Source organism: Adiantum capillus-veneris, chromosome 15, assembly GCF_014529385.1.
Source record: "Adiantum capillus-veneris isolate H3 chromosome 15, ASM1452938v2, whole genome shotgun sequence".
In the NCBI taxonomy this organism is placed as follows: Eukaryota; Viridiplantae; Streptophyta; class Polypodiopsida; order Polypodiales; family Pteridaceae; genus Adiantum; species Adiantum capillus-veneris.
The window spans coordinates 61465523-61537611 of record NC_140945.1 but is presented as its reverse complement, the minus strand read 5'-3'; the positions used below and the strand labels follow the sequence as shown (position 1 = coordinate 61537611).

The 72089-nt window shown below is 41.7% G+C and overlaps 1 protein-coding gene and 1 pseudogene across 1 annotated transcript; one reads left to right on the top strand and one right to left on the bottom strand.

Annotated features, from left to right (window-relative positions):
* The first annotated feature begins 2977 nt into the window (after window positions 1-2977).
* Window positions 2978-3321, top strand: LOC147440764 (large ribosomal subunit protein eL34 pseudogene; annotated as a pseudogene).
* A 37132-nt stretch (window positions 3322-40453) lies between these two features.
* LOC147440763 (acireductone dioxygenase 3-like) lies at window positions 40454-46946 on the bottom strand. The gene is made up of 7 exons (XM_086482599.1): window positions 46810-46946; window positions 45161-45269; window positions 43237-43331; window positions 42675-42789; window positions 41982-42106; window positions 41812-41882; window positions 40454-40724 (listed from the first exon to the last, which is right to left on the bottom strand). Exons 1-7 carry the CDS (start codon window positions 46819-46821, stop codon window positions 40667-40669), a joined length of 585 nt encoding a protein of 194 aa, XP_086338725.1. The 5' UTR covers window positions 46822-46946; the 3' UTR covers window positions 40454-40666.
* Window positions 46947-72089: the final 25143 nt, after the last annotated feature.

The window sequence follows — 72089 nt, the reverse complement described above, 5'->3', positions numbered from 1 at the left end:
CCCTCTATGACTGATGTACCAAGCCCAAAGAAGACGGAAAAAATTGTGGAAGAGACTACAGTAGAGGTGGACACAGATGTTTTGGAAAAGCCAGAAGCCGAGACCAAAGAAAAGAAGATAGATCCAGTTCAGCAAAAGAGAAATGATTATGAGGATCTGGTTGAGATAGGATACACCGAAGAAGAGGCCCTTGAGGCAGTTTATGGGATCACCCTACAAAAACAAGATGAACGGAGAGAGACGGAGAAAAAGACAAAGAGTAAAAAAGAAAGTGAAGAGAAACTGGACCGACCGAAAATACTAGAAGAGCCAAAGCCAGTGGAGGTGGTGGTGGAAAGAGCTTTAGAGTTGACAGATGATGATGAAAAAGACATGCACATAGTGCATGAACTGCTCAGCAAGATAAAAGAAAGGTCCAAGGCAAAGGAAGTAGAGATTGAGACAGCCAAACAAAGGGAAGCGGAGTTGTAGAGAAATTTAGAGAATGCTATGTCTGAATCTGAAAGTCATAAAGCATCACTCTATGACGCGGAAAATGAGATAGACGGTTTGATACTCCAACTAGTCGAGGCTTCAAGAGAAGTAGCAAGTGCACAGGAAGCAAGGGAGCGGATAGAGGATGAGTTGGAGGCGGCTAAGGATGAGCTCATTGAGCTAAGGGAAACAGTCGAGCTCCAAGAAAGAACAATCACTAGACTCAGGTCTACCCCTAGAGCTAGCAGAGCAGGAACCGAACAAGAGGAAGCTATCGTACCAGTTTTGGAAGACCAGGTCCGAAGCTTACAAAGAGAGCTAAGATTAGAGCAAGTGCAAAGGTTGCACATTGCGGAGGGATCATTGGCCGCAGAGGAGAGGCTCACATTAGAAAATCAAACACTACGGACAGAGAATGAGGCCCTCCGCAAACAGCTCCAAGATCTACAAGAGCAACAAAGGAGAGAGACAGAGACACCACAAGAAGAATCAGGTGGAGCATCCATAGAGCTACCAGAAACTGGAGAGGCAACCACAATTGAAGATCCAGCCCCAGCTCAAGAGGTGGCCTCGACTTCAAGAATCTCTGAAGAAGAAGAACAAAGGCTCCATGACCAAATACAAAAGTCAGCAGAAGAGAGTGCCAAGGCGGAAATGGAATGGGAGAGGAGACTCCTAATCTCCATTAGACTTCAGGGACTAGACACAAAAGTGCTCCATGAACAGTGGATGCAACCCAGCCTGCCTTTCCCTTTGATGAAATTTGAAGTGCTAAAGACGAAAAAGAGACTAGAAGGGGAGGAGTATGTCGCTCTTTACGAAGGCGACATCACAAAGGAGGAACAATCAAAGAAGATAGTAGATTCACAACCTAGATGGAGTAAAGGTTGGCTGAACAAATACCCAGCCTACCTCATCTACTTGGTGGAGGCACCAAAGGAGATCCGGGAGGATGCAACCTTCTGCCCGGTGCCAAGAGTCAGAAACTGGAAAGAGCATGGCAGGATTGCAGAAAAGAAGCCAAATTGGCTTAATTATCCCAGGATGCCAGGACCAAAGGCAGGAGAGAGAATAGGTAAAGCCTACATGGTGAAAACCCTAACGGGCACCATCAAGCTCTTTACTGGCTCTCCTGACCTTTCATGTCAGATGCTCAAGAAAATCTGCAGGACTCTCTTAGCTTGCATTGAAGTGTTCGCGCCAGATAAAGCCACGACCTCGAGTCTACTATCGACGGCCGACACGGTGTCTGATATGATGTACGATCTTTCATTGCAGCCTTCTCCAAAAGTGTTACACCTCCTATACCAAAGGATTATGTTTTTGCCTAGCTTCCACATGCAAACATTCGAAGAAGCTTTCTACACCGGCTTTTGCACCCACGAAAGCAAAATATTCGGCCCAACCTTGACCATCGGCAACCTACGATACGAACCACATTTGCAGATGCTCAAGACGACAGGACTTTATTGACCAAGCATAAAAGTCATGTCAGGGACGACATGAACGCGGAGGGGGGGGAGTGTTGAGCCAGCAGAGGATCACACCCACATTTTTGCTCACACTCATCATTTTGTAACCATTGATTGTAATAAATGTCTTTCCGACATTAATTTTGATTTGAGCCATTCATTAAGTAACGGGACTCAATTGAGTTTCCAGCTTGTAATCCCGAAGTAATTTCACTTGCTGATGTAATTAGTTAGAGATGTTCTCACCTCCAAGGCTGAGGTATATAAGCCAAAGTTTTTGTAACCTAGGGATTCAGATTATTAATCAAAGTGAGTTTTTGAGCGTCGTGATTGTGTCTGAGAGAGAGAGAGAGTCTTATCTACTTGCTACGCGAGCTACGGAGCCGCCATTGGAGAAGCGACACCGCCATTGTGTTAGCAACGGCGAGAGCTACGCACAGATACCAAGAGTGCGCACTATCGGCTTCTATGTGTGGTAATTTCCTACGAGCTTCGGTGTGAGTTTTCTTCCAACTCGTGTGTCGGAATTGAGCGTGCAGCATATCTATAGAACCACAACGAGTAGAGCTACACATTAGTACCATCGGGGTCAAGTTTCGATCACCTGTATATTTCGGCCTGTCTTCATACACGTTAGTATTTCACGGCCACCTTGTCGGATCTCATTCATTTTAAGTCCATAGGTGCATTAGCTGGGTTTGTGATTGCCCTTGTTTGCACATGGAAGTACAAGAAAGCTGTTGTTGGCACAAGAGGTTGGAACTTCAACTTGGAGAAGCGCAAGGAAGCACAAGAGGGCGCAACTCTTCAACAAACAACGCGTAGAGCTTAGCTTTCTATAAATTAAAAAAACCTCTCTGAAAGAGCACGCGCCGGCGCGCACTCTTTCTGAGACTTTTAGAGAGAGAGAGAGAGAGAGAGAGAGAGAGAGAGAGAGAGAGAGAGAGAGAGAGAGAGAGAGAGAGAGAGAGAGAGAGAGAGAGAGAGAGAGAGAGAGAGAGAGAGAGAGATTTGCAGTGGCAGAGGCAGCCATGGTGCAGCGCCTCACGTACCGCCGCCGTCACAGCTATGCAACCAAGTCCAACCAGACCGCCGTCACAGCTTGTGTTTCAATATGCAAAGACAGGGGCCAAAATGTGTAATCACTGGAAAGCGTATTCAGGGGACTCCACTTCTACGACCTGCCGAATATCAAAACACTCGTTTGAGTAAAAGGAAGAAGACGATCAATCGTGCATTCGGTGGTGCTTTGTCAGGAAGTGCCATCCGTGCGAGAATTATCTGGGCTTTTCTAGTCGAAGAGCAGAAGATTGTGAAGAAGGTTCTGAAGATCCAGAAGTCCAAGGAGAAGCAATCTGCGAAGGCCCAAGCATAGATCATTAGATTTCGTGCCTAGTGTTGGTGCAGCTAAGGGTGCTGAAACTAGATTTTGAGAGATTTTTGTAACTTTTGCTCTCTCCTTTTCCAAAGGAAGTGTTCACAGCTGAGGTAATTTTAAAACTGTGAAAGAGGGCCCTTGATCCATACCTGTGCAATAGAGAAGGGGTATTTTAATGAGAGAGAGAGAGAGAGAGAGAGAGAGAAACTTCATCTCAGCTTGGCACCATCTTTACTTTTTAGTGCCCGCGCAGGATAGAGGAGGAGGGGGGGGGGGGGGGGGTGAAGATGGCGCGAGACCAAGCCTAACCAGGTGAAGATAGGGTTTTTCGTGGCCATGTCAAATAAGCTTTAGTAGCAGTGGTGATGGGTAGAAGGCAACAATAGCACGAATCAAGGGGCATGTACAAAATTAGAGATCATTCACATTGTTTTTTGTCGCGCCACCCAGCTACCTCCATATTCCAACATGCAGCCTCTTGCCACCTCTGCAAAGCTGGCTCCTTATATGCCTTCAAGTCCCACACCATTGCTCGCGACCATGCACGTTACCCAGCTGCACTTTACCGAGGATGAAAGTACGACACGGTGTCAACTTGGCAATAGCCATAGTGTTCCAAAGTCTATGCTCTCTCCTTCCTTCCTAATTACTCCTGGGGCATTGCACGAAATTGTCCCACGTCAGAGTATAAGTTTGTTGCCTGTGTGATTGAGATGGACGGCCCTAAGGGAGGCATGTAGAGAAGGTGTTAGGGAAGGGAAAAGAAACAATACGCTGGTAGAGAAGCGTCCTCCTCCTCCCTCGACTTCAACACTTATATACTACATCTCTCGTTTATTCATCTTTGTGAATATCTTCTCTAGCTCAGATGTCGCACCCCTGCTCTGATAAGCGGCCACCTCCATTATCCATCGTCTTTTGGCCCTTGCAAGTTGCTTGTGCATGGAGCGCATACTAAATGCATTAGTAGTGTGCCAAAATTTGCATTAATTTGTTGCAATGGCATGCCTCTTTTATTGATGCCCTAGCTTGGCCTTTACAGGTAATGTAAGTCAAGCAAGTGAAGCATGTGTTCACCAACTTGGCCTCATCATTTGAGAGAAACAAGCTGGCTAGCGCACACAAATTGGGTTGGGGGCGCGAGGGGGGGGGGGGGGGGGGTGGACGAGAGAGAGAGAGAGAGAGAGAGAGAGAGAGAGAGAGAGAGAGAGAGAGAGAGAGAGAGAGAGAGAGAGAGAGAGAGGAGAGAGAGAGAGAGAGGAGAGAGAGAGAGAGAGGTCTAGTGGATCTCATGATGATGATGATGATGACACTTGTCTTCTCCACCTTGCTAGTCAACATCTGTGTAGATCACTACAAAAGCTCACTATCGGCCAACCCTAAGTGTGATGAGAAACCTAGTAATGGCAGCTACATCAAAATCTGATTGTGCTACCAATGTGCCATTACGCATTTTGCATCGGTGCGATAAGGTTTCAAGCACCATCATTATTAAGCATGCAAATTTGCTATGGTGCTAGCTTTCAATGTCTGATTGTGTCAACCAAATTGCCTTTATGCATCCCCCATTGGCGGAATACAGTAAATCGAGTGCCAAACGAGAGGGCTTCATTCCGCACCTCCTCTCATCATGCGTTCTTTGCTCATATAATGTTCGAAAGCATGCCACATTAGTATAGTAAGGTTTTGGGCACAAAATGAGGGGAATGCTCCTCCTATCTTGATCCTCAGTAGGAATCCTTTGCACTCTCATCCCGTACGCTACTAGAATGCATATCGCATAAGCGTGGTGTGTGCTTATGCGGTGTGTTCCAAGCATGAAACAAGATAGCATCTAGAGATTATATTTAAATGTCTTTTGTGTAACTGCATCATTACAATCACTCAATTGATAACATTGAGTGTGTCTATCTCATGCAAAATAATTGCATAACTTAATTATATATTACATTTTATGTACCAACCTATATGTATCTAAACATTGTTCAAGAAGATGTGATGAGAATGCATCAAATTCTTTGCCTATGTAGAGTGACCATGTTAGTTTGATCACATACTGGGTTGATTTGGTCATAGAGACAGAGCTTCAAGATGACAATGATAGTCAAGATATCGGTTTAGGGTCTCCACATGAGTTAAAACATGAGGAAACACCAATTAAAGTCTCATTGCAGATAGCTCCCTTTGAAACAAGACTAGAAATGTGACCAAGTATTTTTGATGGGGATGATAGTGCATTACATATGGAGAAAGGAGAGGATATATTGTCCAAAACTAGAGTTTTTAGTTGCCTTGAGTGTCATCATGTGCCACTATGAAGGCTCATTCCACATGCAAGAGTTTGAGGCTTGAGATATGATGCAATCAGTGCTTTAAAGTCTACATTTTCTAGTGAAGGATATATCAAAGGGTAGGGAGCATTCATTGTTTCTTTGGAAACATGTCAAAAGGAGAAAGCACAAGTGATAGGTACCCTAAATAGTCTTTCAATATCACTGCTCTCTTTGCTCAATACAATAGTAGCTTATTTCTTTTTTTATTAAAAAGCCATTATGGAGGAGTGGGATTTGATATGGAGACAAATCACAACCATGAGGATGAAGAAGAGCTTGTTGCACACCCTTGGTTGGAGTCCCTTTCTCAAAAGATTTTCTTTTGGGAGGGGAATCGTAGAACTATGGCTTCGCAAGCAACCATCAAAGAAAAGTACACCACTAAGGTGTCAGAGATTTCTCTATTGACAAGTTACACAATGTTATCAATTGCTGCAAACTTGATGTTTATTTGTTACACAATGTTTATTTGTTGCGTGTTTATTTGTTGCTACAAAGGTGTCAGAGATTTCTCTATTGACCAGTTTGCAACAAATAAACACACACGTACACACAGTCTCGCTCGATTTTTCTATTTGCTTGGTAAAGTTCGCTCGATGTATGGTAAGACTCCCAATTGAAGCCAACCATATGCCATAATCCATAACATGTACCTTACCACAAAATCCATAACCAAAAACTCATGCCCAGGTACCTTTCCACAAAAAAACCTAGGTAAGGTCCTAAAGCGGCAGAAAAAACCCAATATGGCCATTTGTACAGCTAACATCACTCCCTTAGGTGTTTATCCCCATTGGTATAGTAAAATTCCTTGCTTCAATATCTAAGAGGCACAGTGAATGTCTGTCGAAAAAAACCAGTCAAGCAGAGTTCTACCGAAAAGATCAGTCAAGTAGAACATTTAATTTAAAAAATCATTTGTCTATATATTTTAACGCTTTTATGAGAGCTAATGCAAGCAGTACCAACCAAATGTTATGCTAATAGAAGCAATAAATCATCAATGTACAAAGATTTTTTCAACACAGGCGTGAGGTAAAAAAGCCTAGAAGAAAACCTGAGTAGTTTGAGTAGCGAGCTCCATAGCTCGAACAGTGAAGCAAGCGGTAAACCACCTTTAGTCAAAAAAACAGAAAATACACACAGGCTAAGTGAGGGGCAAGGTGCGCCCTCACCTTATTTATAGAGGTTTGGACAGCTTGTTCCCGAGCATGATCGATGAGAGAGGCGAGCCGCCCTATAGTGTCATCAAGTGATGCACAGAAAGCCTTGCAAGGGGAGATCCAAAGTCAGGATGTGCAGGCCACCTAGAAGATGTAATGAGAGCCCGGTATTTCACTCACACTCCTTATTCTAGGAGAGTCATTTATGCAAGGGCATAGTCCCATAGCCCATTAGGGGTATTTTGTGAGTTAGTATCCCGTTGTTGTTTAATGAGTGCTAAGAAAACGGGGGGGGGGGATATATCGAAGGAGGGAAAAGGAACCAAAGTATTCACAGTAATCAAGTGTGTGTGTGTGTGTGTGTGTGTGTGTGTGTGTGTGTGTGTTGTGTGTGTGTGTGTGTGTGTGTGTGTGTGTGTGTGTGTGTGTGTGTGTGTGTGTGTGTGTACTCGCCCTAACCCAGGCACCACACACAATGGGTCGGTAGTAGGCCCATTGTGTATGGGCCTACTACCTTATGAGAGAGATGAGACTCTCTTTTTGGAATAATATTCCAGGCCAATTATGCCGAGTGAGAGCTTGTATGATGGTGTTTCGGATCTTATTGTGATTAAATCCATTATGGCAGTATTTTTTAACTAGTACAGAAATCTCTTCCCAAGCCAAAGTGGGGGTAGATTGTAGCAGGGCTACAGTGTCACTTCACAGGACATACAGTTGGACAGTGGGTTACACTGGGACTGGTTCACACTAGACGGACCCTCTGGACGGACATCTGGTCTGGGAGTGACACGTGGCAGGGTACCTATCGACGACCGACGGTGGCCTAGTGGACCTCGTGGCCAGGTCACCACATGGCTGACATTTATGAGCCGTTGGTGGCTCTTTACGATGGTACATATCAGTAGTCGTTTGGGGAAGTTCTATTATCTTGTACGTAGTGGTCTAGAGCGAGTCTTACACAGAGCACTGCTTCACCGTCCCTGCACATCTGAGCCTCGACACCCCATTTGTACCTGTGAGTCCTGGGCTAGAGCTGAATGTGCTGCCACGCCAGAGTCTGTACATGGTTCTTTGAGCTAGTCGAGTCCACATGTTCTGGTCCACTGTTGTGTCTCTATTGTTATCCATTGTTCCTGTGTTTCATTCTGTTTGAGAGAGTTTCCATTTGTTTGAGTGAGATTGTCACGCACATTGCACTGAGGGGCACCCACACTGTTGAGAGCACGACACATTATCCGCGCTACAGGTGCTCTCATTTTGGCGATCACGGTGGGACCTCAACTGAAGTCTCACTCTGTTGAGTATCTGGTTTCTTGGCTTCGCCTGTGCAGCCTGTTGGTCTGGTCCAGTTTCACCCTTGACAGCTTAATCTAGCTGGTCTAGTCTCTCGCCTTGTTGGTCTGGTCCTCTCTTGCCTTGGTCCGCCGCCCAGTACTCGTCCTGGTCTAGTCCTTCTCGTCCCTGGTCTAGTCCTTCCTCGTCCTGGTCCAGCCAGGTGGTCTAGCCAGGTGGTCTAGTCACTCGCCCTGGTCTAGTAGAGTCTAGACCAATGTTCAGCCAAGTGAAGGTCTTCTTGCCCAAAGCTTGGTGGGGTTGGCGGTTACTGCATGACACATACAAGGAGGTCTTTGGAGCGTCAAAGTGCACTACTGAGTCCTCTGAAGTACTACCACAGAAGACGTCAACCCTTGGTGCCCAGTAGAAGCATATTAACCCCATCACCCATACCTACTCATACAGCTACCTCCATTCCTTCGATCGGTTCTACATCCTCCAGGTCACCTTCTTCGGTAAGGCTCTCCCCCATTTTGTTATAGCAAGCTAGGGAGCAACAGACTCAGGAGCAAGAGGCCATGGAGGAGCTCACAAGTGTTCTGGCAAAGGTGAACATCAAGTTCCCTACCTTTAAAGGTCTCTCCGCAGAAGATGCAGACGACCATGCTCGAAGGTTTGTCTCTCTTTGCAGAGGTCGTGGCCTCAACAGAGAAGACGCATACCTGGTGATCTTCCCGTCCACCTTGGATGGTCGTGCAGATAAATGGTACAGCCAGTTTGCTGAAAACCACTTTACTACTTGGACCATGTTAAGACAGCAGTTCTGTGAAGCTTTCCGACCAAGGGATTATCAAGAGAAGATTCTAGATGAGTTGGCAAACCTGTTGCTCCAGCCCCAGGAGACATTTGCAGAGCTCATGACCAGAACAAAGTCCCTGGTCGCCAAGCTGCCTCAGCAACCAGGGGAATTCATGGTGAAGAAGTGGGTAGAGAAGGCTCTGCCTAAGACTTCTCAACAAAAGCTCAGAGAAAGTCTCCATCCTGAAGCCAGTCTGGAGGAATTTGTTGCTACTGCTACTAGAATAGAGGGATCAAGAAGGCAGTTCACTCATTCTCCTCAGTTAGATACTGCCCCTATACTCGTGGACAGTCCATCAGACCCCTTGACTTCTTTAAGAAGGGAACTGGAAACCCTAAAGTTACAGCGGGCCCTTCACGAAGAGAGATCCTTCTCTCTCAGACAGGAGAAGCCTCCACATCAAGAGGCTTATGATCAACTTAAAAGAGAGTTAGAAGAGCTCAGGTCTCAGAAGGAGACTAAGGCTATGGTATGGTGTAGTTCATGCCGCTCTCCAGGACACCCTCCACAGGACTGTCCCCTTCGCTCTTATTGCCATTTCTGCGAAAAATCGGGTCATGAAGATAAGGATTGCTACTATATAAAGGGATTGCACAAAATACAGTGAATTCTTGGTCCTACTCTCCAACAGGGGTTAGCACCAGCATCCAACATGGTTTCCCACTACAACCATTCCAACTACATGCCACCTTTGCTCAATACCCCTGCTGTCCAAGGTATGTCAAGTACTTTCCCGACTCAAAGTTTTTATAATGCTAATGCCACCTCAACCCCTCAGATCTTCTACACTTCAGCCTCCAACTCCATGTAGCAACCACCTCGTCCCCCGTTTTGTCCTTCCAATCGGCCCATACTCTGCTACAGATGCGGAGAATATGGGCATTATCAGAGCAAGTGCCCTTTACCTGAGGGGTCCCCTCCTTGTCGTCATTGCCCTGATTCAAAAGATCACTACAGTAAGGATTGTCCCACACAAAGGGCATCCACGTCTTCAAGCTCGACTCAGAACCAGCAAGAATTCACCTTCCCGAAGATAAACTTGATTACTGTGAACACCGTGCCTCAACCATCACCTGCTACTCATGTGGTTAAGCCACTGCAAGAGGAGGAGCCTGCTGGTGTCCTTACTCGGGCACAAAGAGCAGCTCTTGGTCTCAGTCTGCCCACAGGTCCACCTCACCAGTCCTCACTTCCTCAAGCTGGTCTATTTGACCCAAAGGATGAGTCCTTCAAAATTGCTCAGAGCAAACCAACTTCCCTGTTATCTGACATCGATGGAGCCTTCTTGGAAGCAGTGGCTGACTTGGAACAGATTAAGGCCCCAAAGGGAGCCCAGTTCGAAGGCGCCAAGCCCACAGCAGAAGCCATCTTGAAAAATACTTTTCAGCAGGTGTCACTATACGATATGCTAAGGCTCGACGCCACACTTAGAAGTGACACCCTGTCAGTCATTCAGTCTCTGTACCCAGGGGCTGGGCCTAGTGGCGGGCACCTCCCTGTACAGCCCTCAGAGTCTTATTTGATTTCCTATCCATCTTCTCCCCTCACCGATTATAAAAGTCCTCGTCTCACTGTATCTATTCTTGGGCACCAGCTATCCGGCGTCATCGTTGATGGTGGATCTGGAATCAATTTGATGCCCGAATTCACTATGATGGCCTTAGGTCTAAAGCCTACCCGACCTGCTCCTTTCACTGTTACATTGGCCGATCAGAGAACAGTCTACCCAGTGGGCATAGTTGACAAGGTGCCTCTGAAGGTACAAGATTTCACTTTCAACTTGGATTTTGTGGTAGTTAATCTTCCCCAGGTAGAGGGAAGTTATCCCTTGCTGATTGGTAGGCCATGGTTGCGACATACGAAAGCACTTCACGACTGGGGAAACGATGCCATGTGGATACATAATTCTGGCTCCTTGATGCAACCCATTCTCTTAGAAGGTGGTATGGATCCCGTGGTGCAGCAAGTTTCTTTGTCAATGGAAACCAAACCTAAACAAGAACAGCCTATTACACCTGAAGGGTCAGATGAAGATCTGCTCGAGTGGTTGGAGGCCACAAAATCTATGCCTTGTTATGGAGTCTCTATTCACTCTTCACTTGAAAGAACACCCTCTTCAAATGATTCCACAGTAACTAAATCTAATGTGCCACCTGAGCCTATGAAGAAGCATAGCAGCAGTAAGAAACCTCCTCTACAGGAGTTCACCCCCCCCTAAAACATCAACCCTTTTGGTGTCTGCTTCTTTGACCAGAAGAAATCTCTCCTCTGTGTCTAGCAAACTCCCTTCTCAGAGCCCGTCCTGCAAGATGAATTCCAAGATCTTGATAGTTGTATTGCTCCTGATAGCTGGGTGCTCTTTGTTTGCCACTATCTACCCTCTGTCCCTCACCCTCCCTCCCCCTCTCCCCCTCGCCCTCACCCTACTCTCCCCCTCACCTAGTCCCCATCACTACCCTCGCCCTTGCCCTAAGTCCCTCCCCCTTGCCCACTCGCCCCTACCCAACCTTCATTCACCCTACCCTTCCTCTCTCGTCCTTTCCCAATCCACCTCCAATTGGCCCCTACCCAATCCCCCTCGCCCCTACCCTCTCCAATTGGTCCATACCCAATCCCAATACCCTCGCCCCTACCCTCTCCAATCGGCCCCTACCCAATCCAATCGGTCCCTACCCTCTCGAATCGGCCCCTACCCTCTCCAATCGGCCCCTACCCAATCCAATCGGTCCCTACCCCCTCGAGTTGGTCCCTATCGCCCCTACCCTCTCCAATTGGTCCATACCCAATCCCAATCCCCTCGCCCCTACCCTCTCCAATCGGCCCCTACCCAATCCAATCGGTCCCTACCCTCTCGAATTGGTCCCTACCCTCTCCAATCGGCCCCTACCCAATCCAATCGGTCCCTACCCTCTCGAGTTGGTCCCTACCCTCTCCCATTGGCTTCTACCCAATCCAATTGGCTCCCACCCCCTTAAGCCCTCGCCCCTACCCTCCCCTCACCCATCGCCCCTACCCACCCTTCCCCTCTTGCCCCTACCCTCCCCTCACCCCTCGCCCCTACCCCCCCCCCCCCCCCCCCCCCCCCCCCCTCTCGCCCCTACCCTCCCCTCCCTTGCCCTCGCCCTACCCTCCCCTCACCTCCCCTCGCCCCTACCCACTCCCCCTTCCCCCTCACCCCTATCTAGCCCTCCCTCCCCACCCTCGCCCCTACCTACCCCCTCCCTTGCCTCGGCCCTAACCAGCCCCCCTCGCCCCTGGTCAGACTGGCATCCAGGTCAAAATGCTTCCTGGGAGCTCTATCCAGATGGACAGATGCCCAGTAACAAGACTGTTGGTGGCGGTGATGATGCCTTTAACACCTTCTTCAGTGAGACGAGATGGGAGCGAGAAAGCATGTTATTGAGTTGTGTTTGTTGATTTATAGCCCACTGTGATTGATGAACCAACATGGTTACTTACCCCAGAATTCACTTCATGCTTTCATCATATGCCCCACTGATTTCGGCAGCTAAGGCCTATCACGAGCAGTTGTCCGTTGCAGAGATAACCAACACATTTGAGCCATCGTCAATGATGGCAAAATGTGATCCTCAGCATGGTAAATACATGGCATGCTGCACAAAGGGGCAGAGAAATTTTGTGTAATCCTATCACAGCAGCAAGTTTATGAACCTTTTTGGCTGTTTCCTTGGGGCTTTCAAGCATTCACCTCGTTGCCATCACAATGCCGTTAATGCTTTTTGTTTTGCCATTAAGATGGAGCTTAACCGCATCGCGTTATTACTTGAGCTTCTGATCATCCCTCTTTTCGACAATTTCATCTGCAAGTGCAGACCAGGTCATTTTCTTCTCACTATAGTTATAGAGAGGATAAAGATGCGTTGGATCCAAACCGAGCATATCTCTTTGCTGAGGAGCCTCAGTCTTTTTTGCCGATTGGGATTCTTGGACTATGCAATCATATTGGGTTCTTGCCTATTCAAAGGCTTAAGGCGTTGCAAGCAGGACAGTGTTTTACTCCACTTTTGAGGCATGTAAGGTCATGGTTGGGCCTAGCACCTGCTTCAAGAAATGTACGTATGCAGCACCTAGTGGTTTTCTTTCACAGTTTTTTCAGTATTCCTCTCACCGAGACGGTGAGCGGTCTTGTGGCGGGCAACCTGTAGCAGGGCTACAGTGTCACTTCACAGGACATACAATTGGACAGTGGGTTACACTGGGACTGGTTCACACTAGACGGACGTCTGGTCTGGGAGTGACACGTGGTAGGGTACCTACCAACGACCGACGGTGGCCTAGTGGACCTCGTGGCCGGGTCACCACATGGCTGACATTTATGAGCCGTTGGTGGCTCTTTACGGTGGTACATATGAGTAGTTGTTTGGGGCAGTTCTATTATCTTGTACGTAGTCGTCTAGAGCGAGTCTTACACAAAGCACTGCTTCACCGTCCCTGCACATCTGAGCCTCGACACCCCATTTGTACCTGTGAGTCCTGGGTTGGAGCTGAGTGTGCTGCCATGCCAGAGTCTGTACATGGTTCTTTGAGCTAGTCGAGTCCACATTATCTGGTCCACTGTTGTGTCTCTGTTGTCATCCATTGTTCCTGTGTTTCATTCTGTTTGAGAGAGTTTCCATTTGTTTGAGTGAGATTGTCATGCACATTGCACTGAGGGGCACCCACACTGTTGAGAGCACGACACATTATCCGCGCTACATAGATGAAGAGTAGCAGATTAAGTAAAGAATGCCAATACAGGAGCAGATAGAGGCTTTGTATGGCCTATTACTATTTCTTTTGATGAATTCTATGTGAGGCAGCTTAAGAAGATATTTTCTCCAGATAAATCTAAGGTCATATCCACCTGTGGATGGGGAGTGAAGGGATAGTGAGAGGTTAAGAAATTGGGCTGATTTGCAAAAGTCCCCAAGAATCGAATTATCTGGGAGGGAAGTAGGCTCAATTTTTAGGCAGTGGGGATAGATTAGATCAATCTCAGTAGAGAACAATCTGTTGTTAATACTAAGCAGATCATCCATATATCTAAAAGTATGACTGAATAGTGGAAGTATTTTATGGTTAGTTTCCATGTTCTTAAGACACCATCTATATTCAAAAAAAGCCAGATAAATGTTACACATAAGTGGTGAGCAAGAGAAGCCCATAGGGATGCCAAGGCATTGATTAAAGCAGCAGCCGCTTGCAATAATAGTGCAGTTGTTCAACAGCCAAAAAATATAGGAGCAAAGTTTTGTTTCATTGAAGTGTAGAGGGTGCACGGAGTGAGATGCTTGAATCCATCTTGGTTTCTTGGATAGGGAGATAAAATGATGCTTTCTCTTTTGAGCATTGGTAAAGGCTAAATTAATAACCTTGGCTAAAACAATCGTAAGGCCAAGATCCCCACTAAGTGGGATGTTTTCATAGAATTGTATAATATCAGCTGTAAAGATGTGGAAGATATGTTGAGGAAGGTTGAGTGTGACTTCTGTGGCATTTTTTGTTAGCCAGAAGGGATTGTATTGGATATTTAGGAAATCCTTGCAGATTCTCTGCTTCTCTGCACAAATGAGCTCAAATTCTCTAAGAATGATATCAAGGCAAAGAGTAATGTCTATGTCTTTGGTGATATCTGTGAAGATACAGTTAGAGGCATCAGATATCCATCTGAACTTATGTTTGTGGAATTTATATGTAGGAAATAGTACTAGTAACCTGGTGCTACTAATAGAGTAACCAAGTTGTTCTAAATGTTTAGCGATCTTGTTAGAGATATTTTGCGGCGTATTGTTAGTATGACAGAATTCTTTACCTGATACTCGATCCCAAGCTGCTTTCCAAGCAAGGTGTTTGCACATAATAGTAGGGCAATTGACGCTTTTGTCAAGTCCGACCACTAACCATTTATCTGAGATTAGTTGAAAATCAAGAGCTAGTTGAGGTGTAAGCCAAGAGCTATCAGAAGAAAGCCACTTCCTGGGAAGTAGAGAAATTTTATGAAGGAAGCCTTCCTTCACTAATTCCTTAAAGTCCGGTAGGACTGTCATCTCCAGTCGGAGAGCACTGACAAGGTCAGTGAGGCAGCTAAGTACAGCTACTAGGGCAAGGTAAGGGTTTTTTGGATAGTTAGGTATGTGATTGAGCCCTTTGGCCAATAATTTATGTATTGTGACATTATTGATAATGTTGAGATCCTGAGTACAGACATGGTTACCAATTCCTTCAAAATTCTTGCAGAATGAGGTAAATTGAATGCATGTATAGCAAGGGATTGTTTCTTGTCTAAGAAAGTCATTATTTAATACTAATCCTTTTATAGGATGATGACATTTCCATCCAATGAGAATATTGTCGCAGTTTATAATTCCCAAAAAGTAAGTCGAAGCACTCACAAAAAATATTTTTTGGTAAGATCCAATCGAGAAGTATATTGTGAAAAAGACAGTGTACGTAGATAGCACCACATTTTGAATCTTCTTTGCTGAGAACTCTTCTTCCACACGGGTTTGTAGAGACCTACAATATATTCATGGGTTAGATTTCAGGGAAGTTTCTGATAGCAGGGAACCTGCCTCTCCCTCTTGTAAAGCTACGAGTTTTTCCTCGATTACTCGAGGAGCTAGGTGTAAAAAACAAGGTGAAAGAGTTGGGAGTAGCCAGAGAGTTAGATCTTTTCAGGGCAGGAGAATCATCATCTTCAATACAAGGTTTAAGTAGATTAGTGATGAACTTGACTCCTTTAAAGTTAGCATAAGTGGTGAGGTATAGACCGGGCTCTTCTGCTTTAAGCTCTTTCAGAATATCATGCATAAGACCACGGAAGATATTAAAGGCAATTTGTGCAATCACAATCTGCTTAGCCTGCCCTCCTAGACAAGAGAAAATGAGGGATAGATGGAAGTCGACTAGTTTCTCTGGGAATAATAAATCCAGATGGTTGAGGATTTAATAACACTTTAGAGATTTTTGGTACCATCTCAAGGAGGTCAACATCATTGAGGGAGCAAAGATTATTTTGAAACTCTTTAACTACTTCCAAAGCTGCACTATCTCGACAGAATATGACACCAGTTGAAGGGATGGAAGGGGTATTTGGAGTGCAGACAAATGAGGGGTTAAGCCCACAAAGTTTTCTAAGGAAGTTTGACAACTCATCTCCAGATGAGGAGAACAGGGCAAGTTCTTGCTGATATTGTGAAGCAAGGACAGGAAGTTGGGCAATGTATTGGGACAACAAATTAACACCTTCTAGGGGGTCTTTGTCCAATGTAGCCAGAATTTTTACCCAGTCATTAAATGACAACATATGCAAGATAGAGAGTTTTTTATCCGAGGCAAGTGCCAAATCATAAATAAGATGTGAAGCATCCAAACTGTTAAACATTTGAGGACAAGAGAGGAGGCCACAGAGAGGGGCTTCGAGGTTAGTTCGAATCCTTGAGAGAGAGCAAGAGTCTGCCAAAACAGTGAGGTCAGGTTTACTTTTTCTTGCCATAGTATGTAATACATAATTTGGCTTTCCTAGCAAGGAAAGGTCTAATTCTAGTAGCCAAGGCATTTTTTGGTGTATAGTCTTTAAGGTAAAGCTTAATCTGATCAAGAATCTTTGCATGATTCTCAAGGTTGTGATTAGTACTCATGTGAGCTGTCATTCTATAAGTGAGCAATCCTGAAACAGAGGTAATATATAATTTAGCAAAGTATCTAAATAGTAATGTATGCTTGGTCCTGCAAACCTTCAACCGGCAAAGTCAGAGACTATGGTAGCCATGAGTAGGGAACCAGAAAAACAGTCTAAAAAAGGCCACCTAACACCAGTCTACCAATAAAGGATTTATAGACTGTGGGCCCAAACTAGAGCTCCATTCCTAAGATAATTTCCTAGGCCAGCATCCCGATTTCCCCCAAAAGAGGAAAAACCTTATGTATAGGATGTGTGTGTAGTTGTTTCAATCTTAACTAATAAGACATAATTGAATTTTTACATTCAAAAGACAGCTGGACAAGGAATAATGAACTAATATGTACAAAAATAACTCAGTATCAGAATTATTTAGGTACAATGATTGTAGGAAAGAGATCCTCTTTCAGTAAGACAAGTAGTAAAAGAACTTCCCCGTTCCTTAGTGAGTACATCATTAAAGTAAGGTTGCTTGCCAAAGAAAAGAAAACCCTCCAAGATAAGATAGACTCCTTACCTGCATCCATCCAAACAAGACAACAATTGAGTTAGCCTTGGATGTGTATTACACGTATCAATGGACCATATCAATTGTTATCCATGTCCATCTTATAGGTTTTAGTAACTTTAGACAAGCTAGGTTATTCATTAGAGCTGGTATTTTTAGCAATCTTTTCTTATTACTTCACAAATGAGTGTTATAGTCTACTTTCTTACATGGTGAAGTCCATTGAGAGTCAAACTATTTCGAGAGCGATAGCTCAATAACCATATTCTCACCTTTAGAATTAGTAAACCCATGGTATCAAAGGTACCCCTTTAGCTAAGGGGATGTTAAATCCGACTTTACTTTTTGTCAACCAAAGGTATCAAATGAGGGTGATAACTACCTTGCTTTTTTTTAATAACCAATAAGATACCAGTATAACCGGTTAGTAGAGTAGCAAGACTACTAGGTACACTCCTTTCCGAGCTACTGTTGAAGCCAAAAACTGCCATATACTTACCTTCTCAAACAGTTTGAACAAAGAACCATTTCATAAACCATAAGCAAAAACCAAACGTTGGGCTATAACCAGCTTTATTTTCAAATATAGGATGATCCTTTCTTCAGAATGTGAGCACGCACAGTGATATAGAGTACCAAGTGCCTCAGTTGCTACACATGCTAAGGGTACCCCCATTTTTTGAAAAAAACCAATTATGTCGAGACTAGAAAATGTGAGAATCATACAGTAATGCAAAATTAAACAGCCCCTTAGTTATTATAAAGGTCAAGAATAACCCCAATTTTTTTGAAAAAGACCAGTTATTCCGAGATTAGGTACAGCATGCAGACAGTAATTCCCTATAGCGGTTTAAAAGAAACCCATTTACAAGATCATATCGCAGTATACTGCACACAGTTCCTTTCCAAAAAACAGCAAAAAACCCTATCTACTAATGTATGCCAAATCATTCCAGTCAGTCATTATCTTTTACTGGCCTAAGAGGTGCCAACCACACACAGTATGAAGAGCCGACAAACCCCGACAGTTTACCAAAGACGTGGCAAAACCAGTCCAAGGTCAAGAGCACCTCCCATTTGCATTACCATGATGTTCATACCATGTCAGCCCATAGCAGATGGGGGTGTAACATGCCCATAGTTACCATACTAAGAAAACACCATTACCTCAGGTGTTTATCTCCATTGGTACAGTCATAAGAAAGGCCAAAAAAAACAATTGTTTTTTATGCACAAGCAGTCCCAAGGCCCACAATAATGTCCCATTCTATGCATATGAAGTCTTAAGGAAATGCTACAACATGCCCCGGCCCAGTAGTTTCATTCAAAAAAGCCAGTTAATCAAAGTTTATACCAACGGGCTCCCAATTGAAGCCAACCATGCCATAATCCATAACCTGTACCTTACCACAAAATCCATAACCAAAAACTCATGTCCAGGTACCTTTCCACAAAAAAACCTAGGTAAGGTCCTAAAGCTGCAGAAAAAACCCAATATGGCCATTTGTATAGCTAACATCACTCCCTTAGGTGTTTATCCCCATTGGTATACTAGAATGCCTTGCTTCAATATCTAAGAGGCACAGTGAATGTCTGTCGAAAAAAACCAGTCAAGCAGAGTTCTACCGAAAAGACCAGTCAAGTAGAACCTTTGATTGAAAAAATCATTTGTCTGTATAGTTTAACGCTTTTATGAGAGCTAATGCAAGCAATACCAACCAAATGTTATGCTAATAGAAGCAATAAATCATCAATGTACAAAGATTTTTTCAACACAGGCGTGAGGTGAAAAAGCCTAGAAGAAAACCTGAGTAGTTTGAGTAGCGAGCTCCATAGCTCGAACAGTGAAGCAAGCGGTAAACCACCTTTAGTCAAAACAATAGAAAATACACACAGGCTAAGTGAGGGGCAAGGTGCGCCCTCACCTTATTTATAGAGGTTTGGACAGCTTGTTCCCGAGCATGATCGATGAGAGAGGCGAGCCGCCCTATAGTGTCATCAAGTGATGCACAGAAAGCCTTGCAAGGGGAGATCCAAAGTCAGGATGCGCAGGCCGCCTACAAGATGTAATGAGAGCCCGGTATTTCACTCACGCTCCTTACTCTAGGAGAGTCATTTATGCAAGGGCATAGTCCCATAGCCCATTAGGGGTATTTTGTGAGTTAGTATCCCGTTGTTGTTTAATGAGTGCTAAGAAAACGGGGGGGGGGGGATATATAGAAGGAGGGAAAAGGAACCAAAGTCTTCACGGTAATCAAGTGTGTGTGTGTGTGTGTGTGTGTGTGTGTGTGTGTGTGTGTGTGTGTGTGTGTGTGTGTGTGTGTGTGTGTGTGTGTGTGTGTGTGTGTGTGTGTGTGTGTGTGTAGCTGTTTCACCTTAAATAATAAGACATAATTGAACTTTTTACATTCAAAAACCAGTTGGCTTGTGAGAGAAGGAATGATAAGTACAAAATGAACTCAGTCTTAGAATCATCTTTGTACAATGTTATATGAATGAAGTTTCATTCCAGTGTACAGATATCAAAAGTACTTCCCTTGTCAAAAGTGTCTGTGTAATCATGTAAGGACAATTGCTTAAAGCCAAAAAAACTTCCAAAGATAAGATAGAGTCCTTACCTGCATCCATCCAAACAAGACAACAGATATGTTAGCCTTGAATGTATTTTATAGGTATTAAGTGGACTATACCAGTTGTTATCTATGTCCATCTTTAACAAGTTTTCAAAAAAAACCTTCAAGCCTTAGTCCAAAGTATTTATTTTATCACCCAAAGTGTAAGGTTTTTTAGAAAGTCATACTACCTTTAGAACTAGCTCCATTGATGAAGCTTCATATTCACTTTGCTATAAAGCAAAAGCAATATAAATGACATTTCTTTTAAGACTAATCAACAAGTTTTTTAGTATTTACAGATAAATTTTAACCCTAATTAGGGTTCTGTGTCCTTTTCCTTCCTCAAATGTTACTTACCTTCATTCTCCGATGAGTAAGCCAATTAGCAGAGATCTCTAGATATAAACACAATGTCTAGCTAAATTAAGTGTAAAAAATTAAGTGTGTGTTTTCTATGTGATTTTGTTTTAGAAAATATTTCTTTGTTTATAGGACTACTGAAACAATATAGCATTAAAAAAACCACCAAGTCTAGCGGTAGAACGCATCCGGTGAGGATTTAATCCAGAAATACTCCCCTGATTGAACTTTCATCAGAAAGTCAGTTACATAAATGGGAAACACCCCCGCTTTTCCATAGTAATTCATCCGCCAAGAGAGCAACTGGTATTTTTTCCAAGTTCAAAAAAGACCAATAAACAACAAGGTATAGTTAGTTTGCCACAAGCCAATCGCTAACCCCCAATCCATGTACAATGTTGCACCACAATAAGTAGTAGCGATCATCCAGCCCTTACTATAAAGACATATGATGGATTATACTGTTTTAAATAGCAAGAAAAATTACCCCTCAGAAGTGCCATATTTTGCTAAGGCCCACCACGCGGTGGTTTTGATTTCATCAGGCTGTGCGGCTAGTTATGCCGTGCAAATTCTTTTCCAGATTTTCACTTAAGTGCCATTATCAACGGTAAAAAAACAGTGAATATCGGGTATGGAAAACCTCTTTTTTCTTTTAAACAAAAAATTGTACTTGCAGTTAAATAATGACCAGCTTTAAAAAAAACCAGTAATAGTACCTTAGTACTGCTCCCAAAAGAAACCACCTTTACCATGTAATGCCAATCAAAGACAACCACTGTAGTGGTCCTTACCAGGCTAAAGAACGAGGAACAAAGCCCACCAAACAGAGGTCCAATCACTTATATCATGCCATGTTAAGTATAGTCATCCCGAATATTTAAGTACACCATTTGCTAAGTACATGCATTTTTTTATTACCATTTAATCAAAAAAATGACAGTAACAAGATTATCGATGCTATGTTTAGTGACCAACCTGAATTGGCGGAGCTATAAGCTCCATGCTTGGTGCAAAAGAGATGAAAAAACACACATTTCTCACTCTTGATGCAAGTAAAGCACACACAAAGCTAAGTGAGGGGCAGAATGCACCCTCACCTCTTTAAATAGAAGAAGGATGGCTGCCCTCACTCATGGCTAATTGTTTGTAGTGTATACTAAGTAGATCAAGCTCCCCCTGGGGAATGCGAAAGAGTAGCCGCCCGTGATGTCATCTGGCACAGTAGGTTAAACCCAAGTGCCTCACGGCATAGTAAATGTTTGTAATAAGTAATTTATTCATGCCTTGTAACCACCATACCCTTGTAAGGGTCCTATCCCATGTTTCAAGAGTAGTAGGTGCCCTTAAATAGAACTTAGAGTATCGACAAGAAAAATCAGATGCTTCAAAAGGCTACCAGCAAGTGGTTGAATGTGTGTGTGTGTGTGTGTGTGTGTGTGTGTGTGTGTGTGTGTGTGTGTGTGTGTGTGTGTGTGTGTGTGTGTGTGTGTGTGTGTGTGTGTGTGTGTGTGTGTGTGTGTGTACCAACAAGTTTGAACTAAGCTAAGAAAGTTCAATTTGATACTAAAAAAATTTACCAACAGGTGTGAAATGTGTGTGTGTGTGTGTGTGTGTGTGTGTGTGTGTGTGTGTGTGTGTGTGTGTGTGTGTGTGTGTGTGTGTGTGTGTGTGTGTGTGTGTGTGTGTGTGTGTGCCCGCCTTGTCCCAGGCACCATACACAATGGGTTGATAGTAGGCCCATTGTGAATGGGCCTACTACCTTATTAAAGAGATGAGATTGTCAAGATTAAAATGTAGTTCAGGCTAGTCATGCCGAGTAAGTGATAGTAGAATTTTATCAATAATGTCGTATCTATTGAAGCCATTAAGACAATACTTTTATATAAGGATCTTAATATCTTCCCAAGCAAGGAGGTAGTTAGAAGAGGAGTAGACAATTAGATATAATAGGCTGATACAAGTGCTAAGAGCTACTTTGTGGGGCCTATTATTGTTCCTTTTAATGAACTCAAAAGGAGGAAGTTCCAAAAGATTTCTCTTCCATATAAATTTTCGCTCATATCCTCCAACACAAGGCATATGAAGAAAAATAGAGAAGTTAAGGAATTGTACTGAAGTGCAGAAAAATCCATTGGGTGTTGTGAACCCATGTATAGAAGTTGGTTCTATTTTCAAGAAGTTAAGATATATATGACGGGTTTTCTCAAAAAAGATTCTGTTGTTGATGCTCAGTAAGTCATCCATATATTGGTAAGTGTGTCTGAACAGTAAAAGCTTATTACTATTACTCTCGTAGTCTTGAGAAACCACTTGTACTTGAAGAAAGAAAGGAATATATCACACATAAGCGGGGACCGAGAAAATCCCATGGGGATGCCAAGGCTTTGGTTAAAACAATGTCCTCCAAAGATAATGGTACAGTTTTCAAGTAACCAAGATATATAGAGACATAGCTTCTCTTCATTGAAGTGTAAGGGATGGGAAGAGTTTGCCTTTTTAATCCATCTAGGTTTTTTTAAAAGAGATATGTAGAAACAACCTCTTTTACCAACATTAACAAAAGCTAGTTTGATAACTTGTGATAGTACATCTTTAAGCCCAAGTCTCCTCCTAAAGGAATATTCTCATAACATAGAGTAATATCTGCCGAGAAAAGATGAAAGATGTGTTTAGGAAGGTTAAGAGACACCTCAGTAGAGTTTTTTGTTATCCAAAAGGGGTTGTATTGTACTTGTAGAAAGTTATGGCAGATTTTTTGTTTAGATGCACAAATAAGTTCAAACTCTGCTAATATAAGGTCAAGACAAAGAGTGATATCTTTGGTGATATCTATGAAGATGCCATTTGAAGCATCTGATATCCATATGAATTTATGTTTATGAATCTTATAGGTAGGAAAAAGTACTGGCAATCTAGTATCTGGAAGAGAATATCCCAAATTCTTTAAGTGTTTTGAGATGTTATTGGTAACTGTTTGCAGAGAAGTATTGATTCTAGTGAACTCCTTACCGGATACTCGAGAATGAGCAGTATTCCAGGATAAGTTTTTACAAATAAGAGTGGTACAAGAGCTTTTGTCTTTTTATTCCAAGCAAGTGGCACCACCTACAGCTAAGCATTACTTAGTGGTTTGACCTTGCCAGAGTATCACCTTAAAAAAGTATTACATCTTTGAAAATTTTAACAAGGTATTTACCTTTACCATTTATCTCTGCTTTTGGTAATGATATCTTATCGTTTTGTTGTAGAGAGACGCATACTGTGTTTTTAACTTGAAATTTTTCCATATTTTGGCAATTATGCGAGCAAAAAATCGGCTTTAAAAAACTCACTTTCTGTTGAAAATGAGGATTTTGTTTGTCTTCTACTCTACACAGTTTACGCTATGCTTGTAATGTACAGCTTGTGCGTGCTGTTCAAAAAATCCAATGCCAGGCAAGGTTTACATTATGCAGTGCATATACAGTTCGTGTTCCAAACATTTATAATAACACCTTATTATTTTAGGGTCATCCAATTTCCACTAACTCAAAGCCAAATGAGATAATATCTCTAATATTGAGATTTTGCTTAAAGAAGAAGGGGGGGGGGAGGGAGGTTGTACATATTTTCCATAGAGTCTTGCTCATGTAATAATTTATTATACAAAAAACATATGGATTTTATTAGCAAACTTGATGTATTGCTTGGAGTCTCCATCCGCTTCCGGTCACTGCTTGTCATTTGTCTGCCAATGAAGTAGTTGCATGTTGTCAAGTTAGCTGATTAATAAAATTGTGGTGTCCTGTCCTCAAATTATGTGGCATTTTATTTATTATTTGTATATGTTAGTGGTATATTATGTATGCATAAGTGTGTCCGTGTGTGTTTTGACAAAGATTGATATATGCACACTATATTTTGTGTGTGTGTGTGTGTGTGTGTGTGTGTGTGTGTGTGTGTGTGTGAGAGAGAGAGAGAGAGACAGAGAGAGAGAGAGAAAACCACCACTTTGCATAATTAAATTCTAGCTAATTTGAATTCCCCCAATATTGATTCCTTGTCCATGTGATAATGGATGGTTGACAATCATGCACTTCTATCTAGTTAATTGTGAGTTAAAATCGTCCAATAGTTCCCGCTATGTAATGTATGTGTCTCTATTTTTCTTGTATCATACTCAATTTGGTACTCAATTGAAAGCAACATTTGACAATTGTAAGGGGACATAGCCCTAAACAAACACTTAAGTTGATATAAAAATATCCCTTTTTTTTCAAACTCACAATAGTGAGTTTATCGTATTCATTAAAATAATGTACAACGATACGTCAAGCTCGTGTGGAGCCTTGAGGGTCATCAGATTACATAAGACAACAACCAGACTTCCCAAAGTAGCAACCCACTACCCCACAATAGGTCATCTTGTATCGATAGAGTGGCGCTAATGGCCCCATTAGCAATCGTCTAGGTCCTTCCCTTTGCCCATGGATACAATTAGTTTCTATCATGGCCATGCTTACATTTATTGGAATGATTTATGGCTACCTTGTACACATTGACTTTAGCACCTTAAGGTGTTTTACTATAATCTATAAAATTGTTATGCATAAAAGATGCATTTTACTTTATTGATTTCCTCATGTATGACCAATATAAAAAATATGCTATATGGAAAATATTTGTGAATGTGTGTGTGTGTGTGTGTGTGTGTGTGTGTGAGTGAGTGAGTAAGAGAGAGAGAGAGAGAGAGAGAGATTCCTTTATCGTTTTTAAAGGTCAAATACAACTTATGGGATCAAAAACAACATATCAAGTGAGAGTGCACAACTGATTACTAGTGACTTTCAATGCTTGTGTGTGTGTCTGTGTGTGTGTGTGTCTGTGTGCACGCGCGCGCATGTGTGTGTGTGTGTGTGTGTGTGTGTGTGTGTGAGAGAGAGAGAGAGAGAGAGAGAGAGAGAGAGAGAGAGAGTGAGAGAGAGAGAGAGAGAGAGCACCTATGAGAAAATTTGGTTTTTCTTGCATATTTGAAGATGCCTCTAGATGTAGAGAAATATAATGAGAAAATTTTATAGTGTTTGCTAACTTTATAAAATTTCACATGAAATTAGGTATTGTCAAAATGAACCAAGAGTTGACAATGCTATGTATGGGGATAGTGTGATTGACCATATGCTACTCTTCAAATCCATCATGTATCGCATAAATATTTTTACACTTGGCCAATGGGCCCTGGAATTAGACCATCATACCTTATGTTTTGACTTTACATGTGAAGAAACAACTATACATGAAAATCTCAACCAAAGAGAAGAAGAGTTATCTCTTTCTATGGATTTTAAATAGGCATTGGCCAATGTATATTGAAATGGTCATAGATGAAAAAGCTTCAATATGACGCACAGTTGAAAACTAAATGGGAAGCTTTCAAAGAAGTTATTTTTTATTGTGTCGAAGAATGCTTTGTCGTAAAGCATGTCCATGGAATCAACAAAAGTAGATCACGCAAAAGGTGATTTGATGAAGAGTTTCAAGATGCTTGAAAGTCCTTGATAAAGCTAGATGCAACTATGGACAAAGATAATTATCAAAGTCATTTGCAAACATACAAGGCATTGATTCAAAAGAAGAGAAGAACATGGGAAGTCAAGCAAAAAAAAAAATCAAGTGCATATGGAAGATTTTGGAGAAACTTGAAGGACAAGTGGGTTGAGGGTTTTGGTGACTTGAGTCTTATGGATATCTACACACATTGTAGGCAATTATATGAGCAACCAAATGTTGGAAAGATTCCATTTTATGGTCCACTCTTATATATGGATCTTTTTTAAGAATTAAGGATGTATGTGGTGGGCTTGAAAAGTTAGCCACTCAAAAGCAGGAGATCTTTGAAGTCGCGGAGCGGAGCGTGGGTCGACTCTCTCACTCACACACACACACACACACACACAGTGAGCTTACACAGTACAGTACGCAGAGAACTGTTAGAAGGGTTATCTCCCAATTACCTTAGTATTCACAAAGTATAAGTTAGTATATACAAAGAATTAGAGGTAAGTGAGTTAGGCGGGCGGCCGGCCATATCCGCATAAGAGGCCACTTGGGCTTTAATCCCAACAACCTCCCACTTAAAGTCCAATGTGGCACTTTAAGTAACTGTAAATCTATGAACATAAATGTACAAAGATTTCCATGGCTGCCATCTATCCAATGCCCAATAACTCACGACAATGCACAACGCCCTCTCCTGGAAGTCACTTTGTGAGTAGATCAGCAGGATTGTCCTTGGTGTGGATCTTCAGCAGTTGTATCTGCTCGTCTTCAAGTACTTCCCTAATGAAGTGATATTTGACATCAATATGCTTAGTCTTCGAATGGAACACTGGATTCTTTGCCAATTGTATAGCACTTTGACTATCACAATATAACTCTGGCATATCTACTTTGATTCCCAAGTCTGCAACCAATCTACCAAGCCAAATAGCTTCTTTGCATGCCTCATTTGCTGCAACATACTCAGCTTCTGTAGTAGACTGCGTAACACAATCTTGTAATCGAGATCGCCATGATATGGCACCTCCAGCCAATGTAAAGACATAGCCTGATGTAGATCTCCTCTTATCCAAGTCTCCTGCATAATCTGAGTCAGTGTATCCTCTGACACTCAAACCCTGACTACCATAGCATATGCGCATACTCTTTGTATGTTTTAAGTATCTCATGATACCTTTCACTGCCTCCCAATGTTTCTTGCCGGGATTTGACATATATCTGCTAACCACTCCCACTGCAAATGCAATATCCGGACGTGTAGCAATCATTGCATACATCAAACTACCCACTGCAGACGCATATGGAATCTTATCCATTTCAACCTTTTCTTCCTCAGACACAGGACAATCTTGTTTGCTAAGTTTCACATATGGTGGCAATGGAACACTCAATGCCTTTCCCTTCTCCATATTGAAACGTTGCAAAACCTTGTCAATATACTCTGTTTGAGATAACCAAATCAACTTCTTTGATCTGTCTCTCTCAATGCGCATACCAAGTATATGACTTGCCTCACCCATGTCTTTCATGTCAAACGATTTTGCCATCTTTGACTTCAAAGCTGAAATTTCTTCCAAGTGTTTGCCAGCAATCAACATGTCATCCACATACAAAATAAGGATCAGCCAACTGCCATCCTTAGCCTTCTTTGTATATAGACAGTGATCGAACTCACTACGTTTGTAGCCTTGAGAAAGCATAAACTGGTGGAACTTATGGTACCATGCCCTCGGTGATTGTTTTAAGCCATAAAGACTCTTTAACAACTGGCATACCAAATGTTCCATGCCTTTCTCAACAAACCCTTCTGGCTGCTGCATGTAAATTTCCACATCTAAATCACCATGCAAGAACGCTGTCTTGACATCCATTTGGTGCAACACCAAATCCAATATAGCAACCAATGCAAGAAAGCATCTCAATGTAGTCATCTTGACCACTGGAGAGAAGACTTCATCAAAGTCAATGCCTTGTTCTTGCTTAAAGCCCTTGGCAACAAGCCTTGCTTTGTACTTTGGCTGACTATCATGAGCGGTGATCTTATACCTGTAAACCCATTTACAAGGTAGAGCCTTTTTGCCCTGTGGTAATTTAACCAACTTCCATGTCTGGTTTTTATGCAGAGCTGTCATCTCTGACTGCATGGCCAACTGCCATTTTTTCGAGTCAACCACTTGTAATGCTTCCTTGTAACAAGATGGTTCTCCGCAATCTGTGAGCATGACATAATTTAGAGATGGCACATAACGATCAGGTGGTTTGGAGACACGCTCAGAACGTCTCACCACAATTGATTCTGCCTCTCTAGCCACTATAGGTTGTTCCTGAGCCTGACCATGCTGTCTTGATGTGCTAGCACTAGGTCCATCTTCCTTGAAGACAACTCTTCTGATCTCCTCTGTCTTCTCTGGCTTAGCGTGAAACTTGGCTTCATTGAAATGCACATCATTGCTACGAATAAGCTTTCTGGACTCAGGATCCCAAAGCCGGTAACCCATCTCGCCTGATTCTCCGTAGCTAAGAAATATACACTTCTTGCTCTTTGGTTCTAACTTATTTCTGAACTCCTTAGGAATATGGCTATAAGCTTCACAACCAAAGACTCTGAGATGCTTATACAAAGGTGCCTTGCCTGTCCATAGCATCTCGGCCACTGCACTCTTATCCAGAACCCTACTAGGAGACCTGTTGATCAAATGGACTGCTGTAGCCACTGCTTCCGCCCAAAATCCATCAGGCAACTCAGCATTTGACAACATGCTTCTGACCTTCTCTTGTATGGTCCTATTCATACGTTCTGCAACCCCATTTTGTGAAGGATTATATGGTGCAGTAAGTTCCCGCTTAATCCCTTTTGTTTCACAAAAGTCTTGAAAAGCTTTGGAAACGTACTCTCCACCATTGTCAGTTCTCAAGCACTTCAGCTTCTGACCACTCTGATTCTCCACCAGCTGCAAGAATGTCTTAAAGACCTTGAGCACCTCATCCTTGTGCTTCAAGAAGTAAACCCATACTTTGCGAGAATAGTCATCTATGAATGTACAAAAGTACGCTGCTCCCCCTAGTGACAAACTAGGCATTGGTCCGCATAGATCACTGTGTACAAGAGCTAACCGTTCGTCCCTACGATTCCTCTTTGATCTGTGCGGTTCCTGTGTTTGCTTACCATAAACACAATGCTCACAAAACTCGAAATCTTGAAATGAAAATCCAGGCAAATAACCATAATGAGAAAGTATTTCCATTCCTCTTTTTGACATATGTCCCAACCTACGATGCCACAGTGACACACTTGGCTGCTCAATCACATTAATTACATGGTTTTTAACCTCTGAAACATGTAAAGTGTACAGAGTTCCTGACTTGCTGCCATGTGCTACAGTCATCGAACCTTTGGAGATCTTCCAAGCGCTGTTCCCAAAAACTGTCACATAACCCGCATCATCCAACTTCCCTGTACTAATCAAGCTCTTTCGGATTGCTGGAACATGTCTGACATTCTTGAGCCATAAAGAAGAGCCATTCTGAAACTTCAACTGCACATCTCCCACTCCAAGTATGTCACAAACCTGCTCATTGCCAAGTCTGACATAATCTTTAGTAGCCACATATGATGTAAACCACTCTTTGTGCGGAGAAACATGTAAAGATGCCCCTGAGTCGATAATCCAATCACTCATAGCATGTCCATCCTCTGCAGTCAAGAAAACAGAATCAAGATTGCTTGTAAGGAAGATGTCACCAGCTGCTATACCAGAATCACTGTCTGAACCAGATCCTGTGACATTCACCTCTTCAATCTTCACTGAACTCTTCTTTTCATCTTGCTCAGAACTCTTTGTTTTGCCTTTTTCTTGTTTCCACTTCGTACAGTCTCGCTTCATGTGACCCTTCTTGCCACAATGGTAGCATTCTATGTCATCCTTTGACTTCGAATCACGAGACTTACTTCGGTTTTGTGCCTTCTTACCCTTCTTTTCTTTAAACTGTTGTCTCACTCGAACGACCAAAGCGCTATTGCCTTTGCCTTTGTCAATGTTCTTCCTGTTCACTTCCTCTGTGAGCAAGCTGCCTTCTACATTGGCACTTGTAAGACCTTCTGGCGCGACAGAATTACTTAACGCTGTACGAAAAGTATCCCAACTGTCTGGCAAAGTGATTAAGAGAAACATAGCCTTCACTGATTCTGGAAAGACTATCTCCTGTGCTGTTAACTGGCTGAAAATTGTGTGAAATTCATTCAGATGATTTGACATGGCTGTCCCTTCCTTCATCTTCAAATCCACCAATTTCTTGAGCCAGTAAATTTGAGAAGCAGCACTTTGTTTCTCGTATATTCCACATAGCTTTTGCCATACGCCATACGCTGTAGTCTCTTCTGCTACGTTGAAGTAAACATTTTCTGCCAGTGTCAGCATGATTGTGGAACAAGCTAACTCGTCAAGCTCTTCCCACTCATCTTCAGCCATACCTTCTGGTCTCTCCCCTTTGAGCTTCAGTGGCTTCACTTGTTTTTTCTGCACCAAAACTTGCCAAATCTGCTTCTTCCAGAATGGAAAGTTTGTGCCATCCAGCTTCTTTATGTTGTAAAGAGTCTCACTTTGAGAAGATGCCATATCTGCCAAACTGTTTACTCCTGAGAAAAATCCGGCAGAGTTTCCCCTGTAAACTGGCCTCTGTACACAGTAAACAAGCTGTAATCAACAAGCTGAACACCTCTCCTCAGGAACTGTCAGTATTTTGAAAATTTTTGACAGAGTCTCCCCTGTAAACTGAGCTCTGGGAACCAAAAGATAGCTCAAAAAACAATCATAAATAGCTGACCAATGACAAATCTAAAAAATCCCTGTAATATGCTGTCCTGTAAGCATACACTGTCTCCTCTCTGGGCGATGACAGAACCTGTATCTGTCTCAAGACTGAACCCTGAACAATGCCTCAACGGCCTGACGCATAAGATGCAATCCAGTGTCTACACAAAGTCATACATCCTAAGGGATAAAAGTCGCCGAAGAGGATGCGTGTAGAGGGGAACTCCAGCAACCTAATCCACCTCACACTGGGTAACCCAGCCCCCAGTGCTTGGCTTCAAAAAACCTCACACACGACCCTCTCAGATGGCTCAGCAAACTGCCCAGAACTAGCATACATCCTATAATAGACCAATCACTGTCCTATGACCGCTGCGGCGGTCTGTCTGCTAGCGTGACTCACAACTAGCAGACCCACAATCACAGTACATCAATCTGCAATACATGCCAGTGGTGTCAAGCCGTCGTATGGCCACACCTCCCCTGGAACCTGGCAAGCACAAGAAGTAGCAATGCAGACTGCAATATATATATCTGATGATATATATGTGTACCTAGTCTATAGATGATGCTCTGAAGACGAATAAGTGATGTATGTCGATGTCGATATTGATGTCGACCACCTCCTGCTTGCCAATCTACACAAGACGGATTTCTTTGCGGCTGAAATCTATCTTCTGCTGTAGTGCTCAGAACGAAATTCTGAGGGCATAAACGGCTTCGAAAGGGGGGTAAAACTCCAGGTCGCCTGATGGAAATGCTCTCGGAACACCGAGTGTGAATTTTCGAACTCCGGATCCAGAATCTGCCGGAAAAGTGCGCGCGCGCGCGATTGCGCAAATCCGCACTGAACCAAGGCTCTGATACCAATTGAAGTCGCGGAGCGGAGCGTGGGTCGACTCTCTCACTCACACACACACACACACACAGTGAGCTTACACAGTACAGTACGCAGAGAACTGTTAGAAGGGTTATCTCCCAATTACCTTAGTATTCACAAAGTATAAGTTAGTATATACAAAGAGTTAGAGGTAAGTGAGTTAGGCGGGCGGCCGGCCATATCCGCATAAGAGGCCACTTGGGCTTTAATCCCAACAATCTTTAAGCTTTCTCTCTTTGCCAGTTGGATGTAGATAGAAATATCTCTTCTTTGAGTACTCCATGTTGAGGTATATATGTACCATCATTGTTTCATATGCAACCAATTATATGTCAGTTTGCATAAAATACCCACAAGGTTGGTGTTTCATGGTTTTAAATCTTCTACAATCCTACACATGTAATATTTACGCATCCACTCTCTCAAGCCCTAGCATCACATATGTTAAGCTTTCTTGGCTAAAGATAACTTGAGAATTGGAACATAGATAATAATCACAGCAAGACCGTGTGAGCATTGGATTGTGCCATAAACATGTATCATAGATCACCCTCAATGTGTACAAGGAGGAATATTATGAAATGGAAAATGATGCAATGAGGCGATATTGGCTATCGGGTTGGTTTAGTATACATTGAATGAAAGCAATCTAATACTTATGCATTCCAAAGCATATGAAGTAGTTTTTGGCTTATGCAAAGTAGGATCTATGGCATGAAATGTTGGGAACAAGGAATTGATTGTGTGTTAGCATGGTACCAACCCTAGTGCACATATTCCCTTGCGGTGGCACTTGCACCAAATAGCTTGAGGTTTCTCTCTATGGATTCATGCCAAGGAGGGGGCAATTCTTGTTTTTGGAGGATTTGCAGATGGCTTCTCTTCTTCATCGGCGCTTCTCTACTTGCCATAGCTCAAGCTTGGCATTGAGTTGACACTAAGGCTACCAAAGATTAATGTTTTTTGGCCTTTGGGTGGTCAAGGGTGCCCCCCCCCCCCCCCCCCCCCCCCCCCCCTGTTAGGAAATAAGACGTAGCTAAATAGATAATTGAGTAGATTACTTAATGGAGAGAGACAGATTTATATACACGAGATTATAGAGTAGAGAGAGAGAGAGAGTACACACGATATACGTGGTTCACCCAATGTGGGCTACGTCCACGGGAAAGCAGCCACTCAATGGCTTTAGTACTTCAAAACAAGAAGTAGTTTACAAAGGGATTATACCCTTAATGGAGCTCCCGCCTTGCTTCACTCTCACCACCTCACACTCACCTTGTTGCATCAACTTCACACTATATCAAATGTGTGTAGAAATGGCCTCCTTTTATAGGCCAAAAGGGCTGCCCTCTCTTATGAGAGACAGCCATGTATAGCCTCCCTTGTGCGAATAAGTCCAAATCGGACCCTCCAATCCGCCCATGTGTGGCCGCCCTTGAGAAGACAAGTCCGCTTTTGAATTCGGCCACCGGCCACCGGCCATTGACTTTCGACCACCGGCCACCGGCCATTGACTTCCGACCATCGGCCATCGGCCATTGACTACCGGCCAACCGACCGGTTGTTTTCCGACTACTTTCCGGCTGCCCTCCGGCCATAATATTCCGGCGAAAAAAAGTCTCGGGGGCCTCCGTCCCCGAGGCCTTTAAAGTTGCCCCTGATTCTTGTCCGTGAAAATTTTGGTTTCCGGTGAGTGATTTTCCTTCACACACGATGGCTTCTCCTCATAATGGGGGCCTTACAAATGTGCGCTTTTACCACAGAAAATTACAAGGGTAAATCAGGCTCCATACTTAACACCCCCTTCCCTTCTCTCAAGGATCTCATCAAACTAAACGCCGGTTCCAACAAAAATATTGGGAGGCTATTTCTAACACCCCGATATCCAAACCAACTTGCAATTCATCATTAAGGCGTACAAGTTTTGGCCAAATCAATCAACCCTCAAAAATTTGGCACGAATTTTTGGTTTTGACAAGCTCTCAAGGCTTTTAGATTTGTACTTCAAAAATCTCTCAAAGCACGTTCGAGGCATTACAGATCTTTAGGCTTCACCTATGTAGTCAGCAAGGTAGCTCAGCAATGGAATTGACCTCAATAATGTAATTTGTAATAGAAATTATAGCCACTTTCATTCCACAGCTTTTTTTTAATCTTTGTGTCGAGCCATTTGAAAGTTTGGCACAACTTCAAAACCCTCAACTTATAAGTGCAAGCATCGATGTATCAAGGATTCCAAGCTTTCAAAAATTGAAGCCGGCTATTTGCACCAATGATTCTCCAGCTATTCATAAGTCTTATTTGTTACGAGGAGGTACTATTTTTTTCATTAACAATAGCACTACGCCATGGATTCAAAAATAAAAACGCATCATACTTTTGATTTCGAGCATCTACCTACCATTTCCCCAAATCAAGATACTCTCATGGAGAATAGTTAGGTAAAAGAATAAATAGGTACCATCTCGTAGCACAGCTTATGCCTATCAAAGGTGGCTAGTGATACAAAGTGGTATGTAGAAACTTAAAGATGGAAAGATTGGTTGGAAACCTTAGCTTCAGTTGGTGAGTAATCAAATTAAATTTGTATGGTATGCTACTACCTAACCACAAAAATTTGGTAGCAGTGTCTCTCATATGTAGGTTTAAAGTCCACCTATCCAATGCTTCTACGAACTACATGACAACTTGCATGGACGACCAAATAGAACCGCTTCATAAAATTTAAGGATTTCGAGCGCTCCAATCATACATAACTGTGTTAGAGGTAAATTTTGTGTTTTTGAATGAGACTGTCACTAAATTTCTAATCTAATAGTGCAATTCATGAATCATTAAGCCAATGGAACTGCAAGTGATCCGACTAAGAATTTTTGTGACTCAAAGCTTGAAAATTTTATTTACGGTGCACCAGAGCAAGGATCCAATCTAGATCCATTGCAAACTATTATTCAGAAAGAGGATGAATTGTTGAAAAACACAAAACCACCAGTCTTTTGGGAGAGGAGAAATAACACAACAAAAATATAATTGATATCTTCCTTAGTAAATGGGATGGTATTCATGAGAAGGATAGAAGGTGGATAGCATGGGATAAGTATTCTATGTGGTAGTATAAGACACTGCTTGAATATATGTCTCATTATAGAGATGTCATCCTTAAACTAGAGGGTTTATCTGTGGATTAACTCCTGAGCTTGAGAAGTATGTTAAAACTCAAGACCCCAAAACGCTTGAGAAATCTTTAGTGCAAGCACATATTCATGATGCTCTTGATAATAAATTGTTGCATAATACACATATTCTTGATAGTTTGCATCCATGTGCATCTCATAGTATAATCAAGCACATAATAAAACAAAATTTATTGCTCCTTCATCTGATGTGTCCAAGAGACAGAAGGGGCTTAGAGGCCATCTTTCAATTTAGGAATTTGAGAAAGCAAAGAAAGGCAAGTTATGTTTCACTTGCATGGGAAGTGGTCATGGTAAAAAGGATTGTCCCAAGGGAAAATTTGTTGCCTAGGGTAAAGACAAAGTGATCCACATGGTGTAATTGATTTCTTTGGAAGCCTCTTATTGTCATGCCAATGTGGAGGCGACACATATCGAAGCGATTCATGAGTGATGTATCACTACATCTATGTGGGAATCGACATTTGGCCACACGAGCTTGTAAGAATGCATGGCTACATTCAAGGTCATAAGGTGAGAATCCTATGATGGAGCCTCTCACAATTTGAGTAAATATAAGTTAGTGAAACATCTCAAATTTGCCTCAGACACCTAGTTCCCACTGAATGGCCATTATGTTGAGTGCAATCCATTCAATCTTAGACTTTCAATTGATGAACATGGATAGAGTAAATGTGGTGTTAAGTCAAGAGTGGTTGCATGGTTAGGTTCACGATTACATCATAGCTATGAGTATAACAATCTTATGTTTGAATCCAATGGTATGTACACATTGCTATTAGAGAGAAAAGATACACCTTCCTCACCACTCATTTGTACATTAGAGCTTATGAAGCTCTATTCCAATGATGAAATAGAAGAACTCATTTTTTGTTAATTTTTGACTCACTTGTTATCAAATGCTGATAATGATTTTGTTGTGTCAAGAAATTCTTCAACGCCGCATGCTTCTCCTTCCTCTCTTTCTTCTCTTCCTACTTCTTAGTCACCACAATAAGCAATTGTTGCTAATAAATTGAAGGAAATTTTAATAGAATACCATGTTGGTAGTGTGTATATTTCCTCCATACTTGCTTCTCCTCTTATGAGTGGTGAACTAACTAGATGGAGGAATTTTTCCATTGACAATGGGTACCTACTTCACAAGGAAAGAGTTTGTATACACAAGATGGATGCAAAAATTCGGCACCAAATTCTTTATAAATGTCATGAAAACTGTCATTCTATGATAAGTTTAGATGGAAAAGACTCAACACTATAGGACACACATCATCAAAGAACTAAAGTGAAAGGATCCACGGTCGAGAACCGAGGAAGCACAACGCAAATCTAGGCCGTAAGTGAGATTAAGCCATGGATTTGTAAACATGGCCCAAATTGTAAACCAAGCCGAGTTGGCATGGCTAACAAACGATAATCAAACATGAGGGCCTCACGTACGCAGGATAATTCAAACAAGGGTTGAGGGGATTGGTTCTACGTTGATTGGAGGTGCATGCCTACATTTGTGCTAGTGCTTTTCATAGAGGAGGCTTCATATCATTTCATGGTTTTTGTTTGCCCTTTGGTTTACACCACTTGTACACAACTACTCTCATTGAATCACTTAACCACACAAAATCCAAATGTTTTTCACTTTAGCATTTACAATCAATAAAACAGCATGTAGATTTAAAGCTTTCACCATCATTCATAGAGTTTTCAACTCCCTAAACTTTCAACTTCACTTTCAAGGCAAACCCTTAAACCTTGGAAGATTCTATCCAAAAAAACTTTTTTCAAAGCAATTTTTGAAAGTAAATTGCTTCAAGCAATTGAGGACTTACGAATTGCAAAGACCCCTTGATTTTTTTTCTACATTGTATGTAAAATTTCTCCTACCACTCCATTCAACATTCGGCTCATATTTGGTTTTTGTAAAATTTAGTTTCTATAGTGTATGTCATGAAACATTTGAACCTTTCCATGGATATGATGGTATGGACTCCTTCCCTTGGATATATGTTGCCTAGAGCATAACCATGCCCCTTTATCATGCTAGAATTAATGGTCTAGACTTGTTCCCTTGAATATACGTTGCCTAGAGCATACCCATGCCCCTTTATCATGCTAGAATTGACCAATATTTACCCCTTTTCGATGTGATACTTGATTCTTGGCAAGTATCACATCTTGTGACGTTTTGAATTGTATTAAACTAGCACCATTTGGGTGTAACGGGGGAGATAATAGACATTGTCAAGAGAGATGTTTCCCACATCACAAGCATCTGCCAATCTATATTGTCATAGCTCATTCCTAGTGAAGTAAATCTTGAAGCATAGAATTCATTGGAATTTAGTCATATTGGGTAGGCAATATGCATTTATGGTATCATAGAGTTTTCAACTCCCTAAACTTTCAACTTTGATTTCGAGGCAAACCCTTAAACCTTGGAAGATTTTATCCAAAAAAAACTTTTTTCGAAGCAATTTTTGAAAGTAAATTGCTTCAAGCAATTGAGGACTTCCGAATTGCAAAGACCCCTTGATTTTTTGTCAAATTTGGTTTCTACATTGTATGTAAAATTTCTCCTACCACTCCATTCAACATTTGGCTCACATTTGGTTTTTGTAAAATTTAGTTTCTACAGTGTATGTCCATGAAACATTTGAACCTTTCCATGGATATGATGGTCTGGACTTCTTCCCTTGAATATATGTTGCCTAGAGCATAACCATACCCCTTTATCATGCTAGAATTAATGGTCTAAACTTCTTCCCTTGAATATACGTTGCCTAGAGCATACCCATGCCCCTTTATCATGCTAGAATTGACCAATATTTACCCCTTTTCGATGAGACACACTACATGCTACTTAAAATATAGCCAGCCAATGTACTTTGAACCAACATTGCTATCTTGCTCGCCCTTAAACCATTATTCACTCTAAATTTGCATGCCTTGAAAACAAAACTCTTATCTGCATTGCCAAGTAAGACTGCAAACTCGACAAACTTCAAACAAGTGTCACCGTCAACTTGATGCACAACACCCATGAAGACCTCCATTGTTCCAATGCACTGCGTCCTACTCAATGACACCCATGCGTACGACCATAACAAAACATGTACCATCAACCTCAATGGCAATCAAAACTTTTAATTGGCTGCCTTTGACCTCTCCTAAATGATATCTTAGTCTCTCTTTTTTTGGCAAGCTTTACTTTTACCAATACTGAGATGTATTTCATGTTTTATGGTGTAGGGAAAGGACAATACGCTTACTATCCTTTCCCAATGATAAGGGTGTTTGACAAAGACAGAGTGCACTGATTTCGAGAAAGGATAAGCGTCCTGTCATAATAACTAATATTTAATTCTCCTAAATGATTCTCATGTTAAACTGAATATTTAAAATGGGAAAGTATAAAGAGAGAAAAAGCTAGATTATTGGTTAAGGCTAGCAGATTGGTCACAGTAGGGATCCAAAGAGGGACCATCTACAAAAGAGCAATGTGCAAGCAATGGGCTTCAAAGACCTAAGGTTCAATCCATTAAGACTTCCAAAATTCAAAGGTTAATTCGAATGGTCATTCCTCATGAAAATTGGATGCTTTTCATTGGATGCTTTGTAGTGTGCAAAAAGTCTTCAAAGACTCCTGAAGAGGAGGGGGCGAGCCCTGTAAGTAGGGGACGAGAGAGAAACACACACACACACTCACAAGCTCCCTTTACACAAAGGGAATAAGAGACACATGTCAGCTCACTAGCCCAGTTGCCCCCAAGGTGCACTCAAATCCTATTGGATGGCCATAGAAGTGGACCAATGAAAATTAAGCTAGAGTACATTTAGTTTAATTCATTTTAAAACACTTGATAAAAGAACCAATATAAATTAAGCTCTTTAAAATACTATTGGAGAATTTCCCAAGGGGTCCAATGAGCATTCAGCAACCCAATAATTGCATTAATTAAATACCTAAAAGCTCTCACAAAAGGGGAAAGAGGGACATATGTCAAAAGGCTATCACTTACGCTTCTCAATTATCATTGGCTAAGCTTTGCAAGGTCCAATGAGGAGCTAGCATGAGTAAAATCCAAGAGGGGTCAACCAAGAGCGAGGGGACTGATTTTGGCAAAGCATCATCACATACATCACACAATCTCATGTGTAAAGCAAGAAGACTCTGTCTCTCCTTCTCAAACTTTAATGGAAGCTCATCATCTACTCCAAGCATGTGAGAAGAGAGGCCTACACCAACAACTCTTGGCTTTGTAATGCAAATCCAACAACCAAGAGCCAAGCTCCAGTGCATGCTCATCTCCTCTCCCATGCTAATTACTAAGCTATGCTAAGAGATATACTTCTTTCTCGTAAGAATACTCCTTCCTCTCAATCTACTCTTATACCCCACTAGCTCTCACCATCTTCGAAGGTGTGTGAAGTCTTGGGTCTGAGACCGTGAGGGAATTGATGTTGTGTTTTAAGGATGTACATGGTGCTTGAAGCTTCTATCTTCATTGCACCACCAACTTATTGAAGGAACACAAAGTATCGTATTGTAAAATGTCTCTTTTGATGGGGGGAAACCTATAATACAAAGCTTTTTGGAGAGGGGACCGGCTCCATGTAAATCCAATCCTCAACTATTGTCAATAACTTAATTTCTCTCTTTTGAAGTATTGTTCATGCCTATCTAACTAGGTGTTATGCTTTTTGTTGCTCTCTCCATCCAAGCACTCTTGCTATGCTCATTAGGAATCTATTCTAATGAAATGCTTACTATATTTATGCAATTTTCCGCTACACAAGTTACTAGGCCATTAAATGTTACACGTCCTTTCCCTAGCATCAAGAGTTGGGGGGAGGGCCGATCACCATGCATAAATTGTACAGAAGGGTTGCAAGCAAGGGCCTGTCGCGACAAATTGCTCACAAGTCGATACCCCTATGGACCTACATGCATTTTCCGCTTGTTGACGTGCCAACCACAGATTGCTGGATAGTCTGTAAATTACGTCAACTGGTTCCCTTAGCTGACTTGATCCTTTTGAGTGGAGGTTGCACCTGTCCGTTCTGGCTGTTGACGTACCGGAAATCAGCTTGTTGCAATGCCACATTTTGCTCAAGAATGCCAACAGGTTGGACAGCCGTGATCTCCTACCCCCTGACCTTGACAAGGTAGGGAATGGTCCATTCCCCGTAATATGTGCGACCACATGCAGACCGACGGAGGGAATGCCAACAGGTTGGATGGTGGAGATCTCCTACCCTCCGACCCCCGACCTTGACAGGGTAGTGGATGCTCCCTCAAGGACCATTCCCGTAATACATGCGACCACATGGCAACCGTCGGAGGCCGGCAGCCATGGTGGGAGCACATATTACGAGGAAATGATCCCTGAAGGACCATTCTCGGCCGTCACAATCAGGGTAAGGGGGGCCAGTAAATCGCAGTTACTGTAAATGCAGGCAAGTTACTGTGCATGCAGGTGACTGCACAAGAGACAGATGGCACTCAGTTATTGCAGAAATTGCACAATATTCTATCTGCTGACACGGTGCAAATCAGGTAGCTTCAAATTCCCGCCTGCTGACTTGGCGCAGATCGGGTGCTGTACTAATTCCTGATGCAGGCTCAGTTGGCATGATCTCATTGGCAGGTGTTCGTCAATATTCTGGCAGCTGACTTGGATTTGTTGGCAGGTGTTCATCAATATTCTGGTTGCTGACTTGGCACGAATCCAACAATTGCAGGCCACTATTACGGTGAGGAATGAACACTAAATGGCTGGTGCAGATCTGCAGCCCGTGACGGTTAAGCAAGGACCAAAGCTATTTGCAAAGTTCAAATCAAAAGAGCTAGAATGGCATGTGAGTACAAAAAATTAGCATTTGAGACAGGGATGGGATGGAAAGCTCCTCAATAAGATATTATAGGGAGGTCCTAAATTTCTCGTTTATATCTCCTTCGAGTAGAATCGCACACTCTTTACTCTTACCGGTTGTAACTCTGCAAATTCACAAGGATAAAAAAGCACTAAATCCTCTATTATATGCCTCTGATCAAGGATGAGCAAGAAAAGTTAAAAATGTAAAATGCGTCCGTATTGTATAACTCAAAACTTCTGTGACTCCTCTTAGTGAGCTAAAATTCCATTTATCTCAGCTCTCTTGAATCCACTGATGTATTCTATTCTGCAAAAAAGATCAGAATACCCTTAATCAATACAACTTTTTTAGACATTGCAGAACCATTATTGGTAATAACAGGAACCAACCATGCACGACGGTCCAAAAAAAAAAAAACTCAGAACTTAAGAATGCATAAAAAGAAAATGGGGGAGAACTTCCAGTAAGAGATGCCCTTCCCCCATCCTAAAGACCAGCACACTTCTCAATTCAGAGCCTCCGATTAAGCCTACATAGTACAGCCTTCTTGCTTTTGGGCCAAAAAGTCCACTTTTGGAGGCATGCAAAAAACATCCAAATCAAAAGACTGCGAGATCTCAATCATCAACTGAGCCGAAATCTCAATAAGCCCAATGAAGCAACATTTCAAACCTGCAGCAACATTTCAAACCTGCAAACACTCCCCCTTTGGAAAATCCTTAGGGTGAGAGCTCTCTCCCTCGTGCTTGTTGCAGATGATGGGAACCATACATCCCCTCTAATACCCTTTCTCATAACCCCCCATCCCCCCCAATTCACACACACAAGATCGAAATTTTGAAAATAAAAAATAAAAATCCCTAGCATGTGGAAGTCGAGAGAGAGGCATGCGGAAGGAGGCATCCTAAGATTACTGACAACTTGTTAAGACATAAGAGAGAATTCCTTCAATATAGTGTGGCCGTTGGATTTTACTCTGACACATTTGCTCCCAGTGTCAAGTGTTTGAATGGGCATCAATGAGCACACGGCTTGTCATCGATAAAAGAAAGCCCTAGGCCTGACTGAGGAGATGGCCATCACTAAAGCAGAGTGTCAATGGGAATCCTGGCTAGAGGGCCACTCAGGCGATGAGGCCAGGTGGTATGGGACGCACAATCTTTACGCGTACCAGCCTACATCAGTAGATGTTGACCCAACCTAGGGATGGTGTGCCAAATGGTGGCTATGATACATTGGTATGTAGCGGCGGCTAGCCACGTGCATAGGCAGGCCATGTACTAGGAAATGACCCCTGCTAGAGCCTGGTTCTCCAGGGCAGATAACGAGTTCTAGCTTATAAAAACACATCGATCCTTTTGAAAAGGAAAGTATGTTGAGTCTAAAGAATTACCTTGCTGGATTCTCATCTTGGGGTCGATTATAGGGTGTCCATACTGGCTCACCAACAAACAATCTCACAACCTAGCATAGCATTTCAAGAACAAAAGTTAAAAGGTAAGGAACTTATGCAAAATAAACTTTGTTATTGCATTCCAAAAATAGAAGATTAATAGCAAGTACCTTGATGTAATCATTTGTATCAAGTGTGAACCTGTGATAGATACCAGCTGGCAGAACAATCATATCTCCTTTTTTGGTCCATATACGAAGCCACCGATCATCAAGATCTCGTACATCAAAATAACCTGTACAATGCAGCTGTGATAGGTAGTTACATATGCAAAAAAAATTTAGCCTGGTCTTCAGAAAGAATGCTTATTTATAACAAACTGCATTATGTTAGAACACATAAAACAAAAATTTGCATAGGCCTTGTTTGTCTATATTTACGTCTTCATTCTTTACTCCATCGCACACCAATGGATAGATGATTTGTAATGTGCTGGTTTTTGGAAGCATACATCAACGCCTTGCAAATGCTTCCATAAAAGAATATGCACATAATTTCGTCTGCATCCACACAAGGACCCTGCCATAGACAGTAGGGAGTATCCCCATTGGACACCCTTCCCATCACAGCAGAGAGTATGTGCATTGGCCCTTAAAATCACAGCCTCTTACACTCATGGAGGAATCGAGGCCCCCCCTATTTCTAAAAATGCAAGGCAAAATAACTGTCAAACAGAATTTACTTGATCTATTTTGATTTAACAATAAAATGCAGGAAGCTTGGAGCAGCGTGTGTCCGCATGTGTAAAGTAATGCATACTAACAATGCACTAGTCTAACAGTGCAGCTACTTAAAAAGAGTACCGCTTCCTTCAATGACGAATCGTATTTCCTCATCTGTATGAATGTGTTCTTCAAAAAAACTTTTCAGTTTTGCTTCGTAGTTCATGAGTTTGTCTGGAGCCACATCGCAAATGTCCTGAAACCAATGACGTGATATGATGAGAAGAGAGAAGAATTTAACGTCATAGGAACAATCCCAAGAGACCTCAAAGATCTATCCGACGAGTCTTGAACTCAAGACCTGTTGCTCAAATAGGAGCTGAGATAACCGATGTACCACACTTGGGTGATATAGAAAGGTTATTACAGTTTCCTCATCTTATTCACACACAAACAATCTACCACACTTGGGTGATCGAAAGGTTATTCCACTCCTCTCTCTCTCTCTCTCTCTCTCTCTCTCTCTCTCTCTCTCTCTCTCTCTCTCTCTCTCTCTCTCTCTCTCTCTCTCTCTCTCTCTCTCTCTCTCTCTCTCTCTCTCTCTCTCTCTCTCTCTCTCTCTCACACACACACACACACACATGAGAAGCCACATCAAACATTCATCAGCATATCATTTTTGAACACAGCTTACACAGCTTACATGGTAGGTATATCCCCTCTCTTGTCTAATTTTGGCCAGCTCCGGATCCTGCTCATAGTTATCAGCATCTAACACCCACTGTAATACTCCTAGTTCTGCACATGAAGAGGATCAAATATCAGAAGAAAACTGTGCATGTGAAGGGTTTCTGCCGTCATACAAGCAAAAGGCGACTTCTAACCATAACAACTATTAGGATGCCACTTCTAAACACAATATGGATCATGCTAAACAAGACATCCTAAGGGTAAAAACCGTACAATTTTGTACTTGTATCGACCATCCGTGTTGATCAAGTTCAAAATTACTCAAGACAAACTCATATTTTCAATTGTGTCAGAACAGGGACCAATTGATAGGTTGATTCGAATGCATGATTATGACAGGCCCGCAAAGGATTTCCATACTGTATATCAGAAATAGAAAAAAGGTGAGCTTTCAAAAGAACTAGGGCCCTCCATATCAATTCTCTGCCTAAGGCCCCTGTCACAAGTGAGCGCCTACAGGCCCGAACCACTTAGGTTGCACCCCCTCGCTGTCACACACAGGCAGAGTGGACTGCAGAATATCAACCAACGAGTCTGTAAAGTGCTCTTGTTGCATCCGCGGCATCCAGAGTTCAAGGCCTGTGGGCATCATTCCCACCTTGAGCAGGGAATGTTCACTATCTTGTGTTTATGGGTGAGGGGGTTACCCCAGGCAACAAAAGCCTCTCACGGACTCGGGCCTAAAATTTGTTACCACCAACCAAAGTGCTGAAATACTTCTAGGTCAACAAATTAAGAGATATTTGATGCCCATGAAAGGTAATTGAATTTTCTAGCCATAGTCTGCCTTCTGGAACTATCGCCGTGAAAAAATGAACAACCTGAGAGGCTATAGATGAAAAGCAAAGCAAGCATACCGATCACAGGGCTGCCACGTTCCATTTCAACTGGCTAGAGCCAATCAATGACATTCAGATTAATGATATGTTGGAAAGGCATGTAAATTCCTTAATGCCCTTCAAACAGTATTCAAACAATGGCTTCCAGAAAAATTAATTCAGTAGGCCTACATACAAGGTGCAATAAAACTCCGAAGAGAAAGAAAGGTAAAGTCGCCTTAAGGAGAAGAAAAGACAATAAGAGGTAAGAGATGTAATGAAGCCTGCTCGCTCCATAACCTCTTTATACAGAGAATGCAAAGTCTTTTAACCTTCCATCATCAACCTACACTTTTGCATTTTAGATTTTTTGCAGGACCTAATGCCCTTCAAACCATATCAAAACCATTACATTGATTCACATTGCTGATAATCCGCTTTAGGAAAGATTGTCAACTATTGCTGTCTAAAATCTCGATGTGTTGTTAAGAAAACAGTTTACCCTAGCAATGCAGGAAAATAAAAAACAAGACCTGATTGGCTACTACAGCTGGTCCCAAGTAACTCTTGCATCATTACTTTTCCTCCACATCCCACAATCTGAATCAAATTTTTGCAAAATATACTTAGGCCGTATTCAATAACTTCCAACTCATATTAGCTTCATTGTATAACATCAGTCGTAGTTTAGAGAGTAGTCTAGGCCTCCAGAAATTTCCATAAAAATCATTGTGTATGGATTCAAAACTCTCTTTGAGATTTAGCTAGGTCCTTCCTCCCAATTGAATCTCTTGATTTAAGGACAGAAACTGGATTTTCAGTCATCATGCTTCCTTAGTGACTTAGCCCACCGCTTTTTTACAAAAGAAAGACAATGAATGATAATAAACTCCATGTTAAAGATAAACCATTCACTCCTTACGAGTTACATCCTTGGAAGAAATGAAGACAAGCAACTGTGGCAGCTGGTGGTTTACTATATAATGCTAAAACATAAAGGGTTGCCCTTGAGAAAGCACCTCCAGCAAAGAGAATGAAAAAGAGACAATAAGAATACACCTGCAAGCTTGTCAAGAGAGACATATTGCTTGGGGTCAAGATGATGCAGAAGTCGTTGGTCGTCATCTGAGTCATCCATGTACCATGCTTCCAAAGGAGGCCTCTCAACCTGTTCAATATTTTCAGGAAAAAAAAAATCATCACAAAATACAAATCTGATATGTTTCCTCTCTAAAATGGCTGTATAATTATGAATGAACATATTTCTAATAAAACTTGTTGGGAACGAAACTTGAGAAATGTCATTCTAAGAGAAGAAGAATAGAGGCACATATTTTACCATCAAGAGAACGAGCAAAAGTGATAAAAAGAAATACAAGTTCAACACAATAAGGGGAATAAAAGCGACATATTACAATCATAAATGCCATTATCTTGAGAGAAAACCGAGAAAAAAATTAATGAATGATAAAAATTTTATTGACGAAGAGGGATGGGAGTGTTAGAGATGGGGTATATTAGGCAGGGGTCTCCCAATGTATAGTTATTGGTTACTTTTTAGAATAATTGTGCCTCATGCATGGTCGCGCGTGCACCAGTTATTTGTCATATATGCAACTATGCAAGTGTTTTTGTAACTATGCCGATTTTGGCATAATTGCATCAGAAACATATTACTCCTAACTGGTGCACGCATGACCACTTTTTGAGTCACTACAGAACAATCTAATCACAAGAGGTGTTCTTGAACAGCTCACTTTTCCTTTCCTTTTTTTACCTATGCCGCTGCAAATCGATTCTTGAATGTGGGTCTTTAATTGATCACCGGGACAAACACTCAAACCACTAGGCTACAATCACTTCCACTTAATGACAAAGCCATAATAAAACACCCGATCACAGAGTCAGTGAACAAAGATTAGAGCTTTCGCTTTACAAAAGGGAAACTGAGTAACAAACAATATGCAACGGCTGGATATGCACAAAACCTCTTCTCCATGTCCTTACCATTAACTCCAAATGGTATGATCAAATAAGAAAAATCGGTAAATATGTCATTAGTATACTTCATGATCAAAAGGTATCATTCATGACGACATTTGATCAAATGATCTTCTCATAACTACATGAGTGATCAAATATCATATAACTAATGATATTCAAATGATCATTTATATAATTAATGATCGAATATTCATAATTAGTCTTACATATCATGAAATCAATACTATAATCATGACCAAACCATTTGCGGGGTATAGATAGCACCCCAGCGTAAGGAATAGCACCATTCCTTACACTCCACAACAGAATGGTGTTATTAAAAGTAAGAGTCAGATGCTCGCATTTTATTGCAGCACACCATGGCACATCTCATCATACACACCGCAAAAATGGGAGAAGGCAAACGCCACGCTCTCTTTCGCCCAAGGCAACAAAACCTCGGGTGTACACAAACACGGATTTCACAGACACGCAAATACCAGCTGTCGACCTGGAGAACTCCTATTAGCGTCGCAAAGCTTGGTCACGTACTGGGGCTTATTAGCCTAAGAAAAGAAGAAAAATGTGTAGAAAAAAAAGATTGAAAGCTCAGAAAATCAGCTGCTGACAATGGAGAAGCAGCCGAGAATGCGAAAGAATAGAGAACCCAACACTCCATTACGTAATATATTTCTCAAAGCAATACAAAAGACAGAAGAACATACCTGGGGCGCCATGCTTGCGAGTTGCGAGCTCAGAGAGAGAGAGAGAGAGAGAGAGCTGTGCAGCACCCGACTAAATAAGGAAAGTGAGTGTATTTTTCAAAAAATCACGTGCCGCGACGTACCCATTAAAAACCCATTTTTACAATTTATTTCAAGCAGCAAAATCTGATTTTGTGCGTGTTTGTGTGTGCGCGTTAAATAAGGCAGCCTCCCACTAAGGGGGATTCCTACAAGGCAAGAATCACAAGGGGATGACACGAATATATATTGGCAAGGATTCCTACAAGGCAAGTGCAAACAATCACATGGGGATGACAAGGTAGTGATTGAAATAGTGAGTAGCAAGACCCTCAATGCCTAGACGTACAACGCATATGTCTCCAAACGCAAGCATTGCCTTCCACTACACGAGCGTGCGCGTGCACACACACACACTCACACACACGCACACTTGAGAGGAAAAGAAATAAAAAGGTAGGAAAGTTCATCAATTTAAAAATAGCAAAAGCAAAGGTTTTTCATTGAATAAGGCTGAATTTCCTCGGCATACTTCCCCTTACTATCAAGGGCAATGCCAACAAATACAACGTCAAAGATGCAACAAAGTTGCAAAGCTATGAGGAGTTGATTCAAGACAAGTAGCTGTGACCTACAAGAATCTTTCCAAAAGATTAAGGAGGCTATATCCATTTCTCACCAAAGGCAAAAAACTACTGCTGGCAAGCACAGAAGGGCCTTAACTTTCAAAGAAAATGATTGGGTCTTACTTAAGTTTTCCAAGGCTCGATTGAGGCAAACAACGGGCAAAAATCCTACGGGCCATCAAAACTATTATGCTAAACTAGCAAAAAGATACTATGGTCCTTTCCAAATCTTGAAGCCCATCAATGAGATGGCTTATCAACTCAAGTTGCCCAACCATTGGCTCATACACAATGCTTTTCATGTGAGCCTACTTAAGCCCTACAAAGGAGAGCCACCAAGTGAACCATTATTAAAGACCTTCCCGAAATTGAAGACCAAGAAGAGTGCTACAACCCGAAGCTATCCTTCGGCATGAAGACAAAGTACTACGACATGGTAAGATTATCCGACGGTATCTTATTAAGTTCAAAAATTATCTTTTTGAAGATGCTAGATGGATACAAGGAATACAACTTAAGGGTAGTATGAACCTTGTCAATGCTTACAATGCTACATTAGAGTAAGAAAATGTAAAAATTTATTTTGAATGATGTAATGGAATTTGCCTATTCAATTTGAGAGTAGCGGAATTTAATGAGAGTACTTTCAAGAAATGATTTTGTGAGCATAGCGGGTAGACATAATTGAAGATAGCAACATAATTATAGCAATCAGTTAACTTGGCATGGACAATACTTTTGCAAGAGAGAGAATTTAGAGAACATGACAACAGTTGAGGACCGGTTTTATGTGGAGCCGGTCCCCCCTCCAATAGGCATTTGTATTATGATTTCTCCCATAAAGAGAGACTTGTTACAATACATTCTTTGTGTTCCTTGTGACCTAGGTGAAGCAATGAAGATGGAAAGCTTCATGCATCACCATCATAGCATAACCTAAACTTGAAGAAAGCTTTAACTATACCAAGCCTCAGTTCCAAGACCTCAAACGTTTACGTTCGAAGGTGGAGAGAGCTAGTAGGGAATGAGGGTAGGGAAGAGGAAGAAGAAACATTTCATACGAGAAAGAGCTAGTTCCTCACTTATCATAACTCTTGTGCTAGCATACATAATAGCATAGTAATGAAGAAGAAATAGATGGCAAGCTCAATCATTGAAGCATGGCTCTTGGATGGATTTGCACTCCATAGCCAAGAGTGTTGGTGTAGGCTCTCAACCTCTACTTTCTTGGAGAAGGAGAGGGAGCTCTTGCACTTTGCATAGTACACAATGAGAGTGTTTGTGAGTGTGTGTGGGTGAGTATACCCCCTAAGCACCCCCCTAGCTTGCTTGGGTCGACCCCCCCTTGTAGCTCATGCTTGAAGCTCATTGGACCCCTCCAGGCCTAGCCAATCACAAGCAGGAGCCATTACAAGCAACATGGGTAGCCTTGGGACAAGTGTCCCCCTTTCCCCTTTGAGAGAGAGGACTTGATAAATGCAAAGTCAATTAATTAAATATCCTAAATTATCATTGGACCCCTTGGGTGGCCAACCAATAGGCTTCAGGCACACCATGAGGGCAACGTGGGGAGGAACTTGACAAGTGTCCTTGCTGCCTCTTCAAGCTAGGGCTTCCCTTGTGTGTGTGTGTGTGTGTGTGTGTGTGTGTGTGTGTGTGTGTGTGTGTGTGTGTGTGTGTGTGTGTGTTCTCTCTCATCCCCCCCCCCCCCCCTTGTAGGCTCGCCCCCCTCCTTGTAGGGATATTTTTGACTTTGGATGAGCAAGCCCCTTAGTCATCAAGCATGACTAAGCACTTGAAGTAGGGGGTGTTCCCACAAGCATCTCAGGCAAGCTTCTCAAGGCACCTCAAGCACCTTAATCATGCACCAAATCAAGCACCTCAAGCATGGAGCCAGTCAAGCACCTCAAGCATCTTAATCAAGCACCTCAAGCAGGACAAGCACCTCAAGCACAACAAGCACCTCGAGCTTGGGCCGGGTTCCCACCTCAAGCTCAGCCCTAGCTTACCTAAGGTCAAAGGACTTTTACACACATTATTGGAGGTCTTCAATGAAGCTAACCCTAAGGTCTTATGCTCCATTGGTTAGCCTTGCTCTTGATAGACCATCTCCCATTTGGGCCCCTTTACTATTGGCCCCGTGTTGAGATAGATCTATAAGCACATATCTATATCTTAACACTTGTTCCCATTTATTCTCCCACATTAAGTGATCAATTTAATATGAGAAAATCATTTGGGTTGGTTAGATATTAGATTTTATGACATTACCTCTCTCTTGAAATCATAGTCGTCCTCGACTCGGAGGTAGAAGAGATAAAGCCTTAGTCATTAGTCAATCGTACTTAGCGGGTAGAGGATCCCTTTTTTACCCTACGACATCTTTCCAAGATGGATGACTAATCCATTTGGTGCTTGGGAGACATAGCTGCCGCAAGCATGTCTGCTCTTTAGTCCATTTCATTCTCCCAAAGTAGAGTGACAAATTCTACTTGGTGTTTGAGAGACGTCGTCATCACAAACATGATTCTAAGCATGCATACTAGTTAAATTTGTGCACAATTAAAAAGAGGATTAGTCTTATAAGACAAAAACATGAGTCATTTAAAAGAGAGTTGTACATTTGCTTACTCTAATGTAGTACTGTAAGCATTGACAAGGTTCATACTATCCTTAAGTTGTACTCCTTGCATCCATTTAGCATCTTCAAAAGGATAATTTTTGAACTTAATAAGATATCGTCGGATTATCTTACCATGTCGTAGTACCTTGTCTTCATGCCGAAGGACAGCTTCGGGTTGTAGCACCTCTTCTTGGTCTTCAACTTCAGGAGGGTCTTCAATAATTGGTTCAGTTGGTGGCTCTCCTTTGTAGGGCTTAAGTAGGCTTACATGAAAGGCATTGTGTATAAGCCAATGGTTGGGCAACCTGAGTTGATAAGCCGTCTCATTGATGGGCTTCAAGATTTGGAAAGGACCATAGTATCTTTTTGCTAGTTTAGCATAATACTTTTGATGGCCCGTAGGATTTTTGCCCGTCGTTTGCCTTAATCGAGCGTTAGGAAACTTGAGTAAGACCCAATCATTTTCTTTGAACATTAAGGCTCTTCTGTGCTTATCAGCAACAGCTTTTTGCCTTTGTTGAGAGATGGCTATAGCCTCCCTAATCTTTTGAAAAGATTCTTGTAGGTCACGGCTATACTCATCGGCGGCGAAGATCTTCCCATGTACTTTGAGTAGCAAGGGACTTTTAGGTCTTCCCTCTATGATCTCGAAAGGTGCTTTCCCCGTAGAAGTATGTACAGTATTATTGTAGGCATACTCTACTAGAGGTAAATACTTTTCCCATTGTGAGCGTTGATCTACTTCGGTAACATAAGTCTTGAGTAGATCGAGTATCGTAAGATTGGCTATCTCACTTTGGCCATCCGTTTGTGGGTGATAGGCCGAAGAGAAATTCAATCTTGTTCCTAGATTTTCAAAGAGACCTTTCCAGAAATTACTGGTCATTCTAGGATCTCTATCTGACACGATGGATGTGGGTAATCCATGGTGCTTAAAAATCTGAGATATGAAGAGAGTTTCCATTTGATGTGCCTTAATAGTCTTTTTGACAGGAATAAAATGTGCTTGCTTGCTAAACCTGTCGACTATTGTCCATATTCCTGTATTCCCATGGATAGACTTGGGTAATCCAAGATGAAATCCATGGATATACTCTCCCATGGTGAATTTGGAATAGGCAATGGCTGGAGTAATCCAGGTTGCTTCCCTCTATCATACTTGGTCTTTTGGCATACTACACATTTTGAAACATACTCTTGTATGTCCACTTTCATGGTAGGCCAATAGTAATACGTCTCTACTCCTCAGAGAGTAGGTTGAATACCTCTATGCCCTGCATATGGAGGAGCATGGGATTCATACATAACCTTCTCACGAAGGGAATGGGTAACACATAGCCTATTGCCGTGGAGAAGATAACCATCCTGCAAGGTGAATGGTTCCTCTTTCTTCCCCAAAGCAAGGGCTGACATTATGTCTCTAAAGTCAGGGTCAGTAGCATACTCATCTATCATAGAGGATAGATCATTGTGAGTAGCTATAGACACCGCATTAACTTTTGGTCGTCGTGAAAGTGCATCGGCAACTTGATTGTGCTTACCAGCTATGTGAGCAATATGGAAATTAAATTGCGAAAGAAAATTTGCCCACCTCATTTGTTTGTCGGAAAGTTTGGTTTGCGTCATGAAATACTTGAGACTTTGGTGGTCGGTTCGTAGGATAAATGGAGTCCCCAATAGGTAGTGCTTCCATGTATCTAGGGCATGTAGAACAGCTAAAAGCTCTTTCTCATAAATGCCAAAGACTCGTTCATCACTATTGAGCCTTCGGCTCTCATATGCTATGGCATGCCCTTCTTGAAGCAAAACCGCTCCAAGGCAATCCCCACAAGCATCACATTGGACCTCAAATGGTTTTGAGAGATCCGGAAGCACGAGGACTGGTTGGGAAGTAAGCTTCTCTTTGAGTTTTTCAAAAGCATTTTGCTCCTTAGCAGTCCATACAAACTTAACGTTCTTCTTTGTTAAGTCGTGTAGTGGTCCTACTACTTGAGAGAATTTTCCTATGAAGCGTCTATAGTATGCACACATACCAATAAAGCTTCTTAGCTCATGTAGATTCCTTGGGTTAGGCCATGATTTTATTACCTCTAACTTTGATGGATCCATAAGAATACCATCGTGAGAGATAATATGACCTAGATATTGAATCTCTTGAAGGAAGAATTCACTTTTCTTTTGGTTGAGAAAAAGTTTGTTTTCCCTCAAGGCTTGAAAAATCACTTGGAGATGTTGCTTATGTTCCTCCAAAGATTTGGAGTAGATGATGATATCATCAAAGAACACTCCAGTGAATTTACGATATGGTCTAAAAATTTTCTCCATGAGACGATTGAAAGTAGCTGGTGCATTAGTCAAGCCAAAAGGTATGACTAGATATTCATAAAGACCAAATGTTGTGCGAAACGCGGTCTTTAGGATATCTTCATCCACTATCCTTATTTGATGATAGCCACTCTTAAGGTCAATCCTACTGAAGTAGGTAGAGCCTTGTAGCTTATCAAACAGATCTTCTACCCGAGGCACGGGAAATCTGTTTTTGATAGTGATATGGTTTAGTGCTCGATAGTCCACACACATACGGTATGTACGATCTTTCTTTTGCACTAAAAGGACTGGAGAACAAAAGGGAGAGGAACTAGGCCTCACCATCCCTTTGTCTATCAATTCCTGTACTTGCCTCATAATCTCCTCTTGTTGAGCTTGTGAGACTCAATAAGGAGGTTTGTTAGGTGGTGAGCTTCCTGGAAGGAGCTCAATACGATGGTCATCATCCCCTCGTTTTGGAGGTAGGTCCATAGGGATATCATCGATGAACACATCTTGGAATCCTTTTAGAAAAGTAGACAAGTCTAACTCTTCTTGATTCCTATTATTTTCATTTGATGAAACATTATTAGCTTTTAGAGACTCTTTGACATAAATCATGTACGCAGAAACTGAGCTCTTCATTGATTTATCAAAAGAAAGAGGATTTACAAGTGGAAAAGTGCGACCACGCTCACTAGCATCTATATACATATTCTTTCCCCTGTAGGTGAAGTAAATTCTCCTTTCAGGGAACTTCATGTTGGCAGCCATGCGATCAAACCATGGTGCCCCTAGGATAACATCCTGATGTTGGAGAGGAGAGTGAAGAAGTCTTCTTTGTCGACATAGCTTTGGACATGAAGCCTCAACTTCCCAATCAAGGGAGTAACGGAGGCTTGTTGTCCCTTGAAAGCTGCATCAGCTGTTACTATATCTCCCATCTCAAAAGCTTGAATGCCCAACTTGGTGGCCAACTCTATTGATATGAAGTTGAGAGTAGAGCCAGGGTCAAACAAGATGAAGGCATCATGCTCTCTTACCTTTCCCCAAGCATAGGAGAGTGATGATCCTTTGCAATGAGCATCCTCTTTTGGAGCTTCGATGGTGGAAGCCCTAGGAGTCTCATTGCGAGTATTCTTCTTGGGGCAAGAACGATAGCCATGTCCTTGCTCCCCACACTTGAAACATTTATGGTCCTTGCGAAAAGCTTCAAGATCTTCAGGAGAGAGTTTGTTTTTACCTTTGTAAACTCCCTTCTCCTTGGACCGATTGTTGTTGTTGTTATTGTTGTTGTTGGAAGTGCCTTGGGAATTATTTTGTGCATTGGATTTCCCCTTTGCATCATTTTTATCTTTGTTTTCCATGGGCTTGACATTATGTCTAGCCCCTTGATGGAAATTGATGCGTGAAGCAACCATGGTGTGATGGATTACTTCGGTAATAGTACCAGGCCGTTGAGAGTTAATGTATTCGGCCATCTCTTCAGGTAATTCCGCACAGAATTGCTGTCTTTGCTCGGCAAAGTCTATCTTTTGAAAGACAGTAGCTTTGAGATGTAAATCCCAAAACTTGTCTACATACTTGTTGATAGACTCATGAGAGAGAAGCTTCAAGCCGCGCCATTCGGTAAGAACTTTATCTTTAGTATCGCTTGGAAGAAATTGCTTCATGATGGAAACTAGTAGAGTTTTCCATGTCTTTGGGGCTTCTCCATTGCCACGAAGGCTAGCCCACCATTGACGAGCTGATTTTTGGAAGTGCATAGCTACATGGCGTAGCTTGGAGGACTCTGTGAAGCCCTCGTCCCCAAAGTCCGCATCAAATTGCTGGATGAAGGCCAACACTTTGTCGGTAGCACCAAAGGTGCCATCGTAGGTGAGAAAAGAGATACTCTTTCCTCCCTCCTTGAACTTCTTTAGCTTTTGTGACCTTCGCCATGCAGGAAATGATTTGCAATGTCCTCCCCTCTTGTATTCTCTAGGAGAATAGCCATAACTTTCATCGGAAGAGGAGGAAGGTGAAGAAGGAGAAGAGGGTGACCTCTTCCTAGCCCTTTTCTTCCTTTGTTTCCTCTCTTGCCTTTCAGAGTGATGAGGAGAAGGACTATAGGTTGCTCTTTTCCTCTTGGGAGGAGTAGGCGATCGTCTAGACCGTCGTCTTCGTGGAGCCACCTCTTCAGAAGAACTTAGACTTTCATTGCTTTCTTTCTCTTTGGATTCCTCCTCTCGAATGGGAGAGAGTCTTCTTTTGGGGGTCTCTTCAAGAGGCCTCCTAAGCTCTCTCTCCTCTGGGAGAGGAAGGGAAATTCCATAAGCACGAAATTGTTGAGTAACTTCGGCTTGCAAAGCAGGGTTGCCCATAGCTTGCTGCAACCTAGCGACGAGATAATTCACAAACATGGGAGCATCATCATTAGCACCTTCATGTGCAAAATCAAAGCAATCAATGTTCATTCTACTCTCTTGATTATTGTCAGCCATGTTAACAAAATTTATGTTTATACTTAGTGTATGCTTTGGCAGTTCAAAACCTTAGTTGCCACTCCTCTTAGCCTTTGAAAATCGGCTCTTAAGTATCTACACCCACGGCTCAAAGTGGTTAATTATAGAGAGTAGAGGAGTAGGTCTAACATAGCAGAGTTGCCAAGGGCTAGCTCCTTTCGGACTTCTTATGGCTCAATAATGGTAAAGCCGTAGGCAAGTCTAAAAAGACTCCATTATTAAGTCCAAAGCTCCCGAGGTGTGCACCATCCCCCACATAGTGGGGTTAACAAAACCGATATTAGATCCCAGTTCCACTTACTCTATTATAATTAACAACATCAACCATTTATAGGCTACTTAAGGACCTCTCTTCTTAAGCAAGAAAAGAGAAACCAAATGCTCTAATACCAATGTAATGGAATTTGCCTATTCAATTTGAGAGTAGCGGAATTTAATGAGAGTACTTTCAAGAAATGATTTTGTGAGCATAGCGGGTAGACATAATTGAAGATAGCAACATAATTATAGCAATTAGTTAACTTGGCATGGACAATACTTTTGCAAGAGAGAGAATTTAGAGAACATGACAACAGTTGAGGACCGGTTTTATGTGGAGCCGGTCCCCCCTCCAATAGGCATTTGTATTATGATTTCTCCCATAAAGAGAGACTTGTTACAATACATTCTTTGTGTTCCTTGTGACCTAGGTGAAGTAATGAAGATGGAAAGCTTCATGCATCACCATCATAGCATAACCTAAACTTGAAGAAAGCTTTAACTATACCAAGCCTCAGTTCCAAGACCTCAAACACCTTCGAAGGTGGAGAGAGCTAGCAGGGAATGAGGGTAGGGAAGAGGAAGAAGAAACATTTCATACGAGAAAGAGCTAGTTCCTCACTTATCATAACTCTTGTGCTAGCATACATAATAGCATAGTAATGAAGAAGAAATAGATGGCAAGCTCAAGCATTGAAGCATGGCTCTTGGATGGATTTGCACTCCATAGCCAAGAGTGTTGGTGTAGGCTCTCAACCTCTACTTGCTTGGAGAAGGAGAGGGAGCTCTTGCACTTTGCATAGTACACAATGAGAGTGTTTGTGAGTGTGTGTGGGTGAGTATACCCCCTAAGTACCCCCCTAGCTTGCTTGGGTCGACCCCCCCTTGTAGCTCATGCTTGAAGCTCATTGGACCCCTCCAGGCCTAGCCAATCACAAGCAGGAGCCATTACAAGCAACATGGGTAGCCTTGGGACAAGTGTCTCCCTTTCCCCTTTGAGAGAGAGGACTTGATAAATGCAAAATCAATTAATTAAATATCCAATTATCATTGGACCCCTTGGGTGGCCAACCAATAGGCTTCAGGCACACCATGAGGGCAACATGGGGAGGAACTTGACAAGTGTCCTTGCTGCCTCTTCAAGCTGGGGCTTCCCTTGTGTGTGTGTGTGTGTGTGTGTGTGTGTGTGTGTGTGTGTTCTCTCTCATCCCCCCCCCCCCTTGTAGGCTCGCCCCCCTCCTTGTAGGGATATTTTTGACTTTGGATGAGCAAGCCCCTTAGTCATCAAGCATGACTAAGTACTTGAAGTAGGGGGTGTTCCCACAAGCATCTCAGGCAAGCTTCTCAAGGCACCTCAAGCACCTTAATCATGCACCAAGTCAAGCACCTCAAGCATGGAGCCAGTCAAGCACCTCAAGCATCTTAATCAAGCACCTCAAGTATGACAAGCACCTCAAGCAGGACAAGAACCTCAAGCACGACAAGCACCTCGAGCTTGGGCCGGGTTCCCACCTCAAGCTCAGCCCTAGCTTACCTAAGGTCAAAGGACTTTTACACACATTATTGGAGGTCTTCAATGAAGCTAACCCTAAGGTCTTATGCTCCATTGGTTAGCTTTGCTCTTGATAGACCATCTCCCATTTGGGCCCCTTTACTATTGGCCCCGTGTTGAGATAGATCTATAAGCACATATCTATATCTTAACACTTGTTCCCATTTATTCTCCCACATTAAGTGATCAATTTAATATGAGAAAATCATTTGGGTTGGTTAGATATTAGATTTTATGACAAATGATCAATGTGTTTGTCTTATAAGACTAGTTCTCTCTTTTTATTGTGCACAAATTTAAGTAGTATGCATACTTAGAATCATGTTTGTGATGATGACGTCTCTCAAACACCATGTAGAACTTGTCACTCTACTTGGGAGAATGAAATGGACTAAAGAGTAGACGTGCTTGCGGCAGCTATGTCTCCCAAGCACCGAATGGATTAGTCATCCATCTTGGAAAGATGTCATAGGGTAAAAAGGGATCCTCTACCCGCTAAGCAAGATTGACTCATGACTAAGGCTTTATCTCTTCTACCTCATAGTCGAGGACGACTATGACTTCAAGAGAGAGGTAATGTCATAAAATCCAATATCTAACCAACCCAAATGATTATTTCCTATTAAACTAATCATTTAATGTGGGAGAATAAACGGGAACAAGGGTTAGAATATAAACATGTGCTTACAGATCTATCTCACCATGGGGCCAATGATAAAGGGGTCCAAATGAGAGATGGTCTGTCAAAGAGCAAGGCTACCCAATGGAGCTTAAAAGACCTTAGGGTTAGCTTCATTGAGAACCTCCAAAGGTTAGTATTAAAAAGTCCTTTGACCTTAGGTAAGCTAGGGTTGGAGCTTGAGGTGGTGGGAACCCGGCCCAAGCTTGAGATGCTTGTCGTGCTTGATGGCTAAGGTGCTTGTCGTGCTTGCTGACTAAGGTGCTTGAGGTGCTTGTCATGCTTGCTGACTAAGATGCTTAAGGTGCTTGTCGTGCTTGATGACTAAGGTGATTGAGGTGCTTGTCGTGCTTGGTGACTAAGATGCTTGAGGTGCTTGTTGTGCTTGCCGACTAGGAAGCTTGAGATGCTTGTGGGAACATTACCCAAGATTGAGGTGCTTTGTCATGCTTGTTGACTAAGGTGCTTGAGGGTAAGGTGTTCCACAAAGTCAGCATCCATCCCTACAAGGAGGGGGCGAGCCCTATAAGAGGGGGCCAGAGAGAGAACGCACACACCCTCACACAAGGCAAGCTTGGTACAAAGAAAGCATATAGGACACTTGTCAAGTTCCTCCTCATGTTTCCCTCATGGTGTGCCTAAAGCCTATTGGTTAGCCTCCCAAGGGGTCCAATGATAATTTAGTAGATTTAATTAATTGTTTTTGCATGTATCAAGTCCTCTCTCTCAAAGGGGAAAGGGGGACACTTGTCCCAAGACTACCCATGTTGCTTCTAATGCAGCCTACATGTGATTGGTGAGTCTTGCAGGGGTCCAATGGCCTTCAAGCTTGAGCTACAAGGGGGGGGGGGGGGGGGGTCAACCAAAGCCAAAAGGAGGCTATCTTGGGGGGTATACTCTCCCACACACACTCACACACACTCCATTGTGTGAAGTGCAAAGTGCAAGAGTTCCATCTCCTTCTCCAAGCTAGTTGAGAAGTTGAGAGCCTACACCAACACTCTTGGCTATGGAATGTAAATCCAACCAAGAGCCATGCTTCAATGCTTAAGCTTGCCACCTTCTCCATCTTCATTACTATGCTATTATGTATGCTAGCAAGAAGAGTGATGATAGGTGAGGAACTAATTCTTTCTCCTATGGAATGTTTCTACTTCCTCTTCCCTACCCTCATTCCTCGCTAGCTCTCTCCACCTTTGAAGGTGTTTGAGGCCTTGGGAATGAGGCTTGGGATAGTGAATGCTTTTTGCAAAGTCTATGTTATGCTCATGATGCATGACGTTTTCCATCCTCATTGCATCACCTAGGTCACAAGGAACACAAATATTGTATTGTACCAAGTCTCTCTTGATGGGAGAATCTATAATACAAATGCCTACTGGAGGGGGGACCGGATCCACATAAATCCGGTCCTCAACTGTTGTCATGTTATCTAAACTCTCTCTCTTGCAAAATTATTTTTCATGCCAAGTGAGCTAAATACCATGTTTATGTTGCTACCATCAATTAAGTTCACCCTCTATGCTCACAAAGTATTCTCACAAAAGTGCTTTCTTTAATTTCCTAATTCCGCTAATCTCAAAGTTCATAGGTCATTTCCATTACACTATACCACTTGTAAATTATCTTGCTTTTAGCAAATCAATGAAAAGCTCAATTTCTACGTACATGATTTTTTTCAAAGAGTCCCTAAAAGGTCCTAATGTTTCATCAAATAATGGTAGGAATAAAAAAGAGTTAGATTTGTCTAATTTTCTAAAAGGATTTCAAGATATCCCTATGGACTTACCTCCAAAACGAGGGGATGATGACCATCAAATTGAGCTCCTACCAAGAAGCTCACCTCCTAACAAGCCTCCTTATTGAGTTTCCCAAGCTCAACAAGAGGAGATCATGAGGCAAGTACAAGAATTTGTAGACAAAGGGCTGGTGAGGCCTAGCTCCTCTCCCTTTTGTTCTCCAATCCTTTTAATGCAAAAGAAAGATGGTACATACCGCATGTGTGTGGACTATCGAGCAGTAAACCATATCACTATCAAAAACAGATTTCCCGTACTACGGGTAGAAGATATGTTTGATAAGCTACAAGGCTCTACCTACTTCAGTAGGATTGACCTTAAGAGTGACTATCATCAAATAAGGATAGTAAATGAAGATATCTTAAAGACCGCATTTGAATATCTAGTCATGCCTTTTGGCTTGACTAATACACCAGCTATGTTCATAGTTTAATGGAGAAAATCTTTAGACCCTACCGCAAATTCACTAGAGTGTTCTTTGATGATATCATCATTTACTCCAAGTCCTTGGAGGAACACAAGCAACATCTCCAAGTAATTTTTCAAGCTTTGAGGGAGAGCAAGTTTTTTATCAATCAAAATAAAGATGAATTTTTTGTTCAAGAGATTCAATACTTAGGTTATATTATCTCTCAAGATGGTATCCGTATGGATCCATCAAAGTTGGAGGTAATAAAAGCATGGCCTAATCCAAGGAATCTACATGAGCTAAGAGGCTTTATTGGTATGTGTGCATACTATAGATGCTTCATAGCCAAATTCTCTCAAATAGCGGGACCATTGCATGACTTAACAAAGAAGAATGTTAAGTACTAATGAACTACTAAGGAGAAAAATGCTTTTGAGAAGCTCAAAGAGACCTCCCAACCAATCCTTATGCTTCCGGATCTCTCAAAGCCATTTGAGGTCCAATGGGATGCTTGTGGTGATTACCTTGGAGCAGTTTTGCTTCAAGAAGGGCATGCCATAGCATATGAGAGCCAAAAGGCTCAATACCGATGAACGAGTCTTGCAGGGCATATACGGAAAAGATCTTTTAGTTGTTCTACATGTCCTAGACAGATGGAAGCATTATCTACTCGTTGGGGACTCCATTTATTTTACAAATAGACCACCAAAGTGTCAAGTCCTTCATGACACAAACCAAGCTTTCCAACAAACAAATGAGGTGGACAAATTTTAGAAGTACATCTCTACTCCTCGAAGAGCGAATGTCTCTATGCCCCGCATAGGGAGGATCATGGGAATCATACTACATGACTTTCTCACAGAGAAAGTGGATAACACATAGCCTATTTCCATCGAGAAGATAACCATCCTGCAAGGTGCATGGTTCTTCTTTCTTCCCCAATGCAAGGATTGACATTATGTCTTTAAAGTCAAGCTAAGTAGCATACTCATCTATCACAGAAGATAGATCATTGTGAGTTGCTATAGACATCGTATTAACTTTTGGTCATCGTGAAAGTGCATCGGCTACTTGATTGTGCTTACCAGCAATGTGAGCAACATGAATATAAAATTGCAAACATACAAGAGTATGTGTCAAAATGTGTGGTATGGAAAAAGACTAAGTGTGATAGAGGGAAGAAACCTGGATTACCCCAGACATTGCCAATCCCTAATTCACCATGGGAGAGCATATCCATGGATTTTATCTTTGGATTACCCAAGTCTATCCATGGGAATACGAGAATATGGACAATAGTCGACAGGTTTAGCAAGCAAGCACAGTTTATTCCTGTAAAAAAGACTATTAAGGCACACCAAATGGCAACTCTCTTCATATCTCAGATTTTCAAACATCATGGATTGCCAACATCCATCGTGTCAGATAGAGATCCTAGAATGACGAGTAATTTTTGGAAGGTCTCTTTGAAAATCTAGGTACAAAATTAAATTTCTCTTCGGCCTATCACCCACAAATGAATGGCCAAAGTGAGATAGCCAATCTTACAATTCTTGATCTACTAAAGACTTATGTTATAAAAGTAGATCAACGCTCACAATGGGAAAAGTAGGTCTACCTCTTGTAGAGTATATGTACAATAATATTGTCCATACTTCTATGGGAAAAGCACCTTTTGAAATCATTGAGGGAAGACCTAAAAGTCCCTTGCTACTTAAAGAACATGGGAAGATCATTGCTGCCGATGAGTATAGCCGTGACCTACAAGAATCTTTCCAAAAGATTAAGGAGGCTATATCCATTTCTCAACAAAGGAAAAAAGCTGATGCTAACAAGCACAGAAGGGCCTTAATGTTCAAAGAAAATGATTGGGTCTTACTTAAGTTTCCCAAGGCTCGATTGAGGCCAATGACGAGCAAAAATCCTACGGGCCATCAAAAGTATTATGCTAAACTAGCAAAAAGATACTATGGTCCTTTTCAAATCTTGAAGCCAATCAATGAGATGGCTTATCAACTCAAGCTGCCCAACCATTGGCTCATACACAATGCTTTTCATGTGAGCCTACTTAAGCCCTACAAAATAGAGCCCCCAAGTGAACCAATTATTGAAGACCCTCTAGAAATTGAACACCAAGAAGAGGTGCTACAACCCGAAGCTATCCTTCGGCATGAAGACAAGGTACTACGACATGGTAATATTATCCAACGATAGCTTATTAAGTTCAAAAATTATCCTTTTGAAGATGCTAGATGGATGCAAGGAATACAACTTAAGGATAGTATGAACCTTGTTAATGCTTACAATGCTACATTAGAGTAAGCAAAAGTACATGTTTCTTTTAAAAATGTTTCTGTCTTATAAGACTAATTCTCTTTTCATTGTGCACAAATTTAAGTAGTATGCATGCTTAGAATCATGTTTGTGATGACGACGTCTCTCAAACACCAAGTAGAATTTGTCACTATACTTGGGAGAATGAAATAGACTAAAGAGCAGACATGCTTGCGACATCTACATCTCCCAAGCACCAAATGGATTAGTCATCCATCTTAATATGATGTCATAGGGTAAAAAAGGATCCTCTAGCCGCTAAGAAACATTGAATAATGACTAAGGCTTTATCTTTTCTACCTCATAGTTGAGGACGACTATGATTTTAAGAGAGAGTTAATGTCATAAAATATAATATCTAACCAACCCAAATGATTTTTTCATATTAAACTAACCATTTAATGTGGAAGAATAAATGGGAACAAGGGTTAGAATATAGACATGTGCTTACGGATCTATCTCACCACGGGGCCAATGGTAAAGGGGTCCAAATGAGGGATGGTCTGTCAAAGAGCAAGGCTACACAATGGAGCTTAAAAGACCTTAGGGTTAGGTTCATTGAAGACCTCCAAAGGTTAGTGTTAAAAAGTTTTTGACCTTAGTTAAGCTAGGGCTGTGCTTGAGGTGGGAACCCGACCCAAGCTTGAGGCGCTTGTCATGCACTGACTAAGGTGCTTGAGGTGCTTAATGACTAAGGTTCTAAGGTACCCCATGACTAAGGTTCTTGAAGGGTTAAGGTATTCAAACAGTCAAAGCACATCCCTACACAAGGGGGGGCGAGCCCTCATTGTAGGAGTTAGAGAGAGAACACACACACCATCACACAAGGCAAGCTTGGTATAAAGAAAGCAACTAGGACACTTGTCAAGTTCCTCTTCATGTTGCCCTCATGGTGTGCCTAAAGCCTATTGGTTGGCCTCCCAAGGGGTCCAATGATAATTTAGCTAATTCAATTAATTGTGTTTGCATTTATCAAGTCCTCTCTTTCTCAAAGGGGAAAGGGGGACACTTGTCCCAAGGCTAGCATGCTTGCTTGATATGCACTCTGCATGTGATTCACTAGGCTTGAAGGGGTCCAATGAGCTTCCATCATGAGCTAGAAGAGGGGGTCGACCAAGAAAGATAGGGGCTAGGTTGGGGGGTATACTCTCCTACACACACACAAATCTCGCTACTCTCTCTCTCTCTCTCTCTCTCTCTCTCTCTCTCTCTCATTGCGTGAGGTGCAAAGTGCAAGAGCTCCATCTCCTTCTCCAAGCTTGTAGAGAAGTTGAGAGCCTACACCAACACTCTTGGCTATGGAATGCAAATCCAACCAAGAGCCATTCTCCAATGCTTAATATTTCCATCTTCTCCATCTTCATTACTATGCTATTATGTATGCTAAGAAAGAAGAGTGATGATAAGTGAGGAACTATTTCTTTCTCCTATGAATGTTTCTTCTTCCTCTTCCCTACCCTCATTACCCACTAGCTCTCTCCACCCCTTTGAAGGTGTTTGAGGCCTTGGGACTGAGGCCGGGGATGGTTAATGCTTTCTACAAAGTCTATGTTATGCTCGTGATGCATGAAGCTTTCCATCTTCATTGCATCACCTAAGTCACAAGGAACACAAAGATTGTATTGTATCAAGTCTCTCTTGATGGGAGAATCTATAATACAAAATCTTATTGGAGGGGGGACAAAATCCGGTCCTCAACTGTTGTCAAGTTTTCTAAACTCTCTCTCTTGCAAAAGTATTGTTCATGCCAAGTTAATTGGTTATGTTGCTACCGCTAATTAAGTTCACCCTATATGTTCTCAAAGTAGCCTCACAAAAAGGCTCACTCTAATTCTCTTAATTCCGCTATTTTCAAAGTTCATAGGCCATTTCCATTACACAGTATGCCGTGTTTATTTTTAGGATCCATGAATTGAATTAGATCCTTCTTGACCTAGAGCCTTAAAGGAGGCCTTCTTGAATTTGTGCCTCCCCTTTTCCTCGTATTGCTCCATACACCTAAGCAAGTGTTCTAGAAATTATCCTTTCCTTTCCATACTTTTCCAATCATAGGAGGCATAGATTTTGTGAGGGTGACCTCCTTTTTCCTCCTTATTTTAGCTTGCCTCAATCCTTCGTCTTTGGCATGCTCAGTTTAGCGCCTTCATGCATTCATGCCAAGCATCCTACTTTGGCTTTTGGCTAAACATTTCTCATTTTTTTGGCAAATACATTCCATTGAGAAAAGGGAAATTTGAACGAGACAGGGCTACTAGCCAATTCTCTGGTCAATGTGAAATGTAATCTAATTACAACAAGAGAATGGTATGAAGTACATCATCTACGTAACATTGCCCCTTCAATAACACCTGCATTCAAGATGCTTGTTTATATATAACCCAAATCTATCTAGCCTCGTTGTAGCATAGTTTCCTTGATATTGTCTACTGGATCATTTGCCTTAAATCAACTCCTCATAGCTTTGCAAATGTGCTACATCTTTGACGTTGTATTTGTGGGCATTGCCCTTGATAGGGGATAATAAATATGTGAGCTTTTCAATTAGAGCTTTTTTGAGAAATATATAGTTTTTTTGGTTGGGAGCTTAAGTTCACCTTTCATAGTTAATAAAACTGTTTTTTGTGTGAAAACAATTCTTATATGTATGAGAGTATGCGTGTTTGTGAATGCATGGTTGAACTCATGTTTATATCATAGCAACGAATAAACATGAAAAGTTTCTACCAAAGTAGTGAAACAATATATAATAGGCATGAATGACAAGGAATGGATAGTATATTCTGACTAGATTATTTATGTACCGGGTCTCATCAAACACATAATGATGTCATTGAGAATAAATTTATAGGAAGACACTTGTACAAGGTGGGATGTCTTTTTTAAAAGCATCTTACGAAAAGTCTTACTCCATATGGTTTTACATAAATTCTTACCTCTCAAGATGGTCGTCCCATTAAGATTGATTACTTAAAGCTTAAAAAATGTTCTCTTCCAAGTTTGTTAGAGCAATGAAGAAAGGAGGATTGACAAATTCCAAATAAGTGATTTAGAGAAAAGGCAAGGAGGGGGATCCAAAAGAAGGCGAGTGGGAAGGGACAGATTGATGCAAGGAGGAGATGGGAAAGATGGAAATTTGTGAGTGTTGATATGGTCATCTTAACAGTGGTGCTAAGAAATATGATTGATATGTTCAATGGATGTGTTATCAAAACAAGTTGGGGTATTAGAAGAGCCTCCATATGGAAATGACAACCTTCTGCTATATCAAACCTTCCTCTTTCTTGAAGCTTCCTAATGGTTTCAATAAATCACCTAGATAAACATCAAAAGTAAATGCTTGATCTCAATGACAAAGAGAAAGAGAAAGGCCAACATTGAAAACAAACCTTCCATCCCACCATAAAAAAGAGAAAAACATGCATATTCATCAAACCCACACATACAACTAACTCAACGTTGGACCATGCTCAATTATGCAACACTCAAGTATGCAGTAAGATTACAGATATAGTAGCCATCTTAATGGCACATTTACACATAATAAAATTTTAAATTTTTTAATAATATAATCCCATATAGTGTTTTAGAACATCATGAGATATGACAAAGGCTTGGCCTACATACCTAACAAGGAGACCAACAAATAAAGTCAATGACATGCACCTTGGAAAACATGCATATGAGAAAGGTTAGACATAGGTAGCATTCAGACTACCTATACCATAAGCTATGTGATAGATGTGATTGTTGAAAGGACGCCCTTTCAACAACGTTTCCACAAAGATTCCATTAAGATTTCTCAAAGATTCTGTAAAGATTCCACATGAAGATGGTGATGAAGTAATGAAGATGAAGATGGATGCTGCAACATGAAGATACGAGTTCATGCACGTCATCAAATATCCCGTTATTATTATTTTGAACCATTACGGCTACTTTTGTAATGTTTACGGGAACCTCATATTTTAAATCGGCACTTGTATTTTGTCCGCAGATGCTTGTATAATGAGTAAATCCAACTTAGTTTCTTGTAATTAAGCTCTGTAGAAGCCTAGGGACAATTCAGGTCATTTGGCCGGACATTAGGTTTGAAGGCTTGGTATATAAGCTAAAACCTAAGGCTTTGTAAAAGACACATTACGTTATCTCAATTAATATATAGTCGTGGGTTCTGCAGCACACAGTAGTGAGCTTCACGCACACACACCGTCGCACACACTGCAGGTATGAGAGTAGGAGCGTGTTAGCATCGAGGAGCTCTCCGTGTCGACACAAGCAATGCAAGCTGAGGACCACATCGCGAGCCCGTCTGCTACGAGCTATATTTGGTCGTAAGTACCTCAAACGACATCCGTTCTCAATGATCAAGTAGTCGTTAGAATCAGGGCGAGAAGCTCTTCGTGTTGATGTCTTTGTAGATCAGTTTCGGACACTTTGGAAATTACTGTTTTGAGTCTATCGTGATAGTGATTAGAGGTCTTACAATTATGGTTTTCAGGGTTTAGGTGTTTGGCCATATAGGATATGTCCTTGTGAGTCTTGCCCTCCGATTTCGAGTCATTTCGATATGATTTGAGACTGTTTCGAGCTTTGTAGTGTTTCGTAGGATGCGTTGTCTGTTTCTTTGCTTTATGGTAGTGTTGTGGTAGGATTAGTGACTATAGAGTGTTGTTAGTGTTAGATCAGGTTTGACAACCCAGAGATTGCCTCCATGCCCTAGTCGGGTCAGCTACGTCCTCGGATTGACAGTTTGTTGGTCTGTGTTCTCGCTGTGCTCCATCGTCCGTCGTGGCGTACCCGCTAACATTGGTGCCGTTGCCGGGGACTAAGCGCCTAAACTAGCGTAGACCGCATCACTCGTGTTTGATAGTATAGCATTTCTCTAGAGTTTTCTAGAGTGTTGTCACCATTTGCCTTCTTAGTGGGAAGTCAGAGAGCGGATCTCTTGACTGAGGGATAGCCAGGGAGCCTGCGTCTCGCCGAGGTGGTCCACCATGAGGTTGAGGTATGGTTATATTATTTTGTTGTGTGTTTAGATTAGGTTTTATGGTTTGTGTGTTTGGTTGTGACTTATGGTTGTGAAGAACTTGAAAGAGAAAAAAACGCAAAAGGTAAGCAGGAGGCTGTTTGCTTGCCAGAAAGAAATAACAACCATTCAACCATCCAAAGTAGGACTTTAGGTAGTGTAGGACATCTGATGTTGATCTAGAGCAATTTTGACATGAAAATGTGCTTGAAAACACAAAAGGCGGAATTGTGCTGATTATGGTAAAAGTGCTCTAAAATGGTCGTTTGAAAGCCGATTTGAGTGTTTGTTTTTGCATTGGAGACCTTAAGGTAGGGGAGAAAACACAGATTTGGTCCAATCCCAAAAATAAAAATAAATAAATAAATAAATAAAAACCTAAAAAATCCAAAAAACAAAAATTTGAAACCAAATCTGCAATTTTCAAAAAAAGTTTGACCTCAAGACCTTGTTTTGCATATGCTCTAGAGCTTGTATGTCAAATTTCAAAGCATTTGCATCAGTGCTTGTGCATTCAAGTGGGAATTTGCTTTTTTCGACTGTAAGGAAGTGAACTGTGAAATACTTGAATCCAAAGGAAAAGAAGTCCAAATTGAATGAAACTGTGGGGATAGGCTTCTAAGGGCATTGGGAACCAAACTGTCCAAAAACAGAGAAAAAAAAGTCACTTCCCAGTGGCTCTCTGCTCAGTCTATCACGATAGACTGGTGAATTGGAGATAGATTCACAATCAGGCAAAACCCCTCATGCCACAGGTAAAACACATCAATACAAGGCTGCTCCCAAAAATTGAGTGTACTTGGACACCTGCTTGACCACTAAACCTCAAGTTTGGTGTTTAGAGTCTAAGTTCAGAGACAAATTGGGTAAAGGGACTTGACCAAATTTCCAAACCTTGTGAAACTTGGTATACATTATCTACAGAGGGTAGGGAACACATCTGTGAAGAGAAAATTTGAAAAAAATGTCATTTTAGCATACTTGGTGAGTCTATCGCGATAGACAAAGAACCCAATGATAGAAACCAAATTTTTCAAAAACCTCTGTGGCATAGCTTGGAAAGGTGCTATCAAGGACACATAAAAATTTTGAAGTTATTTGGACATCAGAAAGTGGGTCTAAGACCATTTGAGAGGATTTAGCTTGTAGAAAACACTAGATCTGGTCTAACTGACAAAATAAAAATCCAAACCACTTGAAAATTGGCAAGAGGACTAAGGAGAGGTGTTGGAACACAGTGGTATAGTCAAAGTTCAAGTTTGACCTATAAAAGGGGTACTTACTGAGTCTATCGCGATAGACTCAAAGCAGGGCCAAAGAAATTGAAATTTTCAAAACCCTCTAGAGCATAGCTTGTTTAGCCTCTCAGGAGGTTACACACAAAATTTGGTGGATTTTGGACATTGGGAATTCATCCTAAGTCTATTTTCTAGTGATCAGATAGACTCAAAATTCTAGAGTTGGAGTTAGAGACCTAAGAAAAAGTCCAAAACAAGTGAAAATTGGTGAGCAAGGTGTACAGAGCATAGGGAACACAGTGGTGAAGAGAAATCTGGAAAATTTTAAAAACTGAAGAATCTGCTGAGTCTATCGCGATAGACTGAGGCTTTTTCACAGAAATTGAAATTTTTGAAAACTGACCTTAGGGCCTTGTTCTACATGTTGTTGTGAGCCTATGGTCAAATTTTGAGTAAATTTGGAGTATTGGAAGTGCATCTAAGAGGATTACTTCATAAGATCAGAAAAGAAACTGTTGTTTGATGCAAGTTACAAAGGAAAAGTATTCAAATAGGTTGAAACTTGGTGAGTAGTATCTCAAGAGAAGGGGGAACTCAAATCTGTGAAAACAGTTGAAAACTGTATCCCAGTAACACTCTGGTGAGTCTATCGCGATAGACTTAGAAATTCACTATAGAAAAATCAAAATTCAAATCTGACTTCATATTTGGGTTCAGAAGGCCCATTATACCCTGTACACAAAGTTTGAGTGCATTTGGACATCTTCAAGGGGTACTTGGTGAGCCTATCGCGATAGATAAGTCAAGAAATTTTTTTGAGAAAATCTTTTGAAACCAAGTATACCACTGGGTTTATCATTGCCTAAGGAGTGCACACACTTATTTTGGGCTCAAACTGACCACTTGCAAAAACATCAGATAGAGCACCTTTTCAAATTACATCTCACTGTTTTGGTCATAACTTTCACATACGGACTCCGATTCCAAAACTTTTTTTATCAAAACGTAGCTTGAGAGTAGCACTACAGATCTTAGAGTAAATTGACCAAAATGGTTGGTATAGGCATACATTTTGGTCAGTTTTGAAAAAAATGTTGTTTAAGGCCTCAAAATGCATCCGGAAGTCAGGGGTGTCTAAAACCGACAATTTGAGAGAATTGTGAGAAAACGCTCACGGTTTTGGACATAGTTTTGGATTTTCCCTGACCAAAACACTTGAACACACTGAGAGAGGTATTACTACAGCAAACTAGAGTTGTTAAGCCTAGAAGTCATGTCTACATCAGATCAGACTCAGCTTATACAAGCACATGGATTGCAGGGATAGATGAGCACCCGCCCAGAATAGATCTTCCAAACCTACAATACATAAAGACCAATTTTGTGGAGAGAGTTTGGACGTATAACCATGAAAGTGAAGGACTATATAGGTATATTAATGGAAATCAATTCAACCTTTACAGTTGCTTAGAGCCTTACCCAGATGAGCTGACAGAATACAAGCTCTTATATGTCTATACATACGAGGTCGACCGACAATGGACATCCTTATTTGTTGACAAGTATGGACGAGAATATAGAGCTGTAGAAAGCACAACTCCGCGAACCAAATTAGAGATGAGTGGATATTTGGTCAATGAAGGACCTCAGATACATCCACCAAACACAGGAACCTCCAAGAGAATTCCAAAGAGGGGACCACCACCTGGATTTCCTCCTAGAGCAATAACGAGAGATGAAATGATACCATAGAGGAGTATGGTTCCATACTTTGCACCCCAAAGTATAAGACCATCTCAACTAAGAAAATGGGTAAATAGAAAGTACAATGGCATAAGAGACCCATACGCCCATGTCTCGGCTTTCAAGCAAGTCCTACGAGCAGAACGAGTAGAGGACTTCCACACGTAGTATGAGGGTTTTGGACTTACATTGGAGGACAATGCACAAGCATGGTTTGAACTATTGAACCGGAGAGAGTTCACAACCATTGAGAAAATGTTGGATAAATTTGTTCAAGAATTCACCAAGAGGGGCATAAAAGATAACACCCTTCCTAAGATTCAGGAATTTAAACAAGGCGAAACAGAAACATTGCGACATGCAATACTGCGTTTCAAGCAATATGTTGCTAGATGTCCTACCCAAGAGTTTCCCACACCAGAACGTCAGATCCTATGCTTCATCAGAGGGCTTAGGAATGAGAATCTCCAAAAAGACCTATACGTGAAAGGATACCAAACCTTGGAAGAGGTGACCAAAGCGGCAGTTGACCTAGTTGACAATTGCAAATTCTATGAAGAGGGTCAGAAGAAGATGAATGATGTGAGTGAGAAAAAGAAAACCACTGATCTTGAGGATCAAAGAGGGAATCTAGGACAAAACCAAGTAAATTTTGAGGAGCAAATCATAGAGAATGTGATGCAACGCATCAACCACTCTGAGAGAGTACCAGCCTATAGAGTTTCTCAACAATGAAGGTGCATGACATGTGCAGGGGACCATCTGACGCAACATTGTCCTGACTATAGACCTAAGACTCCACCAGGGTTTGAGCATGTTATGTCTCAACCGCCTAGATATCATCCTGTAGCAGAACAAGTGTTCTTAAGTGACATACCCATAGCTGCTAGAAATGCATATGTGAGTCATGAGCTTCAAATAGAAAGATATGTGGTAGATCAGAGGTCACTTCAACGTCAATATCATGTATTGCCACAACAACCAAGATATCCATGTGACAGATGTGGTAGTAGTGATCACTTGATTAAGGATTGTCCACACCATGATATCATGATAAATGTATATTGTAATGAGTGTGCAGTCACACATATGATTTTGGATTGTCCTAAGAATCCAAGAAATAAAGGTAAAATGCAACCACATGTTACCTTTCCTTCTACCAGCAAATCAGAGAAAGAACGAGCCGCAACAAAAGGAGAGACGACAACAACAACAGAGCAAGAAACAATTGCAAAAGAACAGGTGTTTAAACAACAAGAAGATGAAAGTAAGCAAGTTGCTCCAGTAAATGTTGTCACAAGAGCACAAGCAAAAGTGCAAGAGCAGAAGCCTACAGATGGAGAGACTAGTAGGAGTTCCAAAAGCAGTAGAAACTCTAGACGAGCAAGAAGGACTAGAATGAAAGCGAGACTAGAAAGGGAGAAAGGAGAAGAAAAGGCTGTTACAGCTGAGTTGGAAACAACTCAAGAGCAACAGACACAGCAAAGGGAAGCTGGAACCCTTAAACCAGCTGAAGCACCCAAGAGTGCTAGTTCAGGAGGATCTATCCTAGTGGACAAAGTGAGCCTTTAGACGCGATTTTACAGGCTTATGAGGCTAGATTGGCAAATAGACAGACCTTAGAACAAAGATGGATGACTTATCCTTATCCTGAACGAGAGAAGCAGAGGCTAGAAATGTGTAAGCAGCTCATTGAAACTGCTCAAGCATTGCTAGAACCACCTCCACCAGAAGTGAAGGATAGGATAGTCACCCCAATGCACAAAGATGAGAGCATTCAAGTAGACGAATTGCCTAGAGAATAAGTGGATCATAGGGAAGAACCACTGCCAAGGTCCCAAGACTCGAGGGTAGTCCAAAATACAACAGATGAATCAATGAGGGATTTTCCACCCTATGTTCCTATAGTTGAGGAGCAGTGGCCAGAGGAGTTATGGAAGGTTGTCCGAGATGCCCAAAAAAGAGAAGAGGATGTTGGACTAGCACCATTTCCTGAAATCACATTAGATAGACCACAAATGAGTGTTGATGCGAGGTCATATCATGGTGATGTAGGATCGATAGCCTCTGAAGACGGTAGACCTGCATCGTTAAGAACTTTTCCACAGTACATGGGAGATTTTGAGGCAAAGTCTGAGATTGTGAGAGTTCCATCACAGAGGCT

Bases quoted from the DNA above. Each gene is read 5' to 3' on its own strand.
- LOC147440763 (XM_086482599.1), bottom strand. The intron at 41,883-41,981 runs GTACTTGCTATT...ATGCTATGCTAG, and splicing joins ATACAAATGATTACATCAAG to GTTGTGAGATTGTTTGTTGG. The intron at 40,725-41,811 runs GTAATTCTTTAG...TCTTTTTTGCAG, and splicing joins CAAGATGAGAATCCAGCAAG to AATAGAATACATCAGTGGAT.